Source organism: Hemitrygon akajei, unplaced genomic scaffold (assembly GCF_048418815.1).
Source record: "Hemitrygon akajei unplaced genomic scaffold, sHemAka1.3 Scf000154, whole genome shotgun sequence".
Classification (NCBI taxonomy): domain Eukaryota; kingdom Metazoa; phylum Chordata; class Chondrichthyes; order Myliobatiformes; family Dasyatidae; genus Hemitrygon; species Hemitrygon akajei.
Window position 1 is genome coordinate 496,215 of NW_027332040.1, and position 53,255 is coordinate 549,469.

The following is a 53,255-nucleotide window of genomic DNA, read 5'->3' on the forward strand; positions in this document are numbered from 1 at the left end:
GCCCACCCCCCAACAGCAGACATGCGCATACTACATGTTAATGCCCGGGCAGCTGCATCAAATTCCCCAGTTAGAATATTAAATCTCTTTCAGTACATGTATAAAACCCGTGCTCCTTACATCAGTCGCTCCAAATGCTGGAAGAGAGTCCAATAACGTGTGTATACGATGAACTCCTGCAAAAGTCGTTAGCCACACATTTACCTGGACTTCCTTAGCATCTCTTCCCTCGTCAGATCACTAATCCGGAGCTGCTAGTTCTTAAGCCATGACCCTTTGGAATCACTAAATTAACTTATTTGGAAATGTTGGGGGCTCTATAGGCTTGCATAGCACGACTTTCCTGTTCCTCCACACTGCGATCAAATCTACCATATGTACTCTGTAATTCAGTTTAAAATTTTATTGTGTATGAACTTTTTATTGTGATGAAATTCTACGCTATCCACAATATCACATAGGTGTCCTTGATTCATTTAGAGATGAAGCGAATAATAATGAGCCACGGCGCCCAGTAACCTCAATTTTACCCCAGCCTAATAGCTAGGTTGTTTTCTTTTTTTTCGTTTACCTTGTGAGAATACCCATAAATATCACGGAGAGGATGTACAAATTCCTTCCAGAAAAAAAAAAAAAACACTAGAATGAACTCCGATTTCCGTTGCTCCGAGCTGGAATCGTCTGATTCTAATCGCTATGCTACGTGGAGCCCCAAACTGCAAGTTACCAACCCACATATCCACTTCTTCTCTCAAGTCATTTACAAATATCAGAGAAAGCAGGGTTACAGAACAGATCTTTTGGAAACTCCCCATCTACAGCCAGCGCCATACTCACCATGCCTCCCGACGTTCTGGATCGAGCTATTGTGGGGGCTCTTGTCAAACGCCTCACTCAATTCCATACACAGATCATCCATCTCCTTAATTTGTTTTGTCACTCTCTCAGAAAGTCATTCAGGTGCGTAAGGTATAACCTTCCCCTCACAAAGCCATTTGATCGTCTGTGATTCTGCTTCTACAATTATTTGTCAAACCTATCGTGAAGAATCCCCTTCAAATGTTTCGCCTCCATTAATGGCAGTAGTCACTGTTTTATAATTCACAAGAGCATCCTTACTACTTATTACCCGTCTTAACAAAGCTTATATTTAGAGTTTATACTTCGATATCACCCGCTCACGATGCAAATTAATAAACATCATGGACCAGCCACTGAAGGACTCAGAATGATACCTCAATTCAGCTTTCTCTGGAGAATGTAATATGTGAATACAAACTGGCGCTACTCCCAACATCTTTCTAATTGTATAAATAGTTTATCCCCGATCGTGTTTGTTTAGAGAGACCCTCCAATTTCCCAGGTGCGTCAGTTCAAAATTATCTGAACCTTTGCTCCATTAATTATCAAGTTTCTGTTTCTATCACACTGTCCTTTTCAACCATTCTTTGCTTGTTCTTTGTCCAAGGTCAGTTCTGCGTTGACATAGTCGAATATCTCATTGACACTGACTAAGATTAGACCAGTCAGAAGCAAGAGACAATCTGCAGACTCTAGAATTCCAAAGTGCTGGAGGAGCTCTGCAGGCCAGGCAGCATCTGTGGACAAGTGTAAACTGTGTTTTTTTTATTTTCCTCTCTCTCCAATTCTGCTGCCTGAGCTGAAGACTTTCGCCAGCACTTTGTGTCGGATTAGATCATATCAGTTCCCATTTCGCTTCGCTGTGCCTTTTGTTCTTGGGTTCACAGCATCGCCTCGTCCACCTAACACCGCTCCTCCACCTTCCCTTTGAAAGCTAACATTCTGTTACTGGAAGTTAGTTCAAATCGGAAAACAAAAGGAAGAGCTACAGGTAGGGACAGAGGAGAAAATCACCGTGAAGTAAAGGACGGGTAATGATGGGAGCAGGAGTGGTTACTATCGACGAAAGTATACTCCAAATCAAGCTTTTTTGTCAGAATCGGAAAGAAGGGTTGACAGGTTCGCCTCAAGGCACAACTTAAGCGGGAGGAGGGTGACATGCAAAGGGGATTTTTCAGGGATGCTGAGTCCAGTGGTGCCGTCGCGATCGACTGTATATATTCGGTGTATAACTGTAAGGCAACACACACAAAATGCTGGAGCAATTCAGCAGCTGGATGGCAACTTTGGAAAAGAGTAAACATTCAACTATTCGGGCCGACAACCTTCATGATTTTGTGTGTGTTGTTCTGCATTTCGATCATCGACAGATTTTCTCCTGCTTTGTTTGAAACTCTGTTCATCATATTGTTTCCGTTTATTACAAGTGGGAGTACAGAATAGGAGCGTGAAGGCAGCTGAATTGTACAACTGCATGTCATTTATTTCCATATTTTAATGAGTTTCAAAATCCGATTCAGTGGGTATTTCACTACATTCTTGAGATCCTCTCGGAATTTGCTCTGAGTCAGGGCATAAATACACGTGTTGGTGCAGGAACTGAGGATCCGCAGCATTCCCGATGTCTCTTCTATAATGTAAACGGGATTCATGACAGAATAATAAACAAAACTCATTGAAATCCGTTGATAGATGAAAAATACCACACGTGTTCCCCACAACATTATGAAACTACCGGTTATGCTGAAGAGCAAAACGATGGATTTCCGTCGGTTCTCCATCTCCTGGTCCTTGTCATTCTCTCGACTTTTTTGTCCCCGGATACTCCTGCGGGCTCGACTGACCACCAGAATCCGCCTGGCTGTCAGAATATTGAAAAACAAAATCAGAAAGAATGGGACACAAGGGGTAAAAGTGCGGTAAAACATCTCAAATACCACCCATGAGGGAGAGTTTCTGTAGCTCGGTGTAAGAACACAATACCAGGGGATACCATCAACTACTATCATAGGCTCGTATACAAAGCCCCATGGGACACACTCCAAACAGGCCAGCGCACTCACTGTCCCGATAACCACAGCCGCCGTTTTCTCGGTGCAATATTTTGTTTTCAGCTTCTCGCAGCAAATAGCCACAAATCGATCGACGGTGAAAGAGACAGTCAGCCAGACAGAGGCAGTAGTGCTCGCATGAATCAGCCATCTAGCGATACTGCACACAGGAGTGATAAACAGGAATGATCGGCGAAAAAAAAGCCAAGCAGTCCACGTCAGGAGCGGAAGCGAGATAACGACCAGGAGATCGGCCGCTGCCATTCCCACCAGATAGAGAGTTACACATTTGGTGAGACCGCACTTATCCCGGGACAGGATCACAATCGCCATCAAGTTCGCTGAGGAGAGAGGGGAAATAGGAAATTGAGAAAATACTGAGTAAAACCCATTGCCGTAGTTTTCGGGGATCATGTAATATTCCCATTTCATTGTTGCATTCAGCGGTAGAAGGATGAAGAGAGAGTCAAGAGCTGGCTGAGTTTAGACATTAAAATTAAGTTAAATGATTTGAATTGGGATTCCTTTCTGATTACCAAAAATATGAAGAGGCAGTGGACAGATGAAACTAGGTACCCCCAGAATCAGTACAGTTTGGAACATTTTTATCTGCTTCATCCGCGTCTGATACGAATGAAATGAATCAATTCGGACGCCGATGGCGGGATTCTTGCATTAAACAATCATCAATTTCCCTGTGACTCCCTGTCAGCAACAGAACAGCCGAAGGACACAACAGAAACAGGAATTCCCGGAACCACTCATCCAGAAAAAATAGAATACGTGGGAAAGCAGTTAACGTGTATTTTCTGAGCTGTTTTCAGAGAGCCCCCATGACACGACTTTCTCTTACTCTTTCTATACAAGCTGCCTGAGGCTTTGTATTTCCAGCATTTCCCGTGTTTGTTTCCTATTCCAGCATTTGCCACCTCGCCGACTTTACAGCAGAACTTTGACTGAGGCAGCAGTCACAGCCTAGTCTGATACAGCCTCTCAGATATACATGACGCCCCCGACTGACTCCATCACAGGGAAGCCGAGAGAATAATCCAACATCCAGTAGCAGGCACGGTGACACAGTCAGATGTCTGTAGCGGTGTCAGATATGGATATATTATAATACATTTTACAGTATTTATAGTTATATGGATAATATAATACATTTCATAGTGTTGGCAGTTATGAATCAACACGTCGGTTTTGTTAATTGATCAGTAATGACGTCATTGTGTTGTCCAGCAACTGCTTCACTTTCTGTCACACCGCTCACTTTTACTGAAAATCCTCAATCTTCCTGCTGCAACAGGGAGCTCCTCAAATTTGCTGAATCGTTACCACTAATCGATTGTTTGATCATGACACGTAACTCACACAACCGCTCATATTCCAATGCAGACAATCAATTAGCATCATCTCCGCGGCAGTATAAACACAGTATTTGCAAATGCAGTGTAGCTGCTTCGAGACCAATAGCACAGAGACCCAAGCATCATATTATTGAACTCAAACCGCTGGAAGATGTCTGCCTGTTCCACTGAGGTCTTCCGATGTTGGCGGATTCGCTGAATTCTTCCAGCGGTTTATTTTTAGATCCAGATATCAGAATCCACAGTCGCTGGCTTTGATTCCATTCCCAGTATGCCGAATACTAGGACTGGACATAAGGTTGTGGAAATCGGCGAGAGAAACAATCACTATATTGGCATTAACTTCCATTCCCCGCAACGGCAGCCGATACCGCAGCTTACCGAGAATTCCAAAGGCTGAACTAAAAGGATAGTAAACTTCTCCTATCCGCAAAAGGACTGGATAACCCATTTCAGTGATAAACTGCCAATTGTGTTGCTCCTGAATTCACAGCTCCTTCAGAAACTCTGAGATAATGTATTCAAAACTCCCTTAATTTATAGAAATGATCAGTCTCCAGAGATACGGTTATGCCGCTGACTGACTACAGTCACTTGAACAATCATGGTGATTCAACACCATTCATTGTCTCTGATGTAAATATTGGGCCGACAGAGACAAGAACTTCTAAATTCCTGGGCATTACCTCAGCTGTTACTCACCTCGTGAAAAGAATGCCGATGCTCCATTGACAAACATCCGAAACAGCCACATTAACAAATTTCATTTTGTTGTCCGATAAATATCAATTTGAAAACGTGTCAGCGACACGTCCGACCCCTAACTTCTCTCCCTGTGGTTTTCCATTTTGAACGCCATGCTGGCCACGCACGCACACACACACACACACACACACACACACACACACACACACACACACACACACACACACACACACACACACACACACACACACACACACACACACACACACACACACACACACACACACACACAGAGAGTTGCAGTGTTCAGATGACCACGATGCTGATGTGCAAATCATGAGAAAATTTGCAGATGCTGGAAATTCAAGGCAACACACACAAAGTGCTGGCAAAGCACTGCGGAGTTCCTCAAGAATTTTGAGATATTGCTGATGTAATGAGCTTGTAAGGGCATCTGAAACCCGTCAGAGGTCAAACGAAGAAATGCGTCAATTTGCAAAGGAAATAGTCAATAATAAATATTAAACATAGGATTCTAAATTCTGAGATGAATCGACGTAGGTTGGATGAAAGTGATTGAAAGAAAGGCAAGCGTTAGATGCAATAATATATCTGTGTGAAAGAGAGTCAGACCGTCAGATTGCCAATGGTACAGGCTACAACGGCCATTTCACACAACCGCCTGATATTTACCTTTCCCTCGCAGACCGACTTCCCTTCTACCAACAGGGAAAATATTCAATCAACTCCGATATTCCCTCTTGTCGAGGCACAAGAGCCGCCGCTCCTCTCTGACACACAAGGTGCGTTACAGAGCACAGAGAAACAGATAGCTCACCAGTTCCATTGTTTCAGACAGCAGAGAAATACAGATTCAGTCCCACAGTGAACCCAAGACCCAGACACAGATTATCAATACAACGTTTACACCGAAACACAGATGGTCAATATCTCCATTTTATGCTGTACAACTGCCTTACAGGTAGAGACGCAGACCCAGTCCCAAATCGCCACACACGGGGCTGGCAGTGTCAGTGTGGGTTCAGGAATGGACAAAGAAAAGGTAAATTGGGACATGATGAATGTGTTATTGGAAGAACTTAAGAAAGGTTCGGATATGCACATGGGTTTCCGTATAATATGCGTGTGTGAGAATTAGTCAGCAGGTCAATGTCAGTTAGATGAAACGAATGGACCACGTTCAAACATTTAGGTGACTCAGGGTTTGGGTCTGAACCCCAGCTGTTCACAGTCTATATTGGAGATTTGGATGTGAGGACGAACTTTATTATATCCATGTCGGCTGTTGTACAGATCTGAATTTCATGGTTAGTAGTGGGAAGGGCGCAGCGAGGGTTTGCGGATGCAGACAGAAGTGACGGAGTGAAGATGTGGTAGTCGGACAAAATATGGAGTTATTTGAGGCCATTCATTCCCAGACGGACAAACTAGAAAATCAATATTTACATGGGGCCACAGTGAACGGTTCGGAGGGACCTGACGGTCCTTGTCAACAAATCACTCAGAGTTAACATTCAGGTACTTCAGACAATTAGGGAGCCAAACAGTATTTTGTGTTGCGATACAGGGGAATAGGAGAAGATTTATAGAGATGTCTTACTGGAAGGAGTTCTACAGGGCGTGGAGAGAATGCACCTGGAATATTAGATCCAGGTCTTGTTATACTTCCATGTGAAAGTTGTCTCTATTGAAGAGAGGGGGCCGAAACTATCCCTCGCACTGACAGTATAGTTCCGGGCATGGCACACTTGCTGTGTGCGTGGAGAGTGAGTCTGTATCTGTGGAACTGTGAGGAGAATTGCTGGGATTTTTCAAATCATTCAGCGCAATTGCAGGGAGGATGTTTCCCCTGAATGATGGTTATATTACCATGTGCCACAGTCCAAGAATGAAGGAACGGATATTCAGGAAGGAGTGGAAAACAGATGTCCTTAATCAGTGATTCCATCCTCAGTTAAAACATACAATAGTACAGGACAGGAGGAAGCCATTTGGTCTGTGGTGTTGGGCTGACGTAAGTAAGCCAGTGATGCCTCATTAAATTAATCCCACTGCCTGAATGCACATTGATTATTATTTCCAGGTCTAGTCACAGTTCCCCAAGAAAGTTATCCATGCAACAGAGAGAGTGACGGGACTATTCCTTACACTGATTTGACAGCTTGAATAGATGGCAGGCTATCTTTGTGAGGGGAGAATGAATGAGCCGGGCTTGTTTTATCCTGAACTGTGAGGAGCATTGATAGATTATTTCAGTTAATTCGGACCGATTGCTGGGAGAATGTTTCGAATGAATGAAGATTATAATGGGTTACAGACTCAGAATGCAGGAAATAATATTCACAATGGAGTGGAAAATAAATTTCCCTCATCAATAACTATTTCTCAGTTACACAGTGCGGTACACGAAGAGACCCTTAGTCTGTAATGTTGGACTGATATGATTAAGCAGGTGATGCCTAATTAAACAAATCACCCTGCCTGAGGTTTTGTCTATATCCGCTCCTTCTCTGAATTTGTTTGCCTGTTTCAGAATCTCATAAGTACCACAGCCTTCATTGCCACACCAGACACAGTTAAGGAATGGGATGACATTTTCTAGAGGAAACGTTACTATCAGTGTATCAAGGAACATACTAAAGTAAAAAAAAAATACTATTCCTGAAGAGTTAGTGGGACCAAGCTCTGATGTATCCAGGCGAATTGAAGGTGTTTATGTTAGAGCCATAACTGAATACAGGTTCTGAAGTTAATTTGCTTTGTAGATCCATTTACAACCGGTGTCCGACGCACTTGCCATTGGCGCCAGTGAGTGCCCTTGATATACCGGGGCTTATCCCTCCGATGGTTACTTTTCTTCAAAGCTGGAGTTTATGGAAAAATATGTTGGAGTAACTGAGACCATTGACACAACACTGTTTTTGAGCCCAGATTGGATTGAAAAGGAAGGAATTATTATTCTTTGTGAAGGCACCAAAGAGAATGTGAAGAGAAAAGTAGAGAGAACTTTTTGGACATCTTGTCTATTCACCGTGTGTTCAGTGCTGCTTTTGAGAAGGTGCAAGTTCCTGCTATATATGATGATGAGCGGAAAGGAGGAACAGTGAGGTGCATCCCGTCTAATCCTGTCATGTTACGTTCTGGAAGCAGCTAGTGCGACCGGAAACCGTACATTTGCTGAAATATTCAAGAAGTGGAAACAGGGATTGACTGATAACACGTTGGAATGCGAAGACGCCTTTTCCACTGGCAGTTCTGAATTTGATTTCGCCACACTGTTAGAGCAATCGAGGGCACACTTTTCCGAGAGAGGTCTCGCCGACTTGTTCCAGCAGGGGATCAGCATATTTATCAGCAGCTGCTGTAACTGAAGGAAACTAAGTTTAGTCATGGAGCAAGAGCGCCTAAGCCGTCGGGAGACACGAGTGATAGACACGGGGAGACACGGTCCAGTAGTCAACCGGGACACACCAATGATAGACACGGGGAGACACCGTCCAGTAGTCAGCTGGGGGACGCGGTCCAGTAGTCAACCGGGACAAACCAGTGATAGACACAGGGAGACACCGTCCACTAGTCAGCCAGGAGACATGCGTGATAGACATGGAAGATACGATCCAGTAGTCTGTAAGTGTCACAAGGAGTGATTTAATGCGCAAACCATTCATTCTCCTGAATTCCCGAGAGTAGAGACCCAGAACCGTCACATGCTTCTCGCATGACAAAGCTTTCAACCCTGGAATAATTTTCTAAACCACCTCTGAACCGTCTCCAGTGACAGCACACCCTGTCTCAGACAAGGGGCTCCAAACTGCTCACAGTACTCAAGGTGCATTTCATCAGTGCATTTAAAAACCAGAAAACTACATCGCTGCATCCATACTCCATTCCTCTCGAAGTGATCGCAAACATCGCATTGGCCTTCCTCACCACTTTCGCAACCTGCATATGCACCTTCAGGGAATGCTGGACGAAGAACCTAGAGTCCCTTTGCACCTCCGATTTTCCAATTTCCTCTGCGTTCAGAAAATAACCTTCCATTGTATTTCTTCTGCTCAAGTGCAGGACCATATATTTCCCGACAGTATGTACTATCTGCCACTTCTTTGCCCATTCTCTTAATCTGTCTCCGTCCTTTTGTAGCCTTTCTGCTTCCTCCAGATGTCCTGCACCTCCACCTATGTTCATCCTGTCCGCAAACCCGTCCGTAAGATCATCAATTCCAACATCCCAGTCATTAACATACAAAATAAAAATCCATCCATCAGGTCTACTGTATCCTGCATTTCTCTTTGGTATTGTGCTACCTCAATTGCAACTTTCTTTACATTTAATCTAGTACGCTTATATTGTCTAAATTTTACTCTTATAACTTTCGAGATCATAATTACTATCTGCATTAAATGTTTGAGCTTTACGTGAATAATTTAAAATCGTACATATTCGATCCTTTGTCAATGTGTAATTCATCTCAGAAAAGAGTAAGAAAATACTTAAGAAAGAAATCAGGAGGGCTAAAAGAAGGCATGAGGTTGCTTAGGCAGTCAGGGTGAAGGATAATCCTAAGAAATTCTGCAGGTATGTTAAGAGCAAAATGATAGTAAGGTATAAAATTGGTCGTTTTGAAGTTCAGAGTGGTCGGCTATGTATGGAACCAAAAGAAATGGGAGAGATATTAAATGCTTTTGTTTTTTTTTTTTGCATCTGTATTTACTAAGGAAACTGGAATGGAGTTTAAGGAAACACGGCAAACAAGTAGGGAGTTCATGGAACTAATATAGATTGAAGAGGAGGAGGTGCTTGCTGTCTTGAGGCAAATCAGAGCAGATAAATCCCCAGGACCAGACAACGTACTCCCTCGGACCTTGAAGGAGACTAGTCTCCTGGCAGGGACCATGGCAGAAATATTTAACATGTCGATATCCACGGGTCAGGTGCCGGAGGATTGGAGGATAGCTCATCTAGTTCCGTTGTTTAAAAAAGACTCAAAAAGTAAGCCGGGAAATTATAGACCGGTAGTAGGTAAATTATTGGAAGGAGTACTAAGAGATAGGACTACAAATATTTAGATAGACAGCGACTTATTAGAAAAAGTCAGCATGGCTTTGTGCGTGGTAGGTTATGTTTAACCAATCTATTATAGTTTTCCGACGAGGTTACAAGGAAAGTGGATGAAGGGAAAGCAGTGGATGTTGAAAAAATGGACTTCAGTAAGGCCTTTGACAAGGTCCCGCATGGGAGGTTAGTTAGGAAGATTCAGTCGCGAGGTATACATGCAGAGTTAGTAAATTGGATTAGACATTGGCTCAATGGGAGATGTCAGAGAGTGGTAGTGGAGGATTGCTTCTCTGAGTGGAGGCCTGTGACTAATGGTGTGCCACAGGGATCAGTACTGGGTCCATTGTTATTTGTCATCCATATCAATGATCTGGATGATAATGTGGCAAATTGGATCAGCAAATTTGCTGATGATACAAAGATTGGAGATTCAGTGGACAGTGAGAATTGCTTTCCAAGCTTGCAGAGGGAATTCGACCAGTTAGAGGAATGGGCTGAAAAATGGCAGATGGAGTGTAATGCAGACAAGTGTGAGGTATTGCACTTCGGAAGGTCAAACCAAGGTAGCATATACAAGGTAAATGGTAGGCACTGAGGAGTGCAGTAGAACAGAAGGATCTGAGAGTACAGGTACATAATTCCATAAAAGTGGCTTCACACGTAGATAGGGTTGCAAAGAACGCTTTTGGAACATTGGACTTTATAAATCAAAGTATTGAGTATAAGAGTTGGAATGCAATGGTGAGGTCCTGTAAGACGTTGGGGAGACCGAATCTGGAGTGTTTTGTGCAGTTCCGGACACCTAATTACAGGAAAAATATTAATAAGGTTGAAAGAGTGGAGAGAAGTTTTACAAGGATGTTGCCGGGTCTTGGAAAACTGAGTTACAGAGAAAGGTTGAATAGGTTAGGACTTTATTCCCTGGAGCGTAAGAGAATGAGAGGTGATTTCATAGAGGTGTGTAGATAGAGTAAACGCAAGCAGAATTTTTTCCACTGAGGCTAATAGGTATCTGTCAGTCTCATGAGACCATGGATTTGCGCCAAGGATGTTTTTTTTTTCCACGGCGCAGGCCTGGGCAGGCTTGTATGGGAGACCAGCAGTTCCCAAGCTGCAGGCCTTTCCCTCTCCACGCCACCGATGTTGTCCAAGGGAAGGGCACTAGGACCCAAGCAGCTTGGCACCGGTGACGTCGCAGAGCAATGTGTTGTTAAGTGCCTTGCTCAAGGACATAAACACGCCGCCTCAGCTGAGGCTCAGGTTACTAGTCCGATGCCTTGTCCACCAGGCCACGCGCCAACACTGAGGCTAGGGGAGAGAAAAAAAATCAGAGTTCATAGGTTAACGGTGAAGAGGGAAATGTTTAAAGGGGGGCTTCTTCATGCAGAAATCGGTGGGAGTGTGGAATGAGCTGCCAGATGAAGTGGTGAATGCGGGCTCACTTTTGATATTTAAGAAAAAATTGAGCAGGTATATGGAAGAGAGGGGTTTGGAGGGATATGGTCCAATTGCAGGACAGTGGGACTAGGCAGAAAAATGATTCGGCACAACCAAGAAGGGCCAAAAAACCTGTTTCTGTGCTGTAATGTTCTATTGTTCTATAGTTCTATCTGGTTGTCTCTGAGAGAGGTTATATCTAAACAAACCCCAGTGGCCTTCGTAGTCGCCCTGGATTTTTACGTAAAATAGCAATTAATATTGCTATTATCGCTATTCTTTCGCTTGACTTTGCACAGTTTGTTTTGTTACACATATTGAGTGTTTTGGCCGTCAGTGCGGTCCTTCATGGATTTTATTCTGTTTCTTTGATGCCCGTAGGAAAGTGAAACTCATTGCACATTGTGATATATGTATGTGATATATGCTGTGATGCAAAATTTACTTTCTGCTCTGAACTTTGAACCAATTGGGCCGAAGGATATTTTCCGTGCTATTCGATTTAAAATATTTGCATTGCAAAACAAGGAAGACTGGCCTGTTAAACCACAAAAAGTGAATATAATCCGGTCCGGAATGATTAATCCGATATTCCCAAATCCAGAAAGGTGTTAGACACACGTTACTGAGCTCCACGGCAGATGTGCGCTTAAGAACGACGATGTAAAATGCCGTTTCGATATAAAGACCAACAACGTGTTTGAATGGCCCCGATGTCATTCTGTCCAAACAACAACCACGGCTGAGAAGCTGACACAGACATTCCTCACTGAGGCCACTTTCTCATCAAACACCGCAGCCCGAATCCCATGTAATGTGACCCGTTGTTCAGTTCTATGTTGTGACTAAAACAAAATCTTTATCTTAATTGCTTCTTTCGCATACTCCCAAACAGTTCACGCTTTGGTCGCTCAGTAAAATTACAGTGATTGCATTATAAAAACAGCACGTGAAAAACAGAGTATTTGTCAGGAGTGGGGTTCGAACCCACGCGTTGGAGACCAGAACACTCGCGTTTACTAGGAAGCGACTTACTCGCCTTAGGTCTGGCGCCTCAGACCACTCGGCCACCCTGACAGCCCCTGCAGTACTGTCTCCACATGCCAGATAAACAGCTGTATTTCGGAATAGTCTGAATGACAACTTTGATGAGAGGGTATACATACAAAAACACTCTATATCCTGGGATTTTAAATGAATATGGACGGGATGCATTTTCTCAGATTGCCGAGCATGTGCGGAATCAGAGCGTACAGCATCACAGCACTGGAATTGTGCTGCACTCCGTTCAGGCCATCCTCCAGAGAAAGGATGACGCGGATTCGGAGAGTGTGCAGAAGAGCATCACCAAGATGCTACCTGAATTAGACGGTTTGTGCAATAACGAGAATTTAGTAAAACTTGTTTTTTTTTTTCTCTGGAGCATCGGAGGTGAGGGGGAATCTGATACACGTTTCTTAGATTTTCAGGCATAGATAATGGTAGAGCACGCAAAAGTTATCTCCATTCCAGGGTTTACATGTCTTTAAACGATCCCCTCTTAGGGCATACATTTCAAGTAAGAGGGGACCGTTTTAAACAAGATATGCCAACACACTATCCCGCTATATCGGCAAGACCAAGGACTGATTGTTGTCTTCAGCAGAGGGAAAACCAAAGGTTCTCGAGCTAGTTCTCTTTGGAGGATCAGAGGCAGGACGCATCTTTAACTTTAAATTGTTGGAATGACTATTTCCTCTGCTTTCTTAGGAGACTGCAGAGATTCAGCATGACATGAAAAACCTTGATGTGCTTCTATAGATGTGTCGTAGAGAGTATACTGTCTGTCTGCATCAAGACGTGGTACGGAAATACCATACCTTTGAAGGAAAATCTTTAAAACGTTAGTGAATTCGGCCCAGTTCATCACGGGAAATGCACTCCCAAACATTAAGCAGATCCACATAAAAAGATGTAATCGGAAAACAGCATCCACCGTCAGAGGTCGTCAGCATCCTGCCATGCTCTTTTTGCGCTGCTGCCATCGGGTAGATGGCACAAGAGCCTCAGAACTCGCACCACCACCAGTTACTATCCCATCAGCAATCCGACCTTTCATCAACAGGTGATAATGTACGCTCACATACCCATCCATTAAATAATCTGACAACCAATGATTTCACTTCAGAAACTTTTCTATATTGATAGCTGAGTTTGCCAGGAGGAGCTCAGCAGACCAGGCAGCATCTGTGGAAAAGCGTAAGCAGTCGGCGTTTCTGGCCGAGATCCTTCAATGTGAACTTTTTTTCTGAATAAATCACTTACCTAAAGTCAGGTGTACGGTGATCTATTGTAATGCGATGAACAGTGTCAAAAACATAATCTTATCCTCCAACAGTTTTTCTAATCCACCTCAACAACCCAGGTTTTGTTTACAGAAATAACGTCGCCCCGATTGAACGCTTAAAGACAAATTTTGTCAGGAGTGGGATTCGAACCCACGACCCCAGATGGAGACCAGAACACTCCCGTTTGTCGGAAGGACTTTCATTCCTTGAGTCTGGCGCCTTAGACCACTCGGCCACCCTGACAACTTTTGATGTGTGTTTGAGAACGGAATAAATGCTTGATTTGTAAGAAACGTCATATCCACACAAACATATATACCGTCCTGTCAATCGGAAATGAAAGCGAGAGTGTTACAGTTTGCTCAGGTTAGGCAGCTTCTGTGGAGAGTGAAGCTGTAAAATTTTACAATTCGAAGACTCGTGAGACGCGTTTCCTCAAGAATTTGGGAAGGACGTTTGTTGAGATGGATGAGAACGCTTGGAAGACTCATCGCTTTCACATTTAAGGAAGCGGAGATATAAACGTTTATAGACAGGACTGAATCTAAAAACTGGGTGGGAGTTGATCGCAACAATGTCAACAGAAACTGAACGCAGAAGGTTCAATTATAGCCGGGAACGCTGCTTTACAGATGGATGTTGGTAAGTAGACTAAAAGGCCCAATAATCTCATGATTTTAGAATATAGTGAAGATGTGACAAGGTTCACAAGAAAATGAGACATCGTGCGGAAAGGCCGTTCGGTCTCCTGTGTCTGTTTCATCTTTCCATCATGGATGAGTTATGACAGTCAGAATGTTGTTCAGGCTTGCAGGTCAATGTTTAATCTGAGAGAGGAGACGGAAACAGGGTCTTTTGGACGTTAGAGCAGCGGCCTTTCTGAGAGATGAGACGCTTAACAGAACGTAATTCGCTCAGGTTCACAGATCCAGTGTTAAAGGCACAGAACACATTACAGTAAGACAGGGACAAGCAGGCGGCCACCGTCTAAGTAAAAGGCTCCTCGCGGGATGTGGAAGGCGGCGATACCTACGGAGTTCCTGATGACGACAACTACGAGAAGTGCACACAGCTGCCGCTTGTAACAATCCGCCCTATGGCGTGATGGACTAGGACAAACAGAGTGGTAGATACACCCACGGTGCAGGACACAGGGAACTGTGGGACAGTCAGGAAGGGGAAAGGATTTAAAGAGGCAGTGCAGACTATCCCTATGGCCATCACAATCAGAAACATCTGGATGCGGTTTGTGGTTGGATGACCTGGTAGGGAAAAGCCACAGCGGTCGGACCTCTGGCACTGAGTCTGGTTTTCTGACTCAAAAGGGAAGGGGAAGACAGATTCCTGGATGGTATGTTACCTGCCGGGTGCCGGGGTCCGGGACAACTTGGATCAAATCTTGAATATTTTTCAGCAGGAGCGTGAGCAGGCAGCGGTTGTGGTACCAATGACATCGGAGTGACGACTTTCTGCAATGGAGATTCAGAGAGTTAGGTGCTGAGGTGGAGGGCAGGATCTTCGGGGTTGTGACAGCGGCACGTGGCGCGTCCTAATGAGGCGAGGAATGGAAATATGATACAGATTAACACGTGGCTAAGGGTTTGGTATAGGAGACAGGCCATACGATTTTTCGAGTACTGATCTCTTTTCCATGGAAGCTGAGACCTGTGGATAAAGACGGTTTGTGTGTGAACTGGAAGTGTAGTAATATCGTGTCGGAAAGTTAGCTAGAGCTGCATGATGAAGCTTAAACTACATTTACAGGGTAATTGGAACCAGGGTGCCAGAACAGCTGGTGCGGAAATTGTGCAGACATGTTGATAAGATCTCACACAACGTCAGGAATGCAATCATTGAGCAAGGTCCAACTGGTGGCCTGAGGTGCGTATATTTCAGTGGTAGAAGTATCTGAGAATAAGCCGATGAACTCACTGCTTAGATCAAAACCTGGAATCATGGTATCTTAGCCGATAATGAGACTGGGTTGCAGGAGAGTCTGGTCTGGCAGTTCAGTATTTCAGAGTTCCTTTGCTTCAAAAGTGATAGAGCGGGATGGACTAAAGGAAGGGAGTAGAGTTAATAGTCAGGGAAAATTCTCGGCTGTCTTCCGTCAGTGCAGATGCTGAATTCGACTAATCCAGGTTCCTTTCCTTCGCGGGGTCGTTTAACGCGCTCAAAGGCACGGACAGACGCTCAATTGGTGAAACCGTGAACAAGGAAAGGTATGATCACGTTAATGGGGAAAGATTACTGACCACCCAATGGTCAAGAGTATTTAGACGGCCAACTTTGAGGAGATATCGCAAACAATTGCAAAGGCATTACGGTTGTTAGAGTAGGTGTTTTTAACATTCCTCCCGTTGACTGTTAATTCCACACTTGTAAAGGACAAGATGGGTAGGAGATCGTCCAACATGTTCAGGATAGTTTTTATCATGCGCTGACGGCCCAACGAGAGCGTGCGCGATACTTGAACTGCTATGATGAAATAAATGAAACAGGATAAGCGAAAGAAGCTTTATTTAACGAACACTTTGTATATCGTGATCACAATGCCATTGGTTTCAATATAAATATGGGAAAAAAGATCGTTCTAGTCCGTGCGTTGAGATTTTTCATTGGGGAAGGTCAATTTGGACGGTATTGAAAAACATTTAGCTATTGTCGATTGAGGCAGGATGTTTTCTGGTAAGAGGGACGCGTTCAGAAATGAAAATCGGAGCGCAGAAAGCTCGTATGGGCCTATCAGAAATAAAAATAGAGACAACAAGAGTAAATAACCTTTGTTTTCAAGAGTAATGGTGTTTTGGCACATCGCTCCCGATGCCGGCGGAGACGGGCGAGGTCCCTCACTATGATTTGGCTGCTGTTTTCACTAAAGACACGTAGACCTCTGGGGGAGAGTTTGTGGTGTAGAGGACACTAAATGAGCCTAATTCGGCCGGATTGTTATGTCTTCAAGTCATTCCAACAGATTTTTGAGGCCAAATTTTCTCTTGACGGAACCATGCTGTCTCTGGTCTACTTCATCATGTGTCTGAGACTTCATCCTTAATGATTGACTCCAACACCTTCTCATCCGCTGTGGTCAGACTGACCAGCTTAGAATCTTCCTGTCTTCTGACTCTCCATGCTTGAAATGTGAAGTGATATTTCCAATTTTCCAGTCCTCCGGAAAAATTCTAGAACCGAGTGGTTGTTGCAAGATCATCACTAATACCCCACCATGTCTTCAGCCAGCGCTTTTTAAACTCTGGGGTGTGCAGCATCTGGTCGTTCCAGTCTACCTTCGGACACTTGAGTTAGTCACTTACCATCTCTCCGGTCATGGTAACTTCACACACTTCATACCCCTGACACCTGTAACTTCCATCACGCGGCTGGTGCTTTCCAGACTGAAGACTGATGCAATATACTATTTAGTTCGTCCGGTATTTCAAGGTCCCACAGCGCTACATCTCCAGCATCGCTGCCAACGATCTCGCTACTTTTGATACTTTATGTATCAGAAGAAATTTTTGGTAACTTTACTAATATTATTAGTCAGCTTACTTTCGTACTCTATTTTTACCTTCATAATGCCTTTCCAGTACTCCAAATTCCAACTAATATTGCTCAATTGTACTTTTTATTACTCAATTGCTCTTTTGCTTTTTTATATTGGTTTTGAAATCTCGTATTAAGACTTTAAGATATAAGAAAGAAGTAGGCCATACGGCCTATTCAGTCTGCTTCGCCAGTCAATCATGGACTGATCCCAAACATCCATCATTCTCACGATCCTGTCTCTTCACCCCATAACCTTTGAGGCCCTGGCTAATCAAGAACCCATCCAACCCTAACATAAATACACCGAGTGGCCTGGACTCCACAGACGCTCGTGGCAACAAATTCAACAGATTTACCACCCTCTGACTAAACAAATTTCTCCTCATCTCAGTTCTAAATGGACGTCCTTCAATCCTGAAGTCGTGTACTCTTGTCCTAGAATCCCCTACAATGGGAAATAACTTCGCCATTTCTGATTTGTTTAGACATTTTAACATTCGGAATGTATATGATATCCGGCTCAATCTCCTGAACTCCATGGAATACAACCCAAGAGCTGCAAAATGTTCCTCATACGGTAACCCTTTCATTTCTCGAATCATTAAGGTGAATCTTCACTGAACCATCTCCAACAGCAGTATACCTTTTCTAAAATAAGAGCCTCAAATTGCACACAATACTCTACTGTGGTATCACGAGTGCCTTATAGAGCCTCAACATCACATCCCTGCTCTTATATACTATAGATCGAGAAAGTAATGCCAACAGTGCATTCGACTTCCTCAGAAACGTTTCAACTTGGAGGCTAACCTTCAGGGTATCTTGCCCAAGAACCCCCAAGTCCCTTTGATCTCTGTATTTTGGATTATCTCTCCATCCAAATAATTGAATGCACGTTTACCTTTTCCTTCAAAATGCATGGCCATACAATTTCCAACATTGTATTTCATTTTCCACTTCTTTGCCTGTTCTCCTAAAAGATCTAAGTCGCTCTGCAAGCTCTCTGTTTCCTCGACACTTCCCGCTCCTCACTTAAGCTGCACCGGTGAAACACTACTGGTAACCGGCACCCAGACCAGTCGCGCAGGAGTTTACTTTCAGAAATCTATACAGCCTTTGTCCTGTCTTGTCATGTGCCTACAGGTACTCCGTAATCTCATCCCTAACATCGATTCCGACAACTTCCCAACCACTGATAACTGGCTAACAGGCCTTTTTAAATAGTGAAATAACGTTTGCAATTTTTCTGTCATCCGGTACGCCAGAATCTATGGATTCTTGAAAGATTATTGTTAATGCCTCCACAATCTGTAGAATTAAAAATGTGGGGGTATAGCTCAGTGGTAAAGCATCTGACTGCAGATCAAGAGGTCCCTGGTTCAAATCCAGGTGCCCCGTTCAAAAATAAACAAAAGTGACCACAGCGATTATATAGAATGTAATTTCATTTATTGAAGATTAATTGCGCTAATGTGAGGTGCTAAATTTTGATTGGACTGATCAAAATAGGCCACACATGGTAAATGGTAGGACACTGAGGAATGCAGTAGAACAAAGTGATCTAGGAATAATGATGCATAGTTCCCTGAAGGTGGCATTTCATGTGGATAGGTTGGTGAAGAAAGCTTTTTCTATGCTGGCCTTTATAAATTGGAGAATTGAGCATATTGAGAATTGAGATGTAATGTTAAAATTGTACAAGACATTGGTGAGGCCAAATTTGGAGTATTGTGTACAGTTCTGGTCACCGAATTATAGGAAAGATGTCAACAAAATAGAGAGAGTACAAAGGGGATTTACTAGAATGTTAGCTGGGTTTCAGCGCCTAAGTTACCGAGAAAGGTTGAACAAGTTAGGTCTTTATTTGTTGAAGCGTAGAAGGTTGAGGGAGGCCTTGATAGAGGTATTTAAAATTATGAGGGGGATAGATAGAGTTGACGTGGATGGGCTTTTCCCATTGAGAGTAGGGGAGATTCAACCAAGAGGACATGAGGAGAGTAAAGCGGCAAAAGTTTAGGGGTAACACGAGGGGGGATCTTCTTTATCAAAGAGTGGTAACTGTGTAGATCGTGCTTCCAGTAGAAGTGGTAGAGGCAGGTTCGATATAGTCCTTTAAAAAAATGGATAGGTATATGGACAGGAAAGGAGTGGAGGGTTATTGGCTGAGTGCAGGTCGGTGGGCTGAGGTGAGAGTACCCGTTCGGCACGGATTAGAAGGGCCCGGATGGCCTGTACCCGTGCTGTAATTGTTATATGGTTATATGGTTATTCTCTCCCGCTACTTGCGTCAGAACCTGAGGGTGCATTCCATCAGGTCCAGGAGATATTTCGACCCTCAGAGCAGTTAGCTTCCTGAGCACCTTCTCAGTCGTAATTTTTCCTGCTCAAACTTCACTTCCCTGGCACTCCTGAATGTCCTGTATAGGGCAGACGTCTTCCACTGTGAACACTGATGCAAAATACGCATTCAGTTTGTTCCTCTATCATCTCTGCATCTCTCATTGCAATATCTCCCGCGTCATTTTCTATTAATCCAATATCGACCCTCGAATCTCTTTTACCCTTAATGTACTTAAAACAGATTAGTATCTTCATTGATATTAATCACCAGCTTCCTCTTGTAATTCATCTTTTCCTTCCAAATGACCTTCTTTGTTTACTTCCGCAGGTTCTTAAAAGCTCCCCAATGTTTTATATTTCCAATAGCTGTGGTTTCCTTTTACGTCCCCTCTTTTGCTTTTACTTCGGCTCTGACTTCACTTGTCAGCCACCGTAGTGTCCTTCCTCCCTTTAAAAATGTATCATTATTTTTCTTTCCTGCAAATGTCCCTTTCCAGTCAACTTCGGCCAGTTTCCCTCCGATGCCGTTGTAATTTCCTTTATTCCACTGACATACTGACACATTGGATTTTATTTTTCCCTCTCAAATATCAATATGAACTTGATAATAATGTGATCTCTGTTCCCTCAGGCTCCTTTAACCTTCAGCTCTCATACCAGCTCCGATCATTGCACAACACCCAAACCAGTACAGCCGATCCGATAGTGGGCTGAACAAAAAGCTGTTGTAAAAAGCCGTCCCTTAAACATCCCGCAAATTCTCTCTCTTGTAGTCCAGTAGTGACGTGCTTTTCCCAATCCGCTTTCATGTTAATATTTCCGATGATTATCATGACATTGCCTTTCTGACGCGCATCTTCTATCTCCTGCTGTAATTGGAAAACCAACAGGCTGTTTGGAGGCCTGTGAATAACTGCCATTAGGGTCCCTTTACCCTTGTCATTTCTTAACTCAACCCGTGGAGACTCTACACCTTCCCATCCAATCGTATATCCTTGGACGTTCAGCTCCCGATGGCAGCCATCCCTTAGCCAAGTTTCAGAGATAGCCACAACTTCATATTTGCCAAACTGCAGCTGAATTTTCAGATCGTCCATTTTATTCCTTATGCTGCGTGCACTCATCCTACTTAACGGCGACCTGTTCAAGCATATCAGCCTGTTCTAGTTTGCTCACTTTTGTCAAGGTCTTTCTGAATCGTGAATACTGAGAGAAAGTATTCATTAATGACCTTTCCTACCTCTCCGAAAGTAGGCCCATGTTTCCTCTGTTATTCCTGATCGGTCCTGTCGTGACACATGTAATCCTTCAGTTCCCACATATGTGGGAAACGCCATGGGTATTTCATCCACTTTTTAGCGATATTTTAACCCTTTCTGATCGTAGATTCCTTTCCCTCTAACTGTAGGAATGCGTTGCCCAGCGCATCTGTGCCGCCGGCTCTCCGCACTCACCCGGCCAAGCACTGCCGCTTTCTGAGACCGGTTCTCTGCTGACCAAAACAATCCCGTCAATAAAGGGACAGCGGTTGCACTCAGGAACGTTCTCCTCACCTCTCTCTGATTCACCTTTCAGTAATGAGGTCTGGTTCGTTGCCACTGGCGAAATGGATTGCCCACTCATGTGAGGACGAGCCCTGGATCGCCCGCCTTGCTTCGTATCAATCACCGCTTTCGGCACGCTCTCCACTAACAACGTGTTCCCATACCGCTATTCAGTAATCACAGCAATGGCCTGTTCACCCAGCCTGGCCTCGGCACCCTGTAACCAACACGTGACGGATCATCACCCACTCTCACAGTAACCGCAATGTGGCGAGATTAGGAGCCCAGTTCCCGGACTTCCGGCCACCATGGTCCTCCACTGACCCAGGAACATCTGACCGCGCTGATAAGGGAAGCAGCCCTGAGAAAACTGTGCCCATGTCGGGAACAGACAGTTGTGTCCTGTCCCGGGGTCTTTTGCATCCCTGGTGCAAATGTGAGATCCGGAACACATTATAAACCCCGGGCCATGCGGGTTGACGCGTAGGGTCTTGAGGGATGTTTGTGTCTCCTCGGGGAACTCAACTGGGGAAGATGAAGGCCGCTGGTCAATTCTGTCTCACCGCCCGGGTTGTCGGCGCTGGAGCGGTGCACACACTGGGCAGAACGGGCAGCGGGTGTTCGATGTGATCTACCGCTGTCTCTATAAAACTACAATAATTCTCCTGTGCTCTGTTTATGGGAAAGGGTTATAGTTTTCGGGTGTGCACATTCTCTGGTATCGGTACTGACTGTACACTATCCCGCTGATCGCCGCCCCGCCGTAGTACAACCGTTACTCCATCCAGCTGCATGACTCAATAAAACTGACGCTGTTTGCATTAAACTGGTCTCCGTCTCTTGACAGAACCTCGCTGCCTTCGGTTCCGGCGAACCTTTGGGAAGTCTGTGGAGCCCCTCCGAGCGCATAGATCAGCCTGCTTCCGGAGGCAGCCCATATCAATTCCCTCCCAACGCCTAGTCACTCTGAGGCAGCTGCCAGCTGCTGGTGAAGCCGCTTGGGGAGTGGGAGTGTGGGAATGCACAGACACACCGACGCTCAGAATGTCACCAGTGGGATTTATCTCAAGGGCCCGATGGGCTAAACAAACTCCCCTCATGATGATATCACCTGCCGTGGCAATACTCTGGTCTGAAGGGATGGCTGAGGTGGGCAGAGTGCAGGTGTATATTAGCCGGGTAACGGACAGGGCCTCCCCCATTCCGGGGCAAGCGGCTTTCCCACGCTCCTCTCCCACCAGTCCCAGGGCTATAAATCACCACTGGGCCAGACTCCGAACCCGTCTCACTGGGAGACAGTAACACCAGGGATGGAGGCCGGGGCCGATGGGTGTGTGGGACTCAGAGTCATTAATGGTCACTGTGGAGAGAGGAGCATTCAGTGCGGGACAAGGAGAAAAAGGCTGAGAGTGAGGGCGGGAGGCGGGGATAAATGACTGCTCGGGGAGAGAAATGGGTTGGGGCCAAAGTAAGGGAGAGTGCTCGGAAATGTGATCAGTAAAGGTTGTGTGATGAGGAGGTGATAGAGGTAACTATGGAGTGATTGGGGTGTATGGGGGGCGTTTTGAGAGACGGTTAGCGAGCGTATAGGGAGGAAGTGCCGTGTTGTTGTCGGTGGGAAGTGGGGGGATGGAGGTGGCTATGGAGGTGATGGCGTTCGGAGAGACGGATCAGCGAAGGGTCGGGGGAGAGCAGCGTGGGGTTGACGAAGGAGAGGGGAGTTGGAGGTGAATATTCGGAGAGTGTCATGCGGTTGAAGGCGGGGAGATCAGAATCAGAACTAGTCTTAATATCACAGTCCTATGTCTGGAATTTATTGTTTTCCGGCAGTAGTTCAGTAAAATAAATCCTGAAATGTTTTCCTAAATTAAGTGTTTTAAGGTAAATATGTAGTTCTTAAACAGGGAGTAAATAGTGAGGTAGTTTTGAGGGGTTCGTTGTCCACTTAGAAATCTGGTGCTGAAGGGAAATAAACTATCCCTGAAACTGGGAATGTGGTTCTTCAGACTCCGTCAATTTCTCATTGAGAGTGGCAATGAGAAGAGGGTATGAACGGGACTGAATACCCTTAATGACGGATGTCCCATTTCTAATCATCTCTCTTCGATGCCGGAGAGGCTGTTTCCCGTGATGCACTCGGCTGAGATGTCTGCAGCTTTTTTTTATTATTTTCTGTGGAAGAGATAGAAGTTCGGCCGGGTGATCATTGAAGGTTCAGGGCGGAGTTGCGGATTTGGGAGATTGACCGCCCGTTAGCACAGTGAGGAGCGCGGAAGTCAGACGCAGACTGTGACCCTCAGTCCACCGATATCCCGGCCCGGCCTGTTCTCCCAGAGCTCACAGTAGATCTCAGCAGAGGATGCCGCTCCAAGCAGCCCCAGCATTCTCTGTGACGATGGGTATTCAAACCTCTTCAAAGCTCCTCGTCTGCTGGACCCCGATGACATCAGTTCCCCGTTTTTTTTTCAAATATTCATCCGTCTGTACCTTAACTATACCCTCTGGACCGTCCCCCATCTACAACGTCCACTAGTTCAGGGGTCAGAAAATTCTGCGGATAAGACAATGAGATATAAGAACAGAATGAAAACAATTAACACAGACGATCTGCTCCAGTTTTAATCATGGCTGAATTGTGTTCCCTCTCAGCCCCTCTTTCCTGCCTTTTCCCGAACCGTATCCCTCAAGCCTTGACTAATGAACGATCTATTAACCTCTGCCTTAAATATATCCATTTAGCTGCCGGCAATAAAATCCACAGTTTCATCATGCTCTGGCAAAATAAATTCCTTTTCATCTCCTTCGCTCTATTTTGAGGCTGTCGTCTCCCAAGAAGTGGTCCCACTGACCAGTAATCTGAATCCGTGCGCCCTGCAGAAGTTCCTCAGCCACGTATTTACATGGCAAATTATCCTCTTTTCATCCTCTGTACGGTACAGGGAGCTTTCCAGAGGTAACTACCGTTGATGTCTTGTTCTGTCTTTATTTTTCATTTAGCACCCTACAATCTCTCTTCAGGGCCTCCTTACTTTGATGATAGTTGTTGACATGAAGCAAGATATCTGACTGCCTACACCTCCACGTCAATGCCCTAGACCCTACGGGAGTAAACTTGACCTTTGCACCTGGGAGGGAACACACCATCCGGGTGTTTCTATGCACCCACGGAATCTCGACTCTACTGCTCTGGCGTTTTAATCTCCTTTCAACACCGCAGTCCTCATCACCACTCTTCCTAAAAGTAAATGAGGTAAATGAGTGTTCACGGAGAGAACGAGTAAAGTAAGCGTGAAAGCTCGGAAACTTGTTCGGTCCATGAGAGGTGGGAGTTTGGAGTTGAATATGGTGGTGATTCGGGTCACAGGCGTTTGAAAAGCCCGATCTGCGGGGGTCCAGGGAAGAGACGGCGTGTGGTTTCCGGTGGAAGGAGTCCTTGGAGCTGACGGTGGTGGTGATCGCTGGTGGTGGGGGGCGTGCGTGTGGCTGACGTTGGGTAGGGGGTGTGGTGGGGATTATGAAAGTGATTATGCGGGTTGGTGTGGTTCGTAGAGATCGGTCAGAGAGGTTCAAGGGAGGGAGTGAAGTGTGGATGACGGTGGGAAGATCAGAATCAGAACCAGGTTTAATATCACCGGCTCATGTTGGACAATCTGTTCTTTTACGACAGCAAGTTAGTAAAATACATAGTTAGGTCTGAATATAAAATAAGTATTTCAATTAAATATTTAGTTCTTATAAAGATGATAAATAGTGAGGTAGCATATATGTGTTCATTGTCCACTCAGAAGATTGATGCTGGAGGGAAATAAACTGAGCCCGAAACTTGGAATGTGGGTCTCCAGGCTCCGTTTACTCCTCCTTGACTGTAGCAACCATAGTAGAAAATCCTTCATGGTGGATGCCGCCTTTCTGATCATCGCGTTTGGCAGATGCCTTCTGTGCTGGAGATGCTGGTGGCGTTATGGAGTTGGCTGAGATTTCTGCAGTTGTTAAGTCTTCCCCGAGGAAGTGATGGAAATTCGGCGGTATGATCATTCAATGTGCAGGGAGGGTTTTTGCGGTGTTGGGAGATTCATTGCTCATCCTGCCCATTAATGCAGTGAGGGACGAAGAGGAGACCGGCAGCTTGTGATTCCCAGTACCCTAATACTGTGTCCCTGCGCGGTTCTCCCAAAGCTTGCAGTAGATCACAGCAGAGGATGCCACTCGAACCCTGAACGCTGCCCTGGATAATCAAACCTGATCAACGCTCCTTGTGTATTCCGGGACCCCACTGACATCAGTTCCGCATCATTTAAATATTCAGCTGTCTCCACTTTAACTCTTCCCCATAGACCGTTCCGATTACCACCACAGCCACTAGATCAGGGTTTAGAAGATTCCGCAGATAAGACCATAAAATAGAGAAGCAGATCTAAGCAAATTGACCCAGCGTGTCTGTTTCGCCTTTTCATCATGGCTAATTCATGTTCCCTCTCAGCCGCAGTCTCATGTCTTCCCCCGTTTCCCTTCACGTCCTACAATCTATCAAAGTCAGACTTAAATATACTCAATTAACTGGCCTCCATTGTTGATTATGACAATGAATTCCACAATTACACCAAGTTCTGGCTAAAATAAAATTCTTCTCTTCTCCATCCCTCTATTCTGCGGCTGTATCCTCCCAAGAAGAGATCTCACTGTCCTATAAATCTGAAACCCTGTCTCCTGCAGTAGTAACTCAGCCACACATTCATCTGCCAAATTATCCTTTTCTTATGCTCTCTGCCGTGTGGCACGGGAAGGGCTCCAAAGATGACTACCATGGATGTCCTGTTCTACCGCTTTCATACAAACACATCTATAAAAGATAGAAACATAGACCGACAGCACAATACAGACCCTTCGACCCACAAAGTGCTGCCGAACATGCTCCTACCTTAGAAATTACTAGGCTTAAACATAGCCATCTAATATTCCTAAGCTCTATGTACCTATCCAAAAGTCTCTTAAAAGACCCTATTATATTCGCCTCCACCACCGTTGTCGGCAGCCCATTCCACGCACTCACACACTCTGCATAGAAAAAAAACAACTTAACTCTGACATCTCCTCTGTACCTACTCCACAGGACTTTAAAACTTTGTCCTCTTCTGGCAACCTCCAGCCCTGGGGAGAAAAAAAAAAACAACAAAAGCAAGCCTCTGACTATCCAGACGATCAATGTCTCGAGCAACCCAAATTCATCCAGCAACCTAAAATCTCTCCTCAGTACCTCTTTATCTTTTAAATCGATGTCATTCGTACTGATAGGTACGAAGACATCCGGCTGTCGACGCTTCCACTTCAGAACTCCATTGACCCGATCTGAGACATCTCTGATCCGGGCACCTGAGAGGCAACAGACCATCCGGGAGTCTCTATCGCGCCTGCAGAATCTCCAATCTGCTCCCCGGACGTTTTAATTTCCTCTCAACCCTGTAGTCCCCTGCAACACTCTTCGTGCCTAAGCGGCAGCACCAGACTCAGTACCAGAAACCCGGTCTCTGCGACCCACGTTCCTCCCTTGTAGGCAGTCATCAACGGTATCCACAGTGTATTATCACAGAGGGGAACGGGCACAGATTACTCCGCTGTAGCTCCCATTCCCTTTCATTCTACTGACAATATTGTCATTCTACTAACAATAAGTCTGACAATAATTCAGGGAAGCTACAGCTAGTTGCTTTTGATGGTAATGTGGTTATCTGTGAGACCATATCTGACGCACGGCACAAAACACTGCCACCGGAGACATTCTCTCCGCACTATTGTGCTTACATGGACGAGGCATGAAGAATTATGAAGAAAAATAGAAACGCACCTGATAATTAGCTCACCTAATTGCAGAATAGGGAGCAAGAAGACAACCGAATTGTAAATCTTTATGTCATTCATTTCTGACGTTTCATGAGCTTCAACACAGGATTCCACTGGTATCTCACCGCATTCTTTAGTTCCTCCCGGAATTTGCTTTGGGTCAGGACGTAAATGCACGTATTAGAACAGGAGCTGAGAATCTGCAGCATTCCGGATGTCGTTTCTGTGATGTAACGGGGATCAGTAACAGAATAAGCAAAACTCTTTGAAATCGTTTGATAGATATAAAACATCAGTTGTGTTACCCACAACAATATGAAACTACCGGTAATGCTGAAGAGCAAAACGATGGATTTTCGTCGGTTCTCCATCTCCCGCTCCTTCTCATTCTCTGCACTCTTTTGTCCCCGGAGCCCCCTGCGGGCTCGACTGGCCACTAGAATTCGTCTGACAGTCAAAATGTTGAACAACAAAATCAGAAAGAATGGGACATAAGGTGTACAAATGCGGTGAAATATCGCAAATGCAGCCCACGAGAGAGGGATTTTGTAGCTCGGTGTAAGAACACAATACCAGGGAACACCATTATTTATTACCTTATGCTCTGATGCAAAACCCCAGGGGACATTCTACAAACAGGTCAGCACACTCACTGTCCCGATGACCACAGCCGCCGTTCTCTCGGTGCAATATTTTGTTCTCAGCTTCTCACAGCAAATAGCCACAAATCGATCGACGGTGAAAGCGACAGTCAGCCAGACAGAAGTCGCAGTTCTCGCAAAAATCAACCCGAAATGGAGTTTACCCACGGGACTGATGATCAGGAATGATTGGGGAAAATAATACCAAGCAGTCCACCTCAGCAGCGGATCGGAAATAACGACAAGGATATCGGCCAGGGACATTCCCACCAGGTAGCGAGTGACACATTTGGAGAGACCGCACTTTCCCCGATACAGGCTTGCAATCGTCATCAAGTTCGCTGGAACAGAGGCAGAGAAAAGCAAGAACAGAAAATACAGAGCAGAAACTAATTCAGCTGTTTGAGGGGATCCTGCAATATTTCCAGTTCATTGTCGCATTTAGTGAAATTGCCAAGAGAGAGCGCATGTCTTCCATAGACAGAAGAGGATTTTACAATGTAGAATGAAGATAAAATGATGCCTATACCAATTCCGAAATCTGAAGTGACAGAGGAAAACTAAAGCCCGGTTTTCAACCTCCTCAAAGTCTTTTTTTTTTACCGCTGCCTTCGCGTCACGTTGGATGAAATTAGTAAATCCGGACGCTGATGGCGGGATTCATAACTGCCATGGCGCCCCTTGTCAGCGGCAGAACAGGCGGCGTGCGGAACAATGGCGGGCAATGTTCCAGCCAGAACAGAATATGTGGAAAAACATTTAAATTGTCTCTTCTCAGAAACACACACACACACACACACACACACACACACTCACTCACACACACACACACACACACACACACACACACACACACACACACACACACACACACACACACACACACACACACACACACCGACAGAGATAGGAAAGAGAGAACAAGGTCGGGTGACAACGGTCAAATGACGATGTTACTGTTGCACAAACTGAAGAAAATGTACAGAAATGGGAGGTCCAAGGCAACACACATTGAGAAAAGGAACATCTCTGCTGAGAATTGTGTGTGTGATGTTGCTGATGTAAAAGCTGCCTGAGGTCAGACGAAAGTTGTGAAGAAAAATTTCAGGCTGTCAAGTAATGGACAGTCTGGTTAAATAATTCATCCTGTACCTGTCTGTCTTTTCTACAGTGTGAGAACGTAAGGTTCATACACTTTTACAAATTTCGTCCATAAATCTGGCACTGAATCATCATTTGTGATTATCTTCATGTTTTCTTCAATTTACATTTTACAAAACAATATTAATCAATACACCCATGCACACACCCCAAACATGTTATCCCCAAGTGCGTGAGCACCCCATATCCACGTTTTGTGGGTGTATCTGGGTGTTCAGGCGGATTTGGCGTGATCTTGATATGTCTGCGGATGTGGCGGTCTCCTCATGGATTTTGAGATGCCTGGGGTTTTTGCTGTCAAGGCAGCCATCTCGTGTTTGAAACCATCCTGTGCCTGGATCATCCAATGTGTGGGTTGAGGTGTAGATGCATTTTGGGGTGAGCTCTTATTTAGAGATCGGTGAAGATTTGGGGGTTCACATGGGTTTCCGTGATCTGTGCATATTTAGGTGTGTAATCTTGAGTATGGGAGTACACAGGGGTTTGTGGTGAGAAGCAAATTTCAGTGTGTCTGTCAATCTGTAAACATTTTTGGGGCATTTGTAAGGATTTTTTAATGTCGAGACAGCCATTTTCTGAACTGTTTGAAATGGTTCCTGCTCTGAAATAATACATTATGCATTTGGAGGTGACAGCGTGTTTTCGGTGCGCATTGATATGGGGATTGCGCAGATTTATAGGGATGTTTTCGGAATTCTGAGATCTCACAGAGTTTTGGTGTCTGCGAATTTGGAGTTGTGACCTGTCTAAATTTTGCATCATTTACAGATACTTCCATAATAGATTTAGGACGTTACCTACAAATTTGCGAAGCACAATAATTTACGAAGCCATCATGTGCACGACTCGGAATGATTATTTTCTGGGATTATGTAAAACGCATTTGAGGTTCCCAGCGGGTTTGATGCACACGTGGTTTTTCGATGTGCTCTTTTTGAACGATCTGTGCGTATTTGGGGTGCACATGAGTTTGAGATGCGAACTCAATTGGAAGTTGCGCAGACTGAAGGGTTTCTTCTCCGATAAAGGGATGCAACACGATTGGGGGTTTGTACATCTACACTCCATCCGCCGAACAGACGGTATCTCCAAGTGGTCACCCATTTTAATTCCACTTCCCATTTCCATTGCGATATGTCCATTCATGAGTTCCTCCACTGTCACGATGAGGCCACACTTAGGTGCGAGGAACAACAGCTTATAATCCGTTTGGTTAGCTTCCAAACTGATGGCATGAACATTGCTTTGTCAAACCTCTCCTTCACCATTTTTCACCCCTTTGTCACTCTAACTCAATATCTCCTTGCCCGCCATCGCCTCCCTATGGTCCTGCTCCCCTTACCCCATTTTTCTTTTTTTCCACCATAGCCTTCTGTCTCTGTCAGCAATCAACTTCCTGGCACTTTGGGTCATCCATCCACCTCCAAGTTTCACCGGTCGTCAGGGGTTTCTCTTTCCCCTCACACCATCTTTCAAATCTACTCCTCTGCTTTTTTTCCCTCCAGTCCTGCTGAAGGGTTTCGGCCCGAAACGTCAACTGTGTTACATTCCATAGATGCTGCCTGGCCTGAGAAGTTTCTCTAGCATTTGGACTAATCCCGCCCACCACCCGACCTCCGTTTTGTTAGGTATTCAGTTATATGGGGCAGTAATGTACAGCATACACGACTGCATATACTGGTGCCTTCGATCCAGCTAATCGCATTCAGCCGACTCAAGGAGTTAAGTAAATCTCCAGTTGAATTCCATGGACGGGGGAGGAAGTCTTACGAATGCATTCCTGTGAATGACCGGGACACGCTGTTACATTATCACACCGGTCAGTGTTAAGGCTCCAGGGACAACAACATTATCATCATGGTCAACGATGGTCAAATTCATGTGCACCCTCATACTCAGCAGCAGTATGCACGTATCTCGAAAATGCGTGCGAATCCCAAAATCTGCGCACTTCCCCAAGTAAGGACGCACATTCGATGACCCAGACGAAGAATCATTTCAAACACAAAATGGCTGTCATGTCACTAAAAGCCCCACGCATCCCAAAGGTCGTGAGCACATCACCAAATCCGCCGACACACACAGATCAACTCAAATCCTTATGATTTCCCAGATACACCCACAGAAACGTGGCGACTCCATATTCGCCGACAAACCCCCAAATATGCTATCCCCAAATGCGAGCGTATCCTCATATTCAAGAACAAACCCCAAAATCCTTGTGCATCCGTGTGCACCCCGAAACCCTGTACAACGCGTTTTCGCTGACACGCCTAATTTCTGCTCAATACCCAATGCAGCGCGCACCCTAAACCCGCTGACACCCCCACATGCCCATGAGATTTTTCCGAGCAAGATACATTCGAAACAGTTGAGAAATTAGCAGCCTCGACGTTAACAATCCGCACTCAACACATTTGGGTGCAAATCCTGATCCGCCAACACACCCAAATCTATGTGTATCCCCAAATACGTGTGCACGGCCATGTCTGAGACTAAATATCGAGTGATGCCTAAGTTCTTCCTTAGATGTCACTGGCGGTTCTCTTCTCGCATTCCCTTCAAACTTGCAGCAATTCCTAAAAGCACAGCGCAATACCTTTAAATGCAAATTTAAAGTATGTTACATATTGATAAAGAATTAGACCAATAGTCTGTAAGGTTGCCCAGTGCTCCGGATTATCGGAGCTTACTTTAGCAGATGCTTTGCATTGCTAAATCAAAACTGCCCGACATGAATCCACAAAACCTGTGCACATCACCAAATCAGTGCGCACTCGAAACACGCCGACACACCACATATATGATAGATTATTCCAAGGCAGAATTCATGTCCAACATTTCAGAAAATGGCTGTTTCGATATTTAAAATTCGCACGCACCCCAAAATACGATCGCAACTGTCGATCGGTCGACAAATAACTCCCGGAATATACGAACATCATAACATCTAATTACGCCCCCGTAATTGACTACAAAACCCAAAATTTGCGCGTATCCGCAAATCCTTGTGCATATTTGCCTCCAACCCCTAAATCTACGAACACCCGAAATCAGTGCTCACCCCCCGTATTTGAAGATTCAACTTTAAATCCGTGCGCATTCTCAAATCCAAGTTCACATCATAGCAGTGTGCACCACTTATTCTCAGACACTGCCCAATATCTGCGCGGCCCAATTCAGTGCGCACCCCAAAACCGCTAACATCCTGACTTGCAGTTTAGAATCCTTTCAAGAATTCAGAAAATGGATGCCTTAACATGAAAACTCGCACACAGCCCAAATTCCACGTGCAACTTCTGATCCGCCAACAAGCCCAAATCTTTATCTCACCCCATATCCGTGTTTACATGTACACAATGCCAAATCCATATACACCTGAAATATGTGCACCACCACTAGGTGCGCACCCTAAAATTCATGCGAATATCATACCCGCGGAGAAACCCACTTGTACTTTAGATTATCCCAGAGGAAGTATCATTTAACATACTTCATGTCAAATTTCAAATTACATTCATTATTCACGTGATCTAAATGAGACAACTTTGAGATTCGGCACACCTCCAAACTGCAGACATCCCAAATACGTGAGAAATCCATGTGCATCTCCAAATGCAAATACATCCCCACAACTTCAAAACCGTGGACACACACACGCTAATTAAATTATCTCAAAATAATAATTTCAGACATACACAAGATGACAAAATCTGTGTACAACGAGCCCCACAAATGAATGTGGGGGTTTCAGCGTGTTTGGGCTGTGCATGGATTTGGTGATGCGCACCAATTTGACGAAGCACATGGATTTGGTGATGTTCGCTGATTTGGGTTGCCTTTTCAATCATGAGTTTGACGGATCAAAATTTGCGTGCGGATTATTAACGTCGAGGCTGCCATTTTCTCAATTGCTTTTATTGATTGTTACTCAGGGAAAATCTGATGTACAAGTGGCGGAGTTCGTAGGTTTCGGGTTCGCACTGAATTGGCGATTGGGCAATTTTATTTTTTGTCGTCGAATACGGGTTCTACACGGTCTTGTGGTTCATATGGATCTGGGGTTGTGCATGGATTTAGGAGCGTTCTCTAATAAAGGATTGCAAACTGATTTAGGGGAGTGCTCCGATATAAGGGTGCGCACCTTTTTAGGGATAGCAAATTTACGGTAGTTAGCGAATATGTGAGTCTGCACTTTTTTGTGAGCGCATATCGATTTGTTGACTTACGTGGGGACTCTGGGATACGTGGTGGTTTTTACTGTTAAGACAGCCGTTTTGTGTTTGCAATGATTATCCGTCTGGGTCATCTAATATGATTATCCGTGTGGGTGCTCTCGTATTTGAGGATGTGCGCAGATTTGGGGGTGAGGACGGATTTTAGTGATCAGTGTCCAGTTCGGGGTGTAGTTTTGAATATGGGGCTACACACGGATTTGGGTTGACATGCAGATTTGGGTGTGTCGCCGATCTGCAAAAGGATTTTGGCGCACATATGGATTTCTAACCTCGAGACGGTCATTTTCTGAATTGATTGAAATGTTGCCTGTCTGGGATAATCCATTATGCATCTCGGGTGTCAGCGGGATTGCGGTGCGCACCGATTTGGGGTTTGCGCAGATTTAGGGCTGCTTCGGCAAATATGGGTGGCAAATGATTTGCGATGCGAAAAGATTAACTGAAAACAGTGGATTTGGGGGTACATACAGATTTGGTCTCTTTAGGAGAGTTTCGGCGAGGACGTGTGCACAGTGATGCACAGTGTGCACGTGTCCACCGATTTGGAACCACATACGTATTCGATGGTGCTTTCTGATTGGGAGGTTGCACAAGCTTAGGAATGTATCAACCAATATGGGTGCACAGGACGTCAGTATGGATTTGGGGTGCACACGGGTGCCTGACGATTGGGGATGAGATCAGGTTTAAGTGTGTGTCGGCGCATATAGGTGCACATGAATTTGTTGGTGTCGGTCGATTTAGGGTTGTGGTAAATCTCAAAGTCATTTCATTTATAGTGTCTTCAATAATAGCTGCACTATGTTCTCGCGATTTCTTTAAGGTGAATGCTGTCACTCTAAAGTGACTCTTCTTTTGGGAAAATCAAATGTGTATAGGTGGGTGTCAGCAGGTTTGGTGGTGTACACGATCTTAGATGCTCCCGGATTTGGGGGTGGCTTTGGATTTAGGGTCCTGACAAATCTCGCGGTTGTTTCATTGATAGGTTCTTTATTAATAAATACACTTTCATTTTTCTACTCTGCTCTTGCTGTGACTTTTAAGTTGGAGGTTGTTACTTTGTGAACTATTTGAAATTATTTCTCCTCTCTGATGACCTAATCTGAAAGTGGGAGGTGTTGACGAGTTCGGAGTGCGCACCCATTTGGGTGTGCATACGGATTTGGGAGTGCACGTGGATTTTTGGATGTCGCAGGAATTGGGTATAATGCCAAAATTCAAATTGTTTCTTTTACAGATACTCGGATACACATTGGACTTTAACGTTGAGTTTTGTTCTTGCTGCTTTTAATGTGAATTAAGCTCTCTTGTGAAATGTTTGTAATGATTTTTGATCTAGGATAAATAATTGTACATGTAGGGGCGGACTCGGATTTGGGGGTTTAACAAAGATTTTAACAAGTGCGCGGCGAGTTTGGGTACACACGGATTTGGGTGGCGGTGGATTGGGGGGCGTGACGAATCACAAGGTTGTTTCACTTATAGATACTTTAATAATAGAACTTGGAACTTTGCTCTAGATTTTTGAACGTGCAGCTGTTTTGTGAACTGTTTGACCTGACTCGTGATTTCAGATAATCCAGCGTGCATGTCGGTTTGTCGTCAGGACTGGGGTGCATATGGATTTAGGGTGAGCTCTTATTTGGTCATGCACACAGATTTATGGTTGAATACGGATTTGGGAATGTGCGCAGATTTAGGCGTCTGTTGTCTAATATGGAGCTGCACAGGTTACACCCAGATTTGTGCGTGTCAAACGATCTGGAGTTACAGATGCATTATGGGATGCGTGCCGATTTTAATGTCGAAACAGTCATTTTCTGCTCGATTTGAAATGATTCCTGCCCTAAGATAATCTATTATGCATGTTGGGGAGTCAGCGTGTATGGAGTGAGCACTGATTTTGGGATTACGCAGATTTAGGGCGGTGTCGGCAAATATGCCCTCACACACCAGTCTGAGGATGTGAACAGATTTAGTGACGTGTCGGACAATATAGAGGTGCGCACTTATTTGTAACGCTTATTGATCTAGGAGTGTGCAGGCCAGTGTGTGGATGTTTACAGATTTCGGCAAATATGTCCTCACACACTAATCTGAGGATGCGAACAGATTTAGTGATTCGGAATTATTAAATATCTGAAGGTTGTTTCATTCATAGATAATGTCAGAATCAATGCACCTTGAACTTTCAGCATTATTCTTGTAATTTTATGCTGGAGGCAGGCATTTTGTGAACTGTTCGAAATTATTCTTGCCCTGTGATACTGTACGGTGCATGTACGGGTGTCAGCGGGTTTGCGATACCCATTGAATTGAAGATTACACAGAGTTAAGGCAAAATAGTCAAATATGTAGTGCACACAGTTTTGGCGCTGCGCCTGGACCTGGGCATGCGTCAGATTTCGGGGTGTGCTCTGGAATATGGGGTGTACACGGATTAGTAGATGAGCACAGATTCGGGTATCTCGGCGGATTTAGGATAGCACAGCATTTTTGTGTGCGTGCGCATTTGCGGTGTATTTGGGTTTGTGACGAATATCACGGTTCTGTCACTTGTACACTGGTGTATCTACACATTTGGAGGTATGACGAATTTCGAGGCCGTTGCCTTATGGCAGTAACCTTGTGCGCTCTCTGAAATGACCCTTGCTCAGGGATAATCCAATCTGCATTGGAATGTGTCAGAGAGTCTGGGGAGAACGAATTTGTGAGTGCATGTGGATTTGGGGGAGCACACGAATTGAACTGTCTGTGGATTTTTGCTTGCAACTCATGTGGGGGTTGCTTACGGATGTGTTGCTGCGCACAGACTTGGGGAAGGAACTTGTGTTTCGTGCACATTGATTAGGGGATGCACAAAGAGTTAGGGTTTTGTCCGCCAACGTGGGTAGCACCATAATTTGGAGAAGCTCAAAGATTTAAGGATAGGTATGCCAAATAAATTTGCACATATTCCATGTTTTTTTAAGTGTTTCTAAGTTTTTCGGTGCACTTAGATCGGGGATGTGCACAGATTTGTGAGCCGCGGCTGGTTTAGGGGTGCACACGAATTTCGTGGTGTCAGTCTCTCCTATGAGCTTAAATAGGAATTATGGAACTGTATTCTCAGATCCCTCTGCTCTCCCTCATTCCTCAATTCCCTAACAATTATTGTATAAGTCTAGCCAGGTAGGTCCGGCCAAAGTTGATCCCATCTGGATGGAATGTCACATTAGATCCAACTGCAAAATGTTCGGTCCGTTTTTCCAGCTGCTTCACTGACGCTGAAAGTTTTCATAAACTACTTCGCAGTCCACTCACGCTCTGAACCCAGGTGTCATCTGCAAATCAGATTTCTCATATTACAATTGACTTATATAACCTGTTCCTTAGAATGTTTCTCAATAATTTTGGGGGAGCACACAGATTTGGTATTGCCGGTGTATTTGAGGTGCATACTAATTTGATTTGCGGACAGTGTGCAGATTTGGGTGTGTACGCATATTTTGTCATTTTGTGAAATGGTTTTGGGATAATCTAGTTTTCACGTAGGTGCGTCCACGGGTGTCAATTTGTACATAGACATAAGGGTACACACGGATTTGGAGGTGCGCTCGGATCTCAATGTTCTCACAAATTTGGTGTGTCTGCGGATTTGTAGGTATGGCGAAGCTCAAAGTTGTTCCATTTATAGATAGAACAACAAAAATGTAATTTGAACTTCGACACCTATCCTTGTGTTTCTTGTTTTCTTCTTTTTTAGGCAGCTATTATGTCACAATTTGAAATGATTCTTAGTCTGAGATAATCGAAAATGCATTTGGGTTTCTCAGCAGCTTCATGCACACACACACAAACAAGTACACACACACACACACACACACACACACACACACACACACACACACACAAGTACACACACACACACACACACACAAGTACACACACACACACACACACACACACACACACACACGGGGTTTGGGGGGCGCTTTTACTTGAGGATGTGCGTATATTTTGGGTTACACACGGATTTGGGAATGCGTACAGATTTAGGTGTATGTTGTCGGGTATGGGGATGCACGTGGATTTCGGGTTTCTCACAAATTTGGTTGTGTCAGCGGTTTTGATGTTGATCACGAATTTTTGGCTGCGTGCGGAGTTTAAAGTCCAGGCAGCCACGCTCTGAACTGTTTGAAATTATTCCTGCTGTGGGACTATCTGTTGTGAATGTGAGAGGAATCATCGGGTTTGGGGTGCACACTGAATTGGACATTGAGCATATTTAAAGTTACCTTCTCGAATATGTGGATGCAAATCTATGTGGCAGTTGAGCAGATTTGGGGGTATGTTCTCCTGTATGGGACGCACACGGAAATGGTGCTGTGCGTAGATTCAGGCTGTGTTGTCGAAAATGGGGGAGCACACGGATTTGGGATTAACTGTTTAAAATGTTTCTTAATCTGAGATAATCTAATGTGCATATGCGGTTGTCAGCGGGTTGAGTGCACATGGAATTTGGGGCTGCGCTCTTATTTAGTGACGTAAGCAGATTTGCAGGTGCACACGGATTTGGTGATGTGTCTGGATTCAGCGTTGCATCGTCTAATACAGAGATGTACACTGATTTGACGATGTGTACAGATTCAGCGGTGTGTTGTCGAATACAGGGGTGCACACTTATTTGGGGATACGCATATATTTACGGGTGGATAAGCCAATACTGGGATGTTTACCGATCTCGGGCTTCTCACAGATTTGTAATTTTTGTCGATTTGGTATTGCGACGCATCTTAAGGTTGCTTCATTTATAGATACTTTTAAAATAAATGCACTTTGAACTTTCAACAGTAATCTTGTTATTCTATGTTGCAACCTGCTATTTTGTGAACCGTTTGAAATAATTCTTGCTCCACATATGGTCCACCTGGATTTGGAGTTGCTCACGCATTCCGGGCTGACTGCCGATTTTTAATGTTGAGGTCCATTTCCTTACCCAGTTATATTCCGGCTGGATTTAGTCCTAAAACTGCTGGAGAAAGTGCGGAAAGGACAGATGCTGCTTTCTCCCGGTAGGCATTAGTTTTTAGGGCAAAATGCTCCAGTCACGTTTTGTCACCCTGCAACCTGATCCTTCAATCTCTTTGAATTATGAAGGACAGCAGGGGTATAAATGTCTCTCTCCAGCTGACTTCATCATGATCTTCATGACTCCAGTATTTCTACTATTTTTTTTAATGTTTCCTAATTGTACACGCGATTTTTTATGTTTTATCGCCGAGCAGCATCTGATTGGCCTTGCAGAATTCGTTTTGGGAACAAGTTGACGATCAACTTTTCTGATCGTGTGTTCACGATCACACTTAATAAAACAAGGCGGCCATATTCTGAACAGTTTGAAATGATAACCTCATGATCTAGTGGATGTGTCAGCGGGCTTGGGTGCACAATCAATTGGGAATTGCTCAGATTTAGGGCAGCATCGGCGAATATGGAGGTGCACACTGCTTTGGTATGCTCATGGATTTGGAGAAGCGCACGTATAGGAGTGCTTTATGAAATATGGGGGTGCGCACTGATTAGGGAAATGTGCAGATTCAGGGGTGCGGAGGCAACTACGGATCTGCAAACAGTATTATGGAATGCACCTGGATTTGGGGAGTTGCGCAGATTTAAAAGTGTTTACCTGAGTGTTGGGCACGGATTTCATGATGTGCGCAGATTTAGAAGTGTGTTGTCCGATTTGAGGGTGCACACAAATTTGGGACACGCGTTAGAGTTATGTGTGTCACCCTATCTGCAGTTGAAATCGCATTTTGGTATGCGTGGGAATTTTAAATGTCGAAACAGATATTTTCTGAACTGTTTGAAATCATTCCTGCTCTGGAATAATCTATTTTGAATGTGGGGTGTCAGCGTCTTTGGGTACGTACTGATTAGGTGAGGTGCACAGACTTGGGGATGCGTTTTGGCTGTGTTGGCGGATCAGGATTTGCAGACGAATAAGTTTTGGTTTTCATGTGGATTTTTAATGACTAGGCTACCATTTTGTGAACTGGTTGAAATGGTCTTTGCTTTGGGATGATCTGATGTGCATGTAGGGATGTCAGTGGGTTTGTGGTTCACACTGTTTTGGGTACTGTGCAGACAGGGCTGACTTCACTAATATGGGGTTCACACCGTTTTAGGAATGCACATGAATCCGGGGATGTAGCAGATTTAGGGATCTGTTCTCGAATTTAGGGTCCAAACGTATGTTACGATGTGCGCATATTTAGGTGTACCTTGTCGAATATGGGGTTGAACACGTATTTATTGTTAAACTGAGAGTTGCGACTCTCGGCCGATCTACAGTTCAAATCGCATTTTGGGGTACATGGGAATTTTAATTTCGAAACAGCTATTTGCTGAACGGTTTGAAATGACTCTTGCTCTGGAAAATGTAATATATGAGGTGTGTCAGCGTATTTGGAGAGCACACTGATTTGCTGATATGCGCAGATTCCGGGGTGTGTTTTCAAAGATGGGCGTGCACATGTATTTGGAATACATAGAGATTCGGCTGCGTTTAGCCAATCAAGGTTTGCGCACGAATTCTTGGGGAGGGCATGAATCCGGGGCTGCGCACGAATTTAGGTGAGTTCTCGAAAATGCGATTGCACACGCATTTGCACACGTGCGCTGATTTAGGGGTGTGTGCTCCAATATGGGGTGCGGATCTATTTGGGGATTGAGCAGATTTAGGGGTCTGTCTACGAATATGGGAGTTGCAAAGTTTTTGTGGGTGTATATGATGGTTCAGACGGATCTGGCTGTGTCGGACCTTGGGATGCGTGCGGATAATTTAATGTCCAGGTCGCCATTTTGTGTTTGGAGTGAATCTTCGTCTGGATAATTTAATGTGCATATGGGAATATGCGCAGATATGGGGGGGGGTGCACGTGGATTTCAGTGATGTGCGCATTTTTAAGGGGGAATTTTAAATATGGGGGTGCACACGAATTTGGGTGACAACCAGATCTGGGTATGTAGGCCGATCTGCAAACGGATTTTAGGAGCCCTGAGAGCTTTTATTGTCGGGACAGCCATTTTCTGCTCTGAACCAGATCTTTGTAATAGCTGGCTCACTACGTGACGTATTAATCCACGTTCGAAGTACGTCTGTCTTAAGTGTTACACACCTTTTGTGACATAAACTGACCTCGGCCTCGGAGCCACCGGGATAATTAACTGGGTCCAGTCCGGCTTTCAGTTTGGCGTTCCTTGTCCTCGTCTCTGCCTTTTATTCAATGCTACTTGCTCACCTGTGGTACCAGTTCCTACTCCACCGCCCACCCCATAACAGCAGGCATGCGCATACCACATGTTAATGCCAGGGCAGCTGCATCAAACTCCTCAGTTAGAATATTAAATCTTTTTCAGTACCTGTGTAAAACCCGTGCTCCTTACACCAGTCGCTCCAAATGCTGGAAGAGAGTCCAATAACGTGTGTATACGATGACCTCCTGCAAAAATCTTTAGCCACATATTTACCTGCACTTCCTTAGCATCTCTTCCCTCGTCAGATCACTAATCCGGAGTTGCTAGTTCTTAAACCATGTGCCTTCGGAACCACTAAATTCACTTATTTGGAAATGTTGGGGGATCTATAGGCTTCCATAGCACGACTCTCCTGTTACTCCACACTGCGATCACATCTACCATATGTACTCTGTAATTCAGTTTGAAATTTTATTGTGTATGAACTTTTTATTGTGATGAAATTCTACGCTATCCACAATATCACATAGGTGTCATTGATTCATTTAGAGATAAAGCGAAGAATAATGAGCCACGGCGCGCAGTAACCTCAATTTTACCCCAGCCTAATCGCTAAGTTGTTTTCTTTTTTTTTTTTGTTTACCTTGTGAGAATACCCATAAATATCAGGGAGAGGATGTACAAATTCCTTCCAGAAAAAAAAAAAAACCGGAATGAACTCCGATTTCATTGCCCCGAGCTGGAATCGTCTGATTCTAACTGCTGTGCTACGTGGAGCCTCAAACTGCAAGTTACCAACCCACATATCCACTTCTTCTCTCAAGTCATTTACAAATATCAGAAAAAGCAGGGTTACAGAACAGATCTTTTGGAAATGCCCCATCTACTGCCAGCCCCATACTCACCTTGCCTCCCGACGTTCTGGATCGAGCTATTGTGGGGGCTCTTGTCAAACGCCTCACTCAATTCCATACACAGATCATCCATCTCCTTAATTTGTTTTGTCTCTCTCTCAGAAAGTCATTCAGGTGCGTAAGGTATGACCTTCCCCTCACAAAGCCATTTGATTGCCTGTGATTATGCTTCTACAATTATTTGTCAGACCTATCGTGAAGAATCTCCGTCAAACGTTTAGTCTCCATTGATGGCAGTAGTCACTGTTTTACAATTCCCAGGATTATCCTTACTATTTATTACCCGTCTTAACCAAGCTTATATTTCGAGTTAATACTTCGGTCTTACCCGCTCATGATTAACATTAATAAACATCATGGACCAGCCACTGAAGGACTCAGATTGATACCTCAATTCAGCTTTCTCTGGAGAATGTAATATCTGAATACAAACTGCCGCTACCCCCAACATCTTTCTAATTGTATAAATAATTTACCCCCGATCGTGTTTGTTTAGACAGACCCTCTAATTTCCCAGTTACGTCAATTCAAAATTAGCAGAACCTTTTTTCCATTAATTGTCAAGTTTCTGTTTCTATCACACTGTCCTTTTCAACCATTCGTTCCTTGTTCTTTGTCCAAGGTCAGTTCTGCGTTGGTATAGTCGAATATCTCGTTGACACTGACTAAGATTAGACCAGTCAGAAGCAAGAGACAATCTGCAGACTCTAGAATTCCAAAGTACTGGAGGAGCTCTGCAGGCCAGGCAGCATCTGTGGACAAGTGTAAACTGTGGACGTTTTGGGCAGAGACCTTTCATCAGAATTGGATTTTTTTTCCTCTCTCTCCAATTCTGCTGCCTGAGCTGCAGACTTTCGCCAGCACTTTGTGTCGGATTAGTTCATATCAGTTCCCATTTCGCTTCGCTATGCCTTTTGTTCTTGGGTTCACAGCATCGCCTCGTCCACCTAACACCGCTCCTCCACTTTCCCGATGAAAGCTAACATTCTGTTACAGGAAGTTAGTTCAAATCGGAAAACAGAAGGAAAAGCTACGGGTAGGGATAGAGGAGAAAATCAGGGTGTAGTAAAGGACGGGTAATGATGGGAGCAGGAGTGGTTACTATCGACGAAAGTATACTCCATATCAAGCTGTTTTGTCAGAATCGTGAAGAAGGGTTGACAGGTTCGCCTCAAGGCACAACTTAAGCGGGACGAGGGTGAGATGCAAAGGGGATTTTTCTGGGATGTTGAGTCTAGTGGTGCCGTTGCGATCGACTGTACATATTTGTGTAACTGTAAGGCAACACACACAAAATGCTGGAGCAATTCAGCAGATGGATGGCAACTTTGGAAATGAGTAAACATTCAACTATTCGGGCCGACAACCTTCATGATTGTGTGTGTGTGTAGTTCTATAGTTCGATCATGGACAGATTTTCTACTGCTTTGTTTGAAACTCTGTTCATCATTTAGTTTCTGTTATTTACAAGTGGGAGTACAGAATAGGAGCGTGAAGACAGCTGAATTGTACTACTGCATGACATTTATTTCTATATTTTAATGATTTTCAAAATCCGATTCAGTGGGTATTTCACCACATTCTTGAGATCCTCTCGGAATTTGCTCTGAGTCAGGGCGTAAATACACGTGTTAGTGCAGGAACTGAGGATCTGCAGCATTCCCGCTGTCTCATCTATAATATAAACGGGATTCATGACAGAATAATAAACAAAACTCTTAGAAATCCGTTGATAGATGTAAAATACCAAACGTGTTCCCCACAACAATATGAAACTACCGGTTATGCTGAAGAGCAAAACGATGGATTTGCGTCTGTTCTCCATCTCCCGGTCCTTGTCATTCTCTCTACTCTTTTGTCCCCGGATCCTCCTGCGGGCTCGACTGACCACCAGAATCCGCCTGGCTGTCAGAATATTGAAAAACAAAATAAGAAAGAATGGGACAAAAGGGGTTAAAATGCGGTGAAACATCTCAAATACCACCCACGAGGGAGAGTTTCTGTAGCTCGGTGTAAGAACACAATACCAGGGGATACCATCAATTATTATTACAGGCTCGTATACAAAGCCCCAGGGAACACACTCCAAACAGGCCAGAACACTCACTGTCCCGAAAAACACAGCCGCCGTTTTCTCGGTGCAATATTTTGTTTTCAGCTTCTCACAGCAAATAGCCACAAATCGATCGACAGTGAAAGAGACAGTCAGCCAGACAGAGGTCGCAGAGCTCGCATGAATCAGCCATCTAGCGATACTGCACACAGGAGTGATGAACAGGAATGATCGGGGAAAATAAAGCCAAGCAGTCCACATCAGGAGCGGACGCGAGATAACGACCAGGAGATCGGCCGCAGCCATTCCCACCAGGTAGAGAGTTACACATTTGGAGAGACCGCACTTATCCCGGGACAGGATCACAATCGCCATCAAGTTCGCTGAAGAGAGAGGGGAAATAGGAAATTGAGAAAATACTGTAAAACCCATTGCCGCAGTTTTCGGGGATCATGTAATATTCCCATTTTATTGCTGCATTTAGCGGTAGAAGGGTGAAGAGAGGGTCAAGAGCTGGCTGCTTTTACACATTAAAATAAAGTCAAATGATTTAAATTCGGTTTCCTTTCTGATGACCAGAAATATGAAGAGGCAGCGGACAGATAAAACTCGGTACCCTCAGAGTCATTTTTATCGGCTTCATCCGCGTCTGATATGAATGAAATGAATCAATTCGGACGCCGATGGCAGGATTCTTGCATTAAACAATCATCAGCTTCCCTGTGACTCCCTGTCCGCGACAGAATAGCCGAAGGGCACAACAGAAACAGGAATTCCCGGAACCACTCATCCAGACAGCAATAGAATATGTGGGAAAGCAGTTAACGTGTATTTTCTGAACTGTTTTCAGAGAGCCCCCATGACACGACTTTCTCTTACTCTTTCTATACAAGCTGCCTGAGGCTTTGTGTTTCCAGCATTTCCCGTGTTTGTTTCCAATTCCAGCATTTGCCACCTCGCCGACTTTACAGCAGAACTTTGACTGAGGCAGCAGTCACAGCCTAGTCTGATACAGCCTCTCAGATATACTTGACGCCCCCGACTGAATCCATCACAGGGAAGCCGAGAGAATAATTCAACATCCAGTAGCAGGCACGGTGACACAGTCAGATGTCTGTAGCGGTGTCAATGTGGATATATTATAATACATTTTACAGTATTTATAGTTATATGGATAATATAATACATTTCACAGTGTGGGTAGTTATGAATCAACACGTCGGTTTTGTTAATTGATCAGTAATGACGTCATTGTGTTGTCCTGCAACTGCTTCTCTTTCTGTCACATCGCTCACTTTTACTGAAAACCCTCAATCTCCCTGCTGCAACAGGGAGCTCCTCAAATTTGCTGAATCGTTACCACTAATCGATTGTTTGATCATGACTCTTACCTCACACAACCGCTCACATACCAATGCAGACAATCAATTAGCATCATCTCCGCGGCAGTATAAACACAATATTTGCAAATGCAGTGTAGCTGCTTCGAGACCAATAGCACAGAGACCAGAGCATCACATTATTGAACACAAACCGCTGGAAGATATCTGCCTGTCCCACTGAGGTCTTCCGATGTTGGCGGATTCGCTGAATTCTAACAGCGGTTTATTTTTAGTTCCATATATCAGAATCCACAGTCGCTGCTTTGGTTCCATTCCTAGAATGCCGAATACTAGGACTGGACATGCGGCAGTGGCAATCGGCGACAGAAACAATCACTATATTGGCATGAACTTCAATTCCCCCCTCCCCAACGGCAGCCGATACCGCAGCTTACCGAGAATTCCAAAGGCTGAAATAAAAGGATAGTAAACTTCTCCTATCCGCAAAAGGACTGGATAACCCATTTCCGTGATAAACTGCCAATTGTGTTGCTCCTGAATTCACAGCTCCTTCAGAAACTCTGAGCGAATGTATTCAAAACGGCCTTGATTTATAGAAATGGTCAGTCTCCGGAGATACGGTTATGCCGCTGACTGATTACAGTCACTTGAACAATCATGGTAATTCAACACCATTCATTGTCTCTGATGTAAATATTGGGCCGACAGAGACTAGTACTTCTAAATTCCTAGGCATTACCTCAGCGGTTGCTCACCTAGTGGAAAGAATGTCGTGTCTCCATTGACAACACCCGAAGCAGTCACATTTACAGATACCTTTTTTTTTTGTCCGCCAAATATCAATTTGTAAAAAGAGTTCAACGACTTCCGACGCCTAGCTTTTCTCCCTGTAGTTTTCCATATTCAACACTATAGATGTGGTTTCCTTTTACGCCCCCTCTTTTGCTTTTACTTCGGCTCTGACTTCACTTGTCAGCCACGGGAGTGTCCTTCCTCCCTTTGAAAATGTACCCTTATATTTCTTTCCTGCAAATGTCCCTTTCCAGTCAACCTTTGCCAGTTCCCCTCCCATGCCATTGTAATTTCCTTTATTCCACTGACATAGCGACACATTGGATTTGATTTTTCCCTCTCAAATATCAATATGAACTGGATAATAATGTGATCTCTGTTTCCCTCAGGGTTCCTTAACCCTGAGCTCTCTTACCAGCTCCGATCATTGTACAACACCCAAACCAGCACAGCCGATCCGCTAGTGGGCTGAACAACAAGCTGTTGTAAAAAGCCATCCCTTAAACATTCTGCAAATTCTCTCTCTTGAGGTCCAGTAGTGACGTGCTTTTCCCAATCCGCTTTCATGTTAATATTTCCAATGACTATCATGACATTACCTTTCTGACACGCATCTCCTATTTCCTGCTGTAATTTGTAAACCAACACCCCGGCTGTTGTTTGGAGGCCTGTATACAACTGCCATTAGGGTCCTTTTACACTTGCCATTTCTTAACTCAAACCGTGGAGACTCTACACCTTCCAATCCAATCGTATATACCTTGGACGTTCAGCTCCCGATGGCAGCCATCCCTTAGCCGAGTTTCAGAGATAGCCACAACGTCATGTTTGCCAATCTGCAGCTGAATTTTCAGATCGTCCATTTTATTCCTTATGCTGCGTGCACTCATCCTACTTAACATCGACCTGTTCAGGCATATCAGCCTGTTCTAGTTGTGCTCACATTTGCCAAGGTCTTTTTGTATCGCGAATACTGAGAGAAAGTATTCATTAAGGACCTTTCCTACCTCTCCGATACCAGGCCCATGTTTCCTCTATTATTCCTGATCGGTCCTGTCGTGACACACGTAATCCTTCAGTTCCCACATACGTGGAAAACGCCTTGAGTATTTCATCCCCTTCTTAGCGATATTTTAACCCTGTCTGATCGTAGATTCCATGCTCTCTAACTGTAGGAATGCGTTGCCCAGCGCATCTGTGCCGCCGGCTCTCCACACTCACCCGGCCAAGCACTGCTGCTTTCTGAGATCGGTTCTCTGCTGACCAAAACAATCCCGTCAATAAAGGGAAAGCGGTTGCACTGAGTAACTTTCCCCTCACCTCTCTCTGTTTCACCTTTCAGTAACGAGGTCTGGTCCGCTGCCACTGGTGAAATGGATTGCCCACTCATGTGAGGACGAGCCCTGGATCGCCCGCCTTGCTTCGTATCAATCACCGCTTTCGGTACGCTCTCCGGAAACAACGTGCTCCCATACCGCTATTCAGTAATCACAACAATGGCCTGTTCACCCAGCCTGGCCGCGGCACCCTGTAACCAACACGTGACGGATCATCACCCACTCTCACAGTAACCGCAATGTGGCTAGATTATAAAGAATAGACAATAGACAATAGGTGCAGAACAAGACCATTCGACCCTTCGAGCCTGCACCGCCATTCTGAGATCATGGCTGATCATCTACTATCAATACCCGGTTCCTGCCTTGTACCCATATCGCTTGATTCCCCTATTCCCCTATCTAGCTCCTTCTTGAAAGCATCCAGAGAATCGGCCTCCACTGCCTTCCGAGACAGTGCATTCCAGACCCCCAAAACTCTCTGGGAGAAGAAGTTTTGCCTTCACTCAGTCCTAAATGACCTACCCCTTATTCTCAAACCATGCCCTCTGGTACTGGACTCTCCCAGCATCTGGAACATATTTCCTGCCTCTATCTTGTCCATCCCTTATTAATCTTATAAATTGCAATCAGATCCCCTCTTAATCTCCTTAATTCCAGCGTGTACAAGCCCAGACTCTCTAACCTCTCTGCGTAAGACAGTCAGGACATCCAAGGAATTAACCTCGTGAATCTCTGCTGCACTTCCTGTATAGCCAGGATGTCCTTCCTTAACCCTGGAGAACAAAACTGTACACAATACTCCAGGTGTGGTCTCACCAGGGCCATGTACAAATGCAAAAGGATTTCCTTGCTCTTGTACTCAATTCCCTTTGTAATAAAGGCCAACATTCCATTAGCCTTCTTCACTGCCTGCTGCACTTGCTCATTCACCCTCAGTGACTGATGAACAAGGACTCCAAGATCTCTTTGTATTTCTCCCTTTCCTAACTATACACCGCTCAGATAATAATCTGCCTTCCTGTTCTTCCTCCCAAAGTGGATAACCTCACACTTATTCACATTAAACGTCATCTACCAAGTATCTGCCCACTCACTCAGCCTATCCAAGTCACCCTGAATTCTCCTAACATCCTCATCACATGTCACACTGCCACCAAGCTTAGTATCATCAATAAACTTGCTGATGTTATTCTCAATGCCTTCATCTAAATCATTGATGTAAATCGTAAACAGCTGTGGTCCCAATACCGAGCCCTGTGGCACCCCACTAGTCACCATCTGCCATTCCGAGAAACACCCATTCACCGTTATCCTTTACTTTCTATCTGCCAACCAGTTTTATATCCATGTCAATATCTTCCCCCCCCCCAATGCCATGAGTTCTTATTTTACCCAACAATCTCCTATGTGGGACCTTATCAAATGCCTTCTGAAAATCGAGATACACTACATCCACTGGATCTCTCTTGTCTAACTTCCTGGTTCCATCCTCGAAAACCTCCAATAGATTAGTCAAGCATGATTTGCCCTTGGTAAATCCATGCCGGCTCGGCCCAATCCTATCACTGCTATCTAGATATGACACTACATCATCTTTAATAATGGACTCTAGCATCTTACCCACTACTGATGTTAGGCTGACAGGACGATAGTTCTCTGTTTTCTCCCAGCCTCCTTTCTTAAAAAGTGGGATAACATTAGCCACTCTCCAATCCTCAGGAATTGATACTGAATGTAAGGAACATTGGAAAATGATTACCAATGCATCCGCTGTTTCCGGGCCACCTCCTTTAGTACCCTAGGAAGCAGACCATCTGGACTTGCCGATTTGTCAGCCTTCAGTCCCATCAGTCTACTCATCACCGTTTCCTCCCAAATGTCAATCTGTTTCATTTCCTCTGTTACCCTATGTCCTTGGCCCATCCATGCATCTGGGAGATTGTTTGTCTCTTCCCTGAAGACAGATCTAAAGTACTTATTAAAATCTTCTGCCATTTCTCTGTTTCCCATAACAATTTCACCCAATTCATTCTTCAGGGGCCCAACATTGTTCTTAACTGTCTTCTTTCTCTTCACATACCTAAAAAAGCTTTTGCTATTCTCCTTTATATTCCTGGCTAGCTTGCGTCCATACCTCATTTTTTTTCTGCCCGTATTGCCTGTTTAGTTAAGTTCTGTTCTTCCTTAAAAATTTGCCAATCATCTGTCCTCCCACTTACCTTAGCTCTGTCACATTTCCTTTTTTTTTAATGCTATTCAATCTCTGACTTCCTTTGTCAACCACTGTGGCCCCTTTCCACCCGTTGAATCCTTCCTTCTCCGGGGGATGAACTGATTCTGATTATTCCCAAGAATGCCTGCCATTGCTGTTCCACTGTCTTTTCTGCTAGGATATCCGTCCAGTTAACTTTGGCCAGCTCCTCCCACATGGCTTCATAGGTTCCCTGTTCAACTGCAACACTGACACCTCCGAGCTGCCCTTATCCTTCTCAAATTGCAGATAAAATCTTATCATATTATGGTCACTACCTCCTAATGGTTCCTTTACTTCAAGATCGCTTATCAAATCCTGTTCATTACACAAGACTAAATCCAGAATAGCCTTGTCCCTGGTCGGCTCTCGTACAAGCTGTTCCAAGAATGCATCCCGTAGGCACTCTACAAACTCCCTATCCTGTGGTCCAGCACCAGCCTGATTCTCCCAGTTCACCTGCATGTTGAAATCCCCCATAACTACTGCAACATTACCTTTGCCACATGCCAATGTTAACTCCCTATTCAACATGCACCCATTATCCATGCTACTGTTTGGTGGCCTGTAGACAACACTCATTAGGGTCTTTTTGCCCTTATTGTTCCTCAGTTCTATCCACACAGTCTCTACTTCTCCTGATCCTATGTCCCCTCTTGCAAAGGACTGAATCTCATTCCTCACCAACAGGGCTACCCCACCCCCTCTGCCCACATTCCTGTCCCTACGATAGGACGTATACCTTTGTACATTCATTTCCTAGGTCTGATCTCCCTACAGCCATGTCTCTGTTATCCCAACATCATCATAGTTACCCATTCGCACCTGAGCTTCAAGCTCATCCGCCTTATTTCTGACACTTGGTGCATTCAGATATAGAGTTTTTAGCCCATTTCTCCTCTCTCTGTTTAAATCGCTGCCTATTGTGCTTAACCCAGCTCCCCGAACTCCCTTAGGGCTATATGCCCCTTGAATTTTGTTGTCCTTTCTAAATTTACTTATTCTTTCAGCACGTTTAACTCCATGTTCCGTCAGACCATCCCTCTGTACATGTGTCCTCCTTATCACTTGTTCCGCCTCACCTTACTCTACTACACACTTAATGTTCCAGAACCGTGTAGTCCCCACCTGTCCTTAGTTCTTCATCTCGCTATCTTCTCTCTAGCATTCTGGATCCCTGACCCTGCAAACTTAGTTTAAACCTCCCCACCCCCCCCCCCCCCCGAGAAGCACTAGCAAACTCTCCTCAGTTCTCGGACTTCCGGCCACCATGGTCCTCTACTGACCCAGGAACATCGGACCGCGTTGATAAGGGAAGCAGCCCTGAGAAAACTGTGCCCGTGTCGGGAACAGACAGATGTGTCCTGCCCCGGGGTCTTTTGCATCCCTGGTGCAAGAGTGAGATCCGGAACACATTAAAAACATCGAGTCACGCAGGTTGATGCTTGGGGGTTTAAGGGATGTCTGTGTCTCCTCGGGGAAAGCATTGGGGAAGATGGAGGTCACAGGTCACTTCTGTCTCACCGCCCGGGTTGTCGGCGCTGGAGCATCGTCTAATACAGAGATATACACTGATTTGACGATGTGTACAGATTCAGCAGTGTGTTGTCCAATACAGGGGTGCACACTTATTTGGGGATGTGTATATATTTAGGGGTGTATAAGCCAATACCGGGATGTTTACCGATCTCGGGCTTCTCACAGATTTGTAATTTTTATCGATTTGTAGTTGCGACGCATCTCAAGGTTGTTTCATTTATAGATACTTTTAAAATAAATGCACTTTGAACTTTCAACAGTAATCTTGTTATTCTATGCTCCAACCTGCTATTTTGTGAACCGTTTGAAATAACTCTTGCTCCACATATGGTACGCCTGGATTTGGAGCTGCACACGCATTCTGGGCTGCGTGCCGATTTTTAATGTTGAGGCCCATATCCTTACCCACTTGTGTTCCGGCTGGACTTAGTCCTAAAACTGCTGGAGAAAGTGCGGAAAGTACAGAAGCTGTTTTCTCCCGGCAGGCATTAGTTTTTAGGGCCACGTGCTCCGGTCACGTTTTGTCACCCTGCAAACTGATCCTTCAATCTCTTTGAATTATGGAGGACAGCAGGCGTATAAATGTCTCTCTCCAGCAGACTTCATCATTATCATCATGACTCCTGTATTTCTACTATTTTTTAATGCTTTATAATTGTACATTTCGATTTTTTATGTTTTATCGCCGAGCAGCAGTGAACCATCTGATTGGCCTTGCAGAATTCTCTTTGGGAACAAGTTGACTTGATCAGTATTTCTGATCCTGTGCTCACGATCACACTTAATAAAACAAGGCGGCCATATTCTGAACAGTTTGAAATGATAACCTCATTTTCAAGTGGATGTGTCAGCGGGCTTGAGTGCACAATCAATTGTGAATTGCGCAGATTTAGGGCAGCATCGGCGAATATGGAGGTGCATGCTGCTTTGGTGTGCCCATGGATTTGGAGATGCGCACGGATGTGGGGGTGTTTTATCAAATATGGGGGTGCGCACTGATTTGGGAAATGCGCAGATTCAGGGGTGTGGAGTGCAAATACGGGTCTGCAATCAGTATTATTGAGTATACATGGATTTGGCGAGTCGCGCAGATTTAAAAGTGTTCACCTGAGTATTTACTCGTGTTGGGCACGCATATGCTGATGTGCGCAGATTTAAAAGTATGTTGTCCAATTTGAGGGGGCACTCACATTTGGGGCACACATTGGAATTGTGTCTGTCGCCCAATCGGCAGTTGAAATTGCATTTTGGTGTGCGTGGGAATTTTAAATGCCCAAACTGACATTTTCTGAACTGTTTGAAATCATTCCTGCTCTGGAATAATCTATTTTGTATGTGGGGTGTCAGCGTATTTAGGAACGTACTGATTAGGTGAGGTGCACAGACCTGGGGATGCGTTTTGGGTGTGTTGGCGAATCAGGATTTGTAGACGAATAAGTTTTGGTTTTCATGTGGATTTTTAACGACTAGGCTGCCATTTTGTGAAAAGGTTGAAATGGTCTTTGCTTTGGGATAATCTAATGTGCATGTGGAGATACTAGTGGGTTTGTGGTTCACACTGTTTTGGGGACATTGCAGACAGGGCTGTCTTCACTAATATGGGGTTCACACGGTTTTGGGAATGCACATGAATCTCGGGATGTTGCATTTAGGGATCTGTTCTCGAATTTAGGGTCCACAAGTATGTTACGGTGTGTGCAAATTTAGGCATGCCTTGTCGAATATGGGGGGGGGGCACACGTATTTATTGTTAAACTGAGAGTTGCGACTCTCGGCCGATCTACAGTTCAAATCGTATTTTGGGGTACATGGGAATTGTAATGTCGAAACAGCCATTTTGAACGGTTTGAAATGATTCTTGCTCTGGAAAAATGTAATATATGTGGTGTGTCAGCGTGTTTGAAGAGCTCACTGATTTGCTGATATGCGCAGATTCCGGGGTGTGTTTTCAAAGATGGGCGTGCACATGTGTTTGGAAGACATATAGATTTGGCTGTGTTTGGCGGATCAAGATTTTTAGGTAAGAATATTTGCCTGCGTGCAGATTATTAATGACGAGTAGGCCATTTTCTCAACTGTCTGAAGTGATTCTTGCTCTGGGAAAGTCTGATGTGCATGTGGGAGTTTCAGGAGCTTTGGGGTGCGCACTGAATGCGGATTGCGCATATTTAGTTTATGTCGGCGACAACGGGAGTACACACGGTCTTGGGGAGGGAATGAACCCGGGGATGCGCACGGATTTAGGTGAGTTCTCTAAAATTGGTTTGCACACACATTTGCACACGTGCGCCGATTTAGGGGTGTGTGCTCCGATAGGGGGCTGCGGATCTATTTGGGGATTGAGCAGATTTAGGGGTGTGTCGACGAATATGGGAGTTGCAAGGTTTTTGTGGGTGTATTTGATGGTTCAGACGGATCTGGCTGTGTCAGACCTTGGGATACGTGTGGATAATTTAAAGTCCAGTTCGCCATTTTGTGTTAGGAGTGAATCTTCGTCTGGATAATTTAATGTGCATATGGGAATATGCGCAGATCTGGGGGTGCACGTGGAATTTAGTGATGTCCGCATTTTTAAGGGGGCATTTTAAATATGGGGGTGCACACGAAATTGGGTGACAACCTAATCTGGGTGTGTAGGCCGAT

The 53,255-nt window shown here is 44.7% G+C and overlaps 2 non-coding genes across 2 annotated transcripts; one reads left to right on the top strand and one right to left on the bottom strand.

The window, feature by feature from the left end:
- Positions 1–13,956: 13,956 nt before the first annotated feature.
- trnal-caa (transfer RNA leucine (anticodon CAA)) lies at positions 13,957–14,070 on the bottom strand. Its single transcript has 2 exons — positions 14,033–14,070; positions 13,957–13,991 (listed from the first exon to the last, which is right to left on the bottom strand). It is a non-coding gene; the product is annotated as a tRNA-Leu (tRNA).
- Positions 14,071–18,702: 4,632 nt separating this feature from the next.
- Positions 18,703–18,777, top strand: trnac-gca (transfer RNA cysteine (anticodon GCA)). Its single transcript has one exon. It is a non-coding gene; the product is annotated as a tRNA-Cys (tRNA).
- The last annotated feature ends 34,478 nt before the right edge of the window (positions 18,778–53,255 follow it).